The sequence below is a fragment of the Lissotriton vulgaris genome, chromosome 3_2 (assembly GCF_964263255.1).
Source record: "Lissotriton vulgaris chromosome 3_2, aLisVul1.2, whole genome shotgun sequence".
Taxonomy (NCBI): Eukaryota; Metazoa; Chordata; class Amphibia; order Caudata; family Salamandridae; genus Lissotriton; species Lissotriton vulgaris.
Genome location: NC_141690.1, coordinates 190,817,098 through 190,889,186, shown reverse-complemented (window position 1 = coordinate 190,889,186; position 72,089 = coordinate 190,817,098).

Sequence of the window (72,089 nt, the reverse complement as noted above, 5' to 3'; positions counted from 1 at the left end):
ATATATATATGAGCAAAATCTTCAAACCTCCACAGGCAGCGGCGAAAGAAGAGACAGACCCCACGTACTCCAGGCAAGATGTTATTTATTCCTTGTGCCTTCCAAAATGCAACGTTTCGACTACTAACGTAGTCTTGTTCACACACCACATTTCAAAAACGGAAACTTCTTTTATCTTTGCAGTGCAGACCCGCCCTATTGGGCCACACCTACCAAACGTGAGTCACATGGTTGTACCAAATGCTGGGTGCAAACAATTTAAAGATACAGTACATAATATCGCTATGTTAATGTAACTTTGTTGCATCAAAAAACAAAAACAGAAACAAATGCTGCATGCTTAATGATTGTAAATGACAATCCAGATTAATTTCTGTGAATATAAATACAAACAATATTCTGCGGGTGACAAAATAACTGCATGAATGAGGGTGACAAAATGACTGCATGAATACGCTGATGTTACTATATATCAGTAAATGAGAAAAATTATATGCATGAATGCATGATAAACCTCACAGTCAATCAGAAAAACAATTTCAAATCATTAACTTAACTGAAGCATGAAAAAATTATTATAAAGATGCAACTCATAGCTGTACAATATAAATTGCTTCGTAGCCAGGTATAACCTTTTGTGAAAACCAATAATGTGTAACACCGAACAACAGCACCTTAGTGTAAAAAACACAGAATCCAGTTTCAGTCCTATGTATTTGTATTAAAACATTTTTTTGTATTATTAAACTTTAAATATCATGAACATATAAGGACTATTTACAGAACAATTGTGTTTATAAAAAAAGTGCTTGAATAATTTACAGTGTAAAAAAACCACCAAAAGAAAACATTTCCCAAAGTGTTTGTTAAAAAACTGCACTGCTCAGAAAACCAAGCAGCTAACTCAGATTTAAGAGATAGGACTACAGGATACCTGAAACAGGTGCTTGGGTTCAAGATTTCATATATATACAAATTATACATAATGCTTTGTGTTTTCTTGGATAATCTCACGTTAGAGTTCAGTTTGTATACTGCATATAGAGTATATACAATGGATAGATGCTCCTACAGAAAGTTGTGCATGTCCTCTGTCGCATTTAACCCGTTGGGTTGTTTGCTGTCGAGTTTGATGATATACTGCGTTTCTAATCGGCGTAATAGTTTGTCACGGTCACCACCTCGCCTTAGAGGAGCAACAGCATTAATGACGTAATAAGTAAGACATGACAGATCCCTGTTATGCCTGCTATTGAAGTGGCGTGCCACCAGGTATGCCCCGTCATGATTTACTATAGCACCAAGGTGCTGCAGTATTCTGACATGCACGTGTGCGCCGGTACTGCCTACATACCGTAGACCGCAGGTGCAAGTTAGGACGTAAACCGCAAACTCCGTACGGCAGTTGTAATTGCCGTGAATCGGAAATTCAGTTTCAGAAAACGGAGTGCGATAATGGGTAGTATTCTGTCCAAACTTGCAAGCCCGACATGAGGAACATTTGTGAAATCCTTTACCACCAAACCATTGGGTAATCATAGGCAATTCAGGGCTGGATTGTACTAGCTTGCTGCGCATGCTATATGCACGCCTGAATGTGATTACTGGTCTGTCAGGGGTCATATCACGTAAAACTCCATCCGTTTTTAAGACTGCCCAGTGTTTGTTAATGATGGATTTTATCTTGCGGTGCTGTCTACTGTAAGTAGTTATTAATCTGCTGGAATTGGATGTTGCGTCAGTGTTAGGGGGTTTGGATGCCAATAAAGAATCCCTAGATCTTTCTTTGCTCTTTTGCAATGCTGTTGCAAGACAGGATTTGCTATATCCCCTTGCCTCCAATCTTTCAAGCATAGCAGTTGCCCCCTCATCAAACTTCTCTTGGGTGTTGCATATTCGCTTAAGGCGCAACAGTTCGCCAAGCGGAATGCTCATAATGGCGTGTTTGGGATGGCCACTATTGGCATGTAAAATACTATTACCAGCAGTGGCTTTCCTGTGTAGGGAAGTAATGATCTTATTGTCTACGATGTTAATGGAGACATCAAGAAACTCAGCCGTAGTGTTGCTGATGTTAAAAGTGAAGAACAAATTAAACTGGTTCTTGTTGAGCGCGTTCACAAAATTTTGAGCACTCATGATGTCCCCCTCCCATACACAGAAAATATCGTCAATAAAACGCATCCAATACTTAACGCGTTCAAATCCAGGAATGCCAGGTAAATCCTGCTCCTCCCACAGCCCGACGTGCAAGCACGCGTAGCTGGGGGAGAAGCAGGACCCCACGTATTTGTTTCCATATATCTTTTCCAAACAAAAAATAGTTGTTGTCTAAACACCATTGTACCAAATTGCAAATCATCTTATTGTGGCTATAATACATGCAAGACTTACGCCCCAAGAAATGTCTTATACCTTCTATACCTTTTTTGTGTTCGATACAGGTATATAAGGACTCAATGTCCAAAGTGATAATACACCAGTCCTTCTGCCATGGTATGGCTTCCAATTTGGATAAAAAGTCACCTGTATCCTTGATGTAGCTCGGTAAAGATTGGACATGCTCTTGTAAATAAAAGTCAATGTATCGTGAGATATTTTCACCCATACTCTTGATCGCGGATATAATGGGCCTCCCTGGTGTTGGATTTTGCATCTTGTGCACCTTTGGGATCAGATACATATGCGGAATAACAGGATGTTCAGTCAATAAGAATGCACATTCGGTGGCTGTAATTAAGTTTTCTCTTTTGTAGGATAACAGCAGTTTCTTAATACTCTCCTTTGCATGCTTGTATTGAATACCGTTACTCCGTGTGTAACAATTAGCATTGTCCAATTGACGTTTAGCTTCCGCAATGTAATGTTCTTTTTGCCACAAAACAATGTTGCCTCCTTTGTCAGAGGGACTCACGATGATTTCTTGATAATTTGGTCATTAAGTTATTGTACTCCTTAATTTGGAAACTGGACATGTCTTTGTTGGAGTGGATTTGTTTGTTCAGTCTTTTTAAATCCTCAATAATGCATTCGTGATAGATGTCCACCGCATCCTTGGGCATATATATATATTTATTTTTTTCAGTCTGAAATTAAACCTTCTGGGTGCGAGTTATATCTTTAACACTTATGCCCACATTTGATTAAATTTAATACTGTGGTATTTTATAACCGAGTGAGCAGTATAGTCTAGTGATGTTATGGTCTATTACCATTTATTTCCTCAGATAGCTAATTAGAGAAATTATTGGATTATACTTCCAAAACATTTAACTAGTCCCTAGTACTGCTTTTGAAACCCATAAATTGCAGTGGTACATAGTCTATGACTGCAACTAACATGCAATTATCTCACAATAGTACTTTTTGCGCTCTTCATGCTCAATTGATGAAGGGTGCAGTACAAGTGTTTTTTCTATTTAAAAAAGGGATTTTAAGAGTCATCATGAGGAATACCAATATCATTATCCATATTTTAACCATATGCAGTATTAGATCAACGATAACCGGTATGTGTGCTTTCTTCTTTCTTCTTCTTCATTTTGTATTGTCTGCAGCTTTCTGTACAAGTAGGCTGGCAGGCCAAGATATAGACTATTAGTGTAGTCCAGTTGTACAATTGTTTTCCTACAGTCAGCCGGAAGCAGATGAAGGAATTTACGCAAAGCTTTTAGTTTCCAAAAGCATGTGGATGAAACTTGAACTATCTGGGCTTTGCATGACAGAGTCTCATCAATTTTAAAACCCAGATTTCTTGCTGGTGGAACAGGACAGGGAGCTGGATTGAGTGCCGGGGGTCACCAAAGATTAGAACTAGGGGGTGATGGTTGATTAAAAAAAAGGACTTCAGTTTTTTCAGCGTTCCGCCGCAGACAGTTTCTAGTCATCCAGGTGGATGTATCAGCCAGACATTCCCGAAATTTGGTAAGGGCTGCTTCCGAATGATCCTTCAAAGAAAAAATCAGTTGAGTGTCATCAGCGTATGACAAGACACTAACATTGTGCTGTTCAATGAGTGGGCCTAGTGGCGCGAGATACATTTTGAAAAGAATAGGACTAAGGGCCGATCCTTGAGGGACTCCACAAATTAGGGGGCGAGATGATGAGACCAATGGCTGTAATCGTAACTTCTGGACACGACCTTCAAGGAAGGATTGGAACCAGGCCAGCACAGTCCCGGAAACCCCTAAATGCCTGAGCCTGTCAAGTAGAATTTTGTGCGACACCGTGTCAAATGCTGCTGACCAGTCAAGCAGCACCAGCATTGTACAGCAGCCTTTGTCAAGAGATTCTCGGATAGATTTGGTGACTTTCAGTAGAGCTATTTCGGTGCTGTAGCCAGCACGAAATCCAGATTGTGTGGCATTCAAGATACCGGAGGCCTGTTCCAGGATTGGACAATTATACCATAGACTGAGCTGGTGGAGGGGGTGGGTCCTCATCCGGGGAGCTTCCTACTACAGCTCTCACCAACCTCTTGGTGGGGATGCATATCTACAGAGCTTCCTGTGCTCTGTAGATACATACCTGCATGTCATAGGTGATGGGGCCATCTGATTAGATGGTTCGCAGCCTCACTACATCATCATGCTGCAACCTCTCTGAAAACCCTTAAAGCTACATTGGGAAGGGAAACTGGGACGCATCTTCTCCGAGTCCGAATGATAGCTGTCCTAGAGGGCCCCTCTAGCATCTCCCGTAACCAATGTTTCCGTTAGATACAGTTTTTCATTCTACACCGATCATACCTCACCCCAGCCAAAATTAGTAAATATTTTCACCGTATGGACTCCGCTTGCCCCAGATGCCACTTAGCTGATGTAGATATTTTACACATGCTGTGGTATTGCCCCGAACTAGTCACGTGCTGGAGCTACCACCTTATCCCGCTGCACAGGGCGGACGTGTCTTTTCGATAGGCGGTCTATATCCTTCATCTGTTCAACCGCTAAATCCCCTGGTATGGATGGCCTAGCGGCGGGATTCTACAAAGAATATGGGCGGGCGGAGGTCTTCGTCCCCAAGATCCCAGAAATTACTACAGAACCCGGCGAGAACAGCATATTGCCAGACTCAATGCGTGAAGTGCTGATTTTGATGATCCCCAAACCGGGGGAAGATCCCCTGCTCCCCAGTTCATATAGGCCAATCTCTATGCTGAACGTAGATCTTAAATTTTTTAGCCAAGTGCTGGCAAGTAGATTGCTTCCGTAACTCACTCAGTTGGTTCATGAAGACCACTCAGGCTTTATGCCAGGTAGGAATGCATTAAGAAACATCGGCCGTCTCACACACATCATGCAATCACTGAGGGGGGGGGGGGAATGCCCAACAGGATACCGTGGCATTCCTGGATATCGAACAAGTGTTAGACTCGAACCGGTGGGATTACTTATGTACTTATGGCAAGTGCTTCTAAAAATGGGGATAGGGAGGCGTGGCCAAGATGGCGGGCTAGGGGGACGCACTCTGCGTGGGCTCCTATGTTCCCGTAGCCCTGTACTACTTCTAAGCCGCTGATCTCCCCCAGATCGAGCGGAAAAGACGCCTACCGGAGACGAAGACCCGGCGGTGCATTCTGGACCCGTCAGCGGCCCTGTAGCCCCTGCTGTGCGGTGATCGGGCCCATGGAGTGAAGGCCGGCCGGGAGGCAGACTGAGGCCCGAGAGACCTGCGACTGGAGTCTGCCGGAGGGGTCCGTGCTTGGCGCCGGAGGAGCAGCGGGAGACCTGGAAAGGGAGTCGCGCCAGAATAGGAGACACTGCCCGGCGCTGAAGGAGCCGGCGCGAGCTGAAGCGACCGGCGGCCCAGCCGGAGTGACGCAGAGAGGGACAGGCGGAGGTAGACTACGGCAGCCCGGGGATTCGGAGGCCCAGCTAGGCCGGAGCGCTGCGCAGACCCCCGGGCCCGCCCTTCTCGCGCCCCGTGGGGGAAGCGGGGGCGGAGGCGAGTCGGGTGGTGCATCAGAGGGCCCCCACAACGTAGACTCGAGTTTTGGGCCCCACCCTGGTTCGGCGTCTGGCGGACCTGTCGTGGGAGGCAATTGCATGGACTCGAGGCCCGGACTGGGCTTGGGCCTCTGCTTCACTCCATAACGGAACGGGGGCCGGCGATTGCAGCGAGAGTGTCCCGGCAGACCAGGGGCGAGCGCTGGGGACTTTCTGATCTCAACGCACAGGGGCAGTGGCTGCGCTGCGGACGAGGACGGATAGGGGTGCGACCTGGGGCACCTCTCGCTGCCCCACTGTATAGCGCGGCCCGCAGGCCGACGGAAGTGGCACGAGCCGGGTGCAGGTCTGGAACGGTGGTCTACACCCCTGGAACGGTGGTCTACACCCCGAGGAAACGGTGAAACGCTAGTGGAGAGAAGGAAGACGTATTGGCAGCCGTCACCGCAAGGCCTATCCTCCTGTTCGGCTGGGCTACTAGAGAGACCTCCCGTGACCTGCAACGCCCTTCCCTGCACAGATCTTTTGACTGCCCTGGGGCCCTGTTGACGGAAATCTAAGGAGAAACGACGCCTGCTAGGGGGTCTTGGCGCTAAGAGCACCTGGGGCATCCGAACTTTTGCATTGTCCTATCGTCCAGACTCCGAGGGTGCCTTTCAGGCTACTGCATGCCCACTCACTCAAGATGTCGGGCTCCAGAGGGGGAAAGAAAGGTGACCGCACCTTGCCCGAGATGTTGAGCAGAGGGGCCCCACGCCAAGACAGATGTCAGACGGCCCTAGCCCCCCGACTGGCTCCCGGGGAGCGGAGGGGGGGAGCCCCCGGTGACAAGATCCTTTCTGGAGTCACTATTCGGCACCCTCAGGGAGGACTTCCAAGCGCTAAAACAGGAGGTGGCAGGGGAAGTCCGCGAGGTAAGAAGAGAAGTCGACTCGCTTGGAGAAAGAGTGTCCTCCGTGGAGGAAGCGGGCCACTCCCGGGACGAGGAGATCGCACACCTGCAGCAAGAGGTCCTGAGGCTCAGGGATCAGCACATCGACGTCCAGGCCCACAATGAGGACCTTGAGAACAGGTCCAGGCGCAATAACATTCGGGTACGTGATGTCCCGTCTAAAGAAGAAGGGGAGGACGTGACCGCCTATTTGAGAGACCTATTCCGAGACATATTGGGGGAACCCGAAGACTTCCCTGTGAGGATTGATAGAGCGCATAGAGTGGGCCCGCCTCGAAGGGCTTCGGCACCGCCGCCAGACATTCTGGCCTTCCTCCCGGACTTCCCCTTGAAGGAGCGGATTCTTCGCGAAGCGCGACGACAGCAGCCCCTGACTTTCCGAGGACAACAGGTGGCCCTCTTTCAAGACTTGTCAGCAGTCACATTGCAAAAACTATCATTTAAAATAGCCACAGACTTCTTGCGAGATCATGGCACGCAGTACTCTTGGGGCCACCCCTTCAGAATCATTTTTCGATGGAACGGAACTCTACACCAGCTGCGGTCTCTGCAGGACGTTTGCGAGGTGCTGGGCCTCACGGCGGCAGAAGAAGAAACTCCCACGCCCCACCGCCGACGCAGCACCAGAGACGGTTGGCAGTCGATCCGGAGGCGGCGCTCTGCTTCCCAACCTTTGCGACCCGACTCGCCCACGATCCGGGCTGAGATGGATAGTGCGCTTCAAGAAGTGTCCAGAGAAACGTCGACCGAGGAAGTGGCCTTGACGGCCTGAATAGACTCCGGGGGGAGATCAACATAGCCTTATCATTCATGCAGGTGCGAGGGTTCCGGGGATGGGGGGGGGGCTAAGGGGAGTGGGTTGTGGCTGGACGTCCACTTTACTAACTTTCCACGGCCTTGTCCAGTATGGACCGGACTGGGACAATGAAGTTGATTGAAGGGTTGTGTGAGAAGGGGGAGAGGGAAGAGAAGGGAGGGAGGGTGAGCCATTGGCTCATGGACTCCTCGGACAAAGGGGGGAAGAATTGGAGTTTGAAAGGTTGGGTGTGAGGGGGGCGAGTGCGGGAGTTGATTTTGGGGGTTTGGGGTTCAGGGGGTTGCGCAACAGAGGGGGGGTGGAGAAGGGTTGTGTTTGGAACGGGGGGGTGGGTGGGGAAGGGAGACCGTACGGTGCTGTAGGATCACTTGTTTTCACCGCGCGCCACTTTCATGTATTGTTGACCATGAGGCTTTCCCTACAAGGCCGAACCAGCCTCGCTAAGCATTACCTCTATCCTCCTCATTGATGGCCCTTAAGATTCTAACCTTGAATGTGAAGGGACTGAATAATCCAGTTAAGCGTAAGGCCGTATTGTCCCTACTCGATGATGCCCAGGCAGACATTTGTCTCTTACAAGAGACCCACCTCCTAACCAGAGACTGCCACAGACTGCGTACACCGAAATTCCCCACACAGTTCTTCTCCTCCGGCACCTCCAAAACGGCGGGGGTTGCAATCCTGGTGTCTGGGAAGTTCAGGGGGGAGATTCTCCATAAAGGTGGCTGAACAGAAGGGGAGGCTCTTGGCTTACAGGGTGAAAATAGGAGGACTGGTGCTCACTATAGGCTCAATATATAGCACCAATGATCGTCAGGAACAGTTTCTGCTCAAGGCCCTGGAGGAGGTGGCGACTACTCCGGATAGGCATATTATCCTGGGGGGAGGCCTGAATATGGTCTTCGATGCACCTTTGGACAGGTCGACACAGAGACGCTCGCAGACAGGAGAATTCTCACAATTGGTCAGGTCCCGTATGGAGGATCTTGATCTACATGATCTGTGGCGGCGCCTCCACCCTACGACCCGGGCCTATTCATACTATTCGCACGCCCATAAATCCTACGCGAGGCTGGACCATCTCCTGGTGACGGGCCCAGTCTACGAGCTAGCTACGACCTCTGACGTAGGGGTGCTTTCCTTATCGGATCATGCCCCGGTGGTAGGCACATTTCAACTGCCCCCTGTTTCCCCTTCACGAGGGGTCTGGCGTCTCAGAGACACCCTACTCCACAGGCAATCAGTAGTAAAACGTATACGCGATTCCATAGCAGAATACCAGCAACACAACACTAATGATGACACCACTCGCGCGACACAATGGGCCGCCTTGAAGGCGGTACTTCGCGGCGAGTTCATCGCGGTCTCCTCAGCGGAGAATAAGGAACGTCAACTTAAACGGGACGAACTTACGTGCAAGGTGAGGGAATTGGAACAGGTACACCAGAGAACAGGGGCACCCAGAGTCTGCAGGCAACTTAAAGCCGCCCGGAAACTCTTGTCCGCGCTAGACATGGATAGAGCAGAATACGCAGTGCTACGCCTGAAACATAAGTACTATACCGGCGGGGACAGATGTGGCCGACTCCTTGCGAACAAACTTCGCATGCAACACCAGAGGCACCGGGTGAAGGAGCTGCTGGTTCCTGGCGGTGGAACAGCCACTGAGGATGACCAGATTGCGGACGGCTTTCGTCAATACTACGCCGATCACTACGCAGGGGTGCCCCCCTTGACGCAAACTGAAGAGGACTATCTGGAATCAGTCGATCTCCCCTCCCTTACCTCGGACCAAGCCCAGCACTTGGAGCGAGAGATCAGGATCGAGGAGGTAGTCACAGCTATTTCCCGTCTCAAACTGGGGAAGGCCCCGGGACCTGACGGATACACCCCCCTCTTCTATAAGACATTCTGCCAAGACTTGGCGCCGCTGTTGACACGCCTCTTCAACTCGTTCTCGGAGCCCGGGGCTATCCCTCCGGACTTACTCCAGGCGACAGTGTTGGTGATCCCCAAGCCTGGTAAAAACCGGACCGAATGCGGATCCTACTGGCCGATCTCGCTCCTAAACGTGGACCTTAAACTATACACGGGAGTCCTCGCGGCGCGTCTGGCATTACACATGCCGGGGCTAACTGACCCGGACCAAGCCGGGTTTATTCCAGGTAGACAGACGATCGATAATACCAAACGAGTGGTCCATTTACTGGAGAACCGTGTTGTGTCAAATAACCAACAATTATGATTTATACAATTTCATAGAATAAATGATTACAAAAGGGAGAGATTCAATCTGGGTACTGTGATTTATTAACAATACCTCGGTAGTAACATAATCAAATGATTTTGTAAAAGCCCCAAAGAAGAAAGGGGGAAAGGGAGGGGGAGTGCTTTAGGGAGTGTAAAGGAGGAATGAACACAGTTAGGAAGAAAAGTGACAGGTACAACAATTTCCAGCAAAGTCAAATTAATACAAATACATACGCCCGAAAATCAGGGCACACAATGATGACTAACTGAACAGATAAACTTTCAACGGACACACAGTCAATTTAAAGCTGTGAAGGGCTTGTGCCGGAAGTTTCAGGAGAAAGCCGTCAACGTTTCGACCCCTATATGTAGGCTACGTTCAGTCCTTGAGTGGGGTCTTCATCAGGACAAAAACAGGGAAGAGTGAGGGGCAATCCATGGAGTCGTGGCCCAACTGGGCTCAGGACGTGGAAATATGATGGACTGTGCGTAGGTCACATGTCGATCAAGGCGTGATTTATTCGCAAAGCTGTATTAAAATGAAAGGCAACTCCTAGGGAGTTGCGGAGTTACTGTCCACGGACGCTGTGGATGTGATCTGACTCACCCTCTATCGTGTCTGACTTCATGGCAGCACAACCCACGCTGTCTGTAAGCTATCGGCTGCGGATTTAAGATAAAGATTGACCTTCACTGGGTTTGAAACTGTGGCAGCACGACTCACGCTGTCTGCAAGCTATTGGCTGCCGACAGACTTTTTGGCTTTGCCCGTCGAGTTTGATCAGATAAACGTTTGGAAACTTGTATTACTGCCTTTCATTTTAATACAGCTTTGCGAATAAATCACGCCTTGATCGACATGTGACCTACGCACAGTCCATCATATTTCCACGTCCTGAGCCCAGTTGGGCCACGACTCCATGGATTGCCCCTCACTCTTCCCTGTTTTTGTCCTGATGAAGACCCCACTCAAGGACTGAACGTAGCCTACATATAGGGGTCGAAACATTGACGGCTTTCTCCTGAAACTTCCAGCACAAGCCCTTCACAGCTTTAAATTGACTGTGTGTCCGTTGAAAGTTTATCTGTTCAGTTAGTCATCATTGTGTGCCCTGATTTTCGGGCGTATGTATTTGTATTAATTTGACTTTGCTGGAAATTGTTGTACCTGTCACTTGTCTTCCTAACTGTGTTCATTCCTCCTTTACACTCCCTAAAGCACTCCCCCTCCCTTTCCCCTTTTCTCCTTTGGGGCTTTTACAAAATCGTTTGATTATGTTACTACTGAGGTATTGTTAATAAATCACAGTACCCAGATTGAATCTCGCCCTTTTGTAATCATTTATTCTATGAAATTGTATAAATCATAATTGTTGGTTATTTGACACAACACTGTTCTCTTGCGGGGATCGCTTTCACATGTACTAGATATCGCCCAGGTCGCCGCGACTGCATGGGTTAAACCCCCCCTTTTTGTAATGCATTTACTGGAGAAGGCCTCCCGAATCCCCGGAGAACGTATGCTGCTCTCCATTGACGCGGAGAAAGCGTTCGACCGAGTGCACTGGCCGTACCTGGAGAAGGTGCTGCGTAAGCTAGGTGTGGGAGAGAAGTTTCGTCACCTGGTATTTAATTGCTACAGATTCCCGTCTGCAGTGGTGAGAGTGAACGGTTGCAGCTCTCGGAAGTTCATGATAGAGAGGGGCACCAGGCAGGGGTGCCCGCTGTCGCCGCTCCTCTTCGCCCTTTATATGGAGCCGTTTGCTCAGAGGATTCGTCAGAACCCTGACGTGACGGGCATCCGAATGGGGGAGTTCACTCACACCCTTAGTCTCTATGCAGACGATGTGATTTTAACACTAGAGGATCCCAGAGAGTCCCTTGCATCACCGAGCTGGAATACTTCACCAGGGTGGCGGGCTTCAAAATGAACTAGGGGAAGTCGGCGGCCCTTGATATCCTGCTATCTCCCGCCACGAGAACCGAACTACAGAGGCTCTTCCCCATGAACTGGTCGAGCGATCTAGTGCCTTACCTGGGCATCCTCTTGGCACCCTCTATTCCTGCTATGGTGACGGCCAATTACTCGGCCTTAGGCAAAAAAATTAAGGAAGAACTAGCCCGCTGGGACAAAGGAACGCTGTCACTGTTGGGCAGAATAGCTGCGGTTAAAATGACCCTTCTACCGCAAGTCCTGTATCTCTTTCGGGCCCTACCCCTTCAGCCCCCTGAGGGGTGGATTAGACAATCCCAGGCGGATATCGCACGCTTTGTATGGCAAGGCCGCAAACCCAGACTTAAAAGAACCTTGTCCACGCTGTCACCTGAATCCGGTGGCCTTGGCATAACGGACCTGACCAAATATTTTCAGGCGACGCAACTAAGATACTTAGTGGAGTGGAGCAGATGGGAATCTGGCAAACATTGGTTGTTTCAGGATCAGGCAGTGGCGGGCCGGACGTTACAAGAAGTGCCCTTCTTGCGTAGACCCCACCGCCCCCCCAACCTTTATGCATCATTTGTCACGCGGGTTCCACTGCAAGTGTGGGACGCTGTGAACAGCAAACACGAACTCACCACCTTCCCGTCTCCGTTCACACCGACAATAGAGAACCCAGATTTCGGCCCCGGCATGGAACCTGGAGCCTTCGCGCGCTGGCGTATGGTTCGATGCTCTGCATTGTTCCACGTATATGGCCCGGAAGGCACCGTGCCCTTCCAGGACCTCCAACGAGAATTCGACCTGCCTGAAACAGAACGCATGAGATATATGCAGGTGCGTCATTGGGCACTCCAACCGCAGGTGCGAGACCTGGCGGATCGGAAACTCACGCCTTATGAACGATGGCTGGTGACGTGTTCCTCAGATGCCAAACTCATCTCAGATCTATATAGGCTCCTGCAGCCCCCGTCGTCCCACATCTACAACCCCGGACGGGAGCCCTGGGAACGGGAACTAGGAAGACCGCTGAGCCACACCGACTGGGATCACATCTCCTACCGGGCACGACACTCCGCTTATCACACTGGACTCACTGAAAGGTTCACAAAACTCTCCACCTACTGGTACTACACTCCCGCACGATTGCACGAAATGAATCGTAGCATTCCACAGACTTGTTGGCGAGACTGTGGACAGATTGTAACACTTACTCATGTCTTATGGGAATGCCCTTTACTGGGTCCCTATTGGGAGGAGGTGTTGGAGGAGATAGACCGATGCTTTGAAATTGAACTACCACGCTTCCCTGCCTATGTTCTGCTGGGTCTGCCCAATGGCCTGATGTATCCCCTGAAATCTAAGAAAGGCAGACAAATAGCGATCGCACTGGGCTCGGCAATCCAGAACATACTCATTTATTGGCGTACTACCACGCTTCCCACGGCTGTTGGTTGGTTGCACAGGTTGTGGCATGTCTTGGGAATGGAGAAGATGTCCCTTATGGCGGCAGGAGAGGTGGACACATTTAAGGAGTTGTGGTTGCCCTTCCATACCTTATTACAGTCAGAATTCAGGGAGATTACCTTTCCCAGGTATCTTAGGCTGCTGCGACTGAAATCCCTGGTAGCCCCATCCACATGAAATACTCGTGTGAACGGTAGGGACGGAGGGAATGACCATACTACAAAGTTGGAGAAGTAAGGCACCCTTAGCACAGTACGGAGGGTGGGGGGTGGGGTTCAGTATTGGGAAGGGAGGGGGGGAGCTGGGTAAGGGGGAGTTGGTTGTTTTTGGAATTGTCTCCCACGCATGTGCGCCTGGCATACAGACTTGAGAACTGCTGGTCCTATATCACTGTGGTTGCAGGCCGCACCCCTATAACGAACTATTTGCACTACTCCAATTGAGACAATTGTAGTTGTTGATCTGTATTGTTTCTCCTTTTTTCAATAATGCAATAAAATACTTTAAACCTAAAAATGGGGATAGGTAGGGGTTTGTGTACTGGGTGAAACTGCTCTATGCTCAACCTGTGGCGAGGGTTCGCACAGGTCGGTACATCTCGGATGCAATGGCAATAGAAAGAAGGACGTGGCAGGGGTGTCCGCTCTCCCCCTTGTTGTTTGCCTTGGCAATGGAGCCATTGGTGTGTTATCTTCATAAGGTGCTCCAGGGGCAGGGTATTATAGTGGGTCATATAGAACATATTGTATCACTTTATGCCGATGATGCATTGGTGTATTTACGCCAACCGACCCAATCAATTCTGGTACTGCTCCCAGCTTTGGATCAGATTGCCAAGGCCTCTGGACTCCGCATTAATAAACTAGAATCACAATTATATGCGATTAGGTCAGAGGCTGATAGAGGCGGAGTCCAGCTCCCTGAGCCGGGGCTCCCGTGGTTACCGGACTCACTACGCGATCTTGGGATATGGATAGCTAGAGATAACAATACCTTTTACAAGCACAATATGGGGAGGATACTCAAGGGTCTTCAGGGCAGCATAACCTTCTGGAACACACTGAAACTCTCATTGATGGGGAGGGGATCGCCTTAATAAAAATGGTGGTCGTGCCTAGATGTCTCTTCACCATGTAGGGCTCCTCTTTCGAACTTCTGCATCAGATATTTAAAGAATTAGATGTACTGCTAACAGAATTATTATGGAATGGGAAACGCTGTTGTGTCAGCCTAGAGGTCATGAAACGGAAGTGGGGCAAGGGAGGATTGGAAATCACAGACTTTGAGCTATATTATTTTATGTCACAATTGCAGCATGCTATAGCCTGGTTGGACAAAGACTCCTCCTGGGAACGGTAACTACTTGCAGACACATATGCAGAACGCCAGTTAGGAGTGCTCCTTTGGACTATGGGGAGGCAGTGGGAACAATGCCCTCCTTTGGTTGGATTACTATCTGCAATATGGTACAGAGTGGTCAAGAGGCTTGTTCGGGATCAGACGTATGCCCCACAGGTAGATCTCTGGGCTATGCCCCACTTTGCTCAAATAGAATGGGTTATGTCAACTGACAAATGGAAGATAAGAGGCTGCCTAATGCCGTCTGACCTCTTCTCGGAAAATAGGTTCATAATGTATCAGGAGGCGGTGGATATCTTAGAGTTAGGAATGGGGCAATTTTTTGTAATATGCCAAAATAGCGGCAACGGCTCGGCAATTATGGTCAACGTTTCCGGAGGCCCCGGGACACACCCATATCTTGGTCACTATGATTGCCATGGCCGGAGGGTGAAAACTTGTCACCCATCTATATAGGGCGCTACGGGATGATAAAAAATGTGGACTCTTAAAAGTAGAGGAGAAATGGCTGCTGGTGTGTCCACATGAGATTACACCACGAGATTGCGGGAAAATATACGAAAGCGTACGCAAGGTGTCGGTATGTGATAGATTTAAACAGGTACAGTATAATATAGTTCATATGACCTACCTTTCACCCAGGCGGCTGTACGCCATTGATGGATCTAGAGATCCAAAGTGCTCTAGATGTCAATAAGCTCAGTCAGATTTTCCACATATGGTGTGGACTCATCTAATAATTTAGACATACTGGACGGCGGACCTGGAGGAATTGAATAGAATAACGGGATGGACGATTGCCTTAGATGTGCGTACTGGTTTCCTTGGTTTAATTCCGCGTGACCCTAAGCGCAAGACGAGCATGCGGTTCCTGGTTTTGGGGCTCGTAACAGCTAAGAGGTGCATAGTGATCCACTGGTTAACTCAACGGAGGCTGCTAGAAAACTGGAAAACAGATTTGAAGGAAGGGGCACTGGCCGAGGAGGGGCATATGCGAAACACTAGAAAAGATAAGATCTCCGAAGTGCTGCTGGCATGGGGGATGATTGTACAAGAAATAGTGGAACATGCCTCAAATTCCACACGAACATCACAATAGGGTCGTGACCCACAGTCAGGAGGGACGACAGGAGGGAACCCACGACTGATTTTAGGATAGACGGACATTAAGTTGGTTGGACCTGGTGAAGGGGGGGGGGGGGGGTTTGGGGAATGCCTAGTTAAAGGTTTTTAAAAAATGTCAGAAGAATTTTCAAGGGAAAGTATATACAAAATTATCTTTGAGTTTGTTATTGGAATGCTCATTGTATACACTGTTGTAGTGGTATGTGAACATTAACTGTACTCTTGAAACAGCGCAATAAAGAAATATATTTTTTAAAAACCTTCATCTGTTCAAAAGGAGGAGAAAACATAGGGCCACTTCCAGCTTTCTAGACCTGGCCTAGCCACCGCTAAACGCCTAATCACAAAACGTTGGAGAGTGCAGAGCGTTCCACACGCAGCAGCATGGCGCTGCTCCTTCCTCAACTGGGCCAGGGCAGAGGGAGTTGCCTCACTCAAGGAGGACCTGTTAGGCCTCCGCAAATTCCCTCTACCCGTGGAGTGGGAGGCAGTCTTATCAGAGTTGTTGGGGAGAGATGAGTCAGCGGGGGGGGTTCCTCAGCGGGGAGCAAACAACCACAGCGTTGACGTAGCTGGGTTGGCTAATCTGACACCACACCCTTAGAAACTCAGCTAGGATAGACTCTTACATGGGTCACTTAATGGTCTGATAAATATAGAAGAGCTCTTCTGCACACATCACAACATATGGGCTGACCCACGTCAGAAAGGGGGCAGCTGCGTTTCGTTCACAGTTACACCCCCCCCCCCCACCGACCCCCCCACCTTCGTCTTGCATTTTCCTCATTTGGTTGAACCCACTCCCACAGTTGCAGATAACATGTAATCTCAGGCGACATTCCACCTTGCCTGCAATACAAGAAACCCAGACAAATGACATTGTAACAAACTCCTTGATACGCAGAAGGATTAGTTACTTACCTGTAATCCTAGTTCTCATTCAGGGGTATACTCATCAAAGTCATAATCTATGAATAATCCCCGCCCCTGTGCGGGATTATCTATCTATCTATCTATCTATCTATCTATCTATCTATCTATCTATCTATCTATCTCTATATATATATATATATATATATATATATATATATATATATATATATATATATATATATATATATATATATCCAAGGGAACCTCCAGCACGCAGAAGGAAGAGGCCACAGGCAGGGAATTCGAATGAGGTTTCTTTATTGAATCAGCAGTTGTGGCATGATGCATTTCGGCTTGGTACGCCTTCTTCGGATGCCGCTGTCGAACTGCAGGTAAGTTTTGCCCAGTTTATGTAGATCTGCACTGCTGTCGAGTGAGAAGCAGACGCCTCCCCCAACCATGTGATCGTCCACCAAGATGTAGCGTCGTTGGAGACTACAACTCCCAGAATCCTTCATACCTGGGCAGGTGGGACGTGGGGAAACAAAAGTTAAATCTTTCTGAATTTTGCAGGCTTTGCAGTACTGGACACCGCTAAAACAGTTTTGTACAATCAGGAAACCTCTCGAGTCCCCGCACGCCGTTCCAACCTGGTGAGAGCAATTCCGCCGGGTCGTGGGCTGAATGCAGTGGGTCAGTATCCTCTGTGAAGTCACAGACCGCCGTTTGGCAGCGTGCCTGGCTTTTCTCACCCTCAGCAGGTAGGCTGCCTCGTGTCAATACCTTGACATAAAGAAAAGCTGCTTGCGCAGGAACCAGTAACGATGGCAGCCAATTTGCAGAACGGGACCTCTTTGTGTGTCTCTGGTTGACACAAATTTTATCCAAGGGAACCTCCAGCACGCAGAAGGAAGAGGCCACAGGCAGGGAATTCGAATGAGGTTTCTTTATTGAATCAGCAGTTGTGGCATGATGCATTTCGGCTTGGTACGCCTTCTTCGGATGCCGCTGTCGAACTGCAGGTAAGTTTTGCCCAGTTTATGTAGATCTGCACTGCTGTCGAGTGAGAAGCAGACGCCTCCCCCAACCATGTGATCGTCCACCAAGATGTAGCGTCGTTGGAGACTACAACTCCCAAAATCCTTCATACCTGGGCAGGTGGGACGTGGGGAAACAAAAGTTAAATCTTTCTGAATTTTGCAGGCTTTGCAGTACTGGACACCGCTAAAACAGTTTTGTACAATCAGGAAACCTCTCGAGTCCCCGCACGCCGTTCCAACCTGGTGAGAGCAATTCCGCCGGGTCGTGGGCTGAATGCAGTGGGTCAGTATCCTCTGTGAAGTCACAGACCGCCGTTTGGCAGCGTGCCTGGCTTTTCTCACCCTCAGCAGGTAGGCTGCCTCGTGTCAATACCTTGACATAAAGAAAAGCTGCTTGCGCAGGAACCAGTAACGATGGCAGCCAATTTGCAGAACGGGACCTCTTTGTGTGTCTCTGGTTGACACAAATTTTATCCAAGGGAACCTCCAGCACGCAGAAGGAAGAGGCCACAGGCAGGGAATTCGAATGAGGTTTCTTTATTGAATCAGCAGTTGTGGCATGATGCATTTCGGCTTGGTACGCCTTCTTCGGATGCCGCTGTCGAACTGCAGGTAAGTTTTGCCCAGTTTATGTAGATCTGCACTGCTGTCGAGTGAGAAGCAGACGCCTCCCCCAACCATGTGATCGTCCACCAAGATGTAGCGTCGTTGGAGACTACAACTCCCAGAATCCTTCATACCTGGGCAGGTGGGACGTGGGGAAACAAAAGTTAAATCTTTCTGAATTTTGCAGGCTTTGCAGTACTGGACACCGCTAAAACAGTTTTGTACAATCAGGAAACCTCTCGAGTCCCCGCACGCCGTTCCAACCTGGTGAGAGCAATTCCGCCGGGTCGTGGGCTGAATGCAGTGGGTCAGTATCCTCTGTGAAGTCACAGACCGCCGTTTGGCAGCGTGCCTGGCTTTTCTCACCCTCAGCAGGTAGGCTGCCTCGTGTCAATACCTTGACATAAACAAAAGCTGCTTGCGCAGGAACCAGTAACGATGGCAGCCAATTTGCAGAACGGGACCTCTTTGTGTGTCTCTGGTTGACACAAATTTTATCCAAGGGAACCTCCAGCACGCAGAAGGAAGAGGCCACAGGCAGGGAATTCGAATGAGGTTTCTTTATTGAATCAGCAGTTGTGGCATGATGCATTTCGGCTTGGTACGCCTTCTTCGGATGCCGCTGTCGAACTGCAGGTAAGTTTTGCCCAGTTTATGTAGATCTGCACTGCTGTCGAGTGAGAAGCAGACGCCTCCCCCAACCATGTGATCGTCCACCAAGATGTAGCGTCATTGGAGACTACAACTCCCAGAATCCTTCATACCTGGGCAGGTGGGACGTGGGGAAACAAAAGTTAAATCTTTCTGAATTTTGCAGGCTTTGCAGTACTGGACACCGCTAAAACAGTTTTGTACAATCAGGAAACCTCTCGAGTCCCCGCACGCCGTTCCAACCTGGTGAGAGCAATTCCGCCGGGTCGTGGGCTGAATGCAGTGGGTCAGTATCCTCTGTGAAGTCACAGACCGCCGTTTGGCAGCGTGCCTGGCTTTTCTCACCCTCAGCAGGTAGGCTGCCTCGTGTCAATACCTTGACATAAAGAAAAGCTGCTTGCGCAGGAACCAGTAACGATGGCAGCCAATTTGCAGAACGGGACCTCTTTGTGTGTCTCTGGTTGACACAAATTTTATCCAAGGGAACCTCCAGCACGCAGAAGGAAGAGGCCACAGGCAGGGAATTCGAATGAGGTTTCTTTATTGAATCAGCAGTTGTGGCATGATGCATTTCGGCTTGGTACGCCTTCTTCGGATGCCGCTGTCGAACTGCAGGTAAGTTTTGCCCAGTTTATGTAGATCTGCACTGCTGTCGAGTGAGAAGCAGACGCCTCCCCCAACCATGTGATCGTCCACCAAGATGTAGCGTCGTTGGAGACTACAACTCCCAGAATCCTTCATACCTGGGCAGGTGGGAAGTGGGGAAACAAAAGTTAAATCTTTCTGAATTTTGCAGGCTTTGCAGTACTGGACACCGCTAAAACAGTTTTGTACAATCAGGAAACCTCTCGAGTCCCCGCACGCCGTTCCAACCTGGTGAGAGCAATTCCGCCGGGTCGTGGGCTGAATGCAGTGGGTCAGTATCCTCTGTGAAGTCACAGACCGCCGTTTGGCAGCGTGCCTGGCTTTTCTCACCCTCAGCAGGTAGGCTGCCTCGTGTCAATACCTTGACATAAAGAAAAGCTGCTTGCGCAGGAACCAGTAACGATGGCAGCCAATTTGCAGAACGGGACCTCTTTGTGTGTCTCTGGTTGACACAAATTTTATCCAAGGGAACCTCCAGCACGCAGAAGGAAGAGGCCACAGGCAGGGAATTCGAATGAGGTTTCTTTATTGAATCAGCAGTTGTGGCATGATGCATTTCGGCTTGGTACGCCTTCTTCGGATGCCGCTGTCGAACTGCAGGTAAGTTTTGCCCAGTTTATGTAGATCTGCACTGCTGTCGAGTGAGAAGCAGACGCCTCCCCCAACCATGTGATCGTCCACCAAGATGTAGCGTCGTTGGAGACTACAACTCCCAGAATCCTTCATACCTGGGCAGGTGGGACGTGGGGAAACAAAAGTTAAATCTTTCTGAATTTTGCAGGCTTTGCAGTACTGGACACCGCTAAAACAGTTTTGTACAATCAGGAAACCTCTCGAGTCCCCGCACGCCGTTCCAACCTGGTGAGAGCAATTCCGCCGGGTCGTGGGCTGAATGCAGTGGGTCAGTATCCTCTGTGAAGTCACAGACCGCCGTTTGGCAGCGTGCCTGGCTTTTCTCACCCTCAGCAGGTAGGCTGCCTCGTGTCAATACCTTGACATAAAGAAAAGCTGCTTGCGCAGGAACCAGTAACGATGGCAGCCAATTTGCAGAACGGGACCTCTTTGTGTGTCTCTGGTTGACACAAATTTTATCCAAGGGAACCTCCAGCACGCAGAAGGAAGAGGCCACAGGCAGGGAATTCGAATGAGGTTTCTTTATTGAATCAGCAGTTGTGGCATGATGCATATATATATAGAGAGAGACATGTGAAAACATATACATGCAGCCCAGATTGTTTCCAACATGCCAAAAATGCAGAAATTACGGAAAAGAGGAATCACTGAGAAACTGTCATACAACAATGCTTTATTGCCTTAAGGAAAACTTGTAATTGCAGGCAGTTGCCTAAAGGCTGCAGAGCAATGAAACAAAGAAAAAACTGACACCTTGCCTTTAAGGTTTTCAAGGGTTAGGGTACCGTGCCTTTAAGACCTGCAGGAGACCGTCTGCTACCACAGGTGACAGTTAGGTCAGTTCTTTTTGAAGGTGTATTATGTACAGACACCAGAGTAGACATGCAATTAACATAAAAACAACTCCAATAATGCTCGTCCAGGGAGGAGGGAGGGTCGCTTATGACTTTGAGGAGTATACCCCTGGATGAGAACTAGGATTACAGTTAAGTAACTAATCCTTCTCATCCAGAGGATACTCATCAATAGTCATAATTTATGAATAGAGTAGCAAGTCCATACCCAAAGTCTCGCTGACAAGCAATAGAGTATACAGAACATGAAAAAACATCATATTCAAATTGCAATCACGCAAACAAATTCCTTAAAGAAGCCTGCCAAACCTGGGCATTGGCTTGAGCATCAGAATCTAGACTGTAATGGCGTGTGAAGGTATGCACTGATCGCCATTTGGCTGCCTTGCAGATTTCAGACATAGGAACGTTGCGAAGCAGAGCTGTGGTAGAAGCTATCCCTCTGGTGGAGTGTGCTTTAGGTCTGCCTTGTAAGGTCTTGTTAGCTAACTGGTAGGATAAAGCTATACAAGAGACGATCCATCGAGAAATAGATCTTTTAGATGCAGCTAGACAGGTGTTCGTGGAACCGTAGTTGATAAAGAGCCGGTCAGATTTCCTAAGTGTGTGAGTTTTGGCCAGATAAAACTTCAATGCTCTCCGGAGATCTAAAGAGTGTAATGATCTCTCAGGGGGAGTTGATGGTTTAGGAAAGAAGGTGGGCAGAGTAATAACTTGATTGAATTGAAAATCCGAAACCACCTTAGGAAGGAAGCTCGGATGTGTATGTAGCACCACCCTATGGGCATGAAACTCAGTGTAAGGTTCCTTGCAGCACAGCACCTGAATCTCACTCACCCTGCAGGAGGAAGTGATGGCTACTAAAAAAGAAGCCTTCCAGGTCAAATTCAGCAAAGACGCCTAATGAATAGGCTTGAAAGGACCACCCATCAGTTTAGTAAGAACAATGTTAAGTTCCCAAGGTGGAGAAGGGGATCTCACTGGTGGATAAACCTTCCTGAGTCCCTCTAGAAAGACCTTGACCACTGGCATTTGAAAGAATGAATTCGGGGTAGGAGACTTTCTGTAAGCTGTAATAGCAGCCAGGTGGACCCTGATGGAGGGATATTGCAGGCCTAACTTCGCCAAGTAGAACAGGTAGGGAAGGATCACTTGCTCCTGACCCTTGGACGGATCAAAAGCGGTGTCCTTACACCACAGGTAGAATCTCTTCCACTTGAAAGCATAAGACGTTCTGGTGGAGGGACTCTTTGCTTCCTTGAAAATGTTCGTACAGTCGGCAGAAAGGTCTAGGTGTCCGTACTGGATGGCTTCAGGAGCCATGCAGTCAATCACAGGGACAAGAGGTTGGGTTCTTGGTCAGCAAGTCCGGGCGGCAGGGCAGCCTCCGGTGTGGAGCTTCGGACAGCTGCGGGAGATCCGGATACCACCACTGGCGCGGCTACTCTGGTGCTATCAGGATCATTATGGTGTTGGTCCTGTAAAACTTCTATATGACCACCGGGATCTTAAGGAGTGGCGGAAAAGCGTACAGCAATGTCTGCAGCCAGCTGATCAAAAGTGCATTTCCCTATGATCCTTGCTGAGGGAATCTGGACGCGAAGACGGGGCATTTTGTATTTGCTGGTCGATGTCTGGCACTCCCCATTGCCGAAAGACGTCCTGAGCGACTTCGTCGTTTAGCACCCAGTCGTGTGCTTCTACGAAGTCTCTGCTGAGAACATCTGCCTGCACGTTCAAGGTTCCTTGAAGGTGAACGGCTACAGTTGTGAGACTCCTCACCGGAAGCCACTTCCATATGGTCTGGGCCTCCAGAGACAGGACCCGTGACCTGGTGCCTCCCTGCTTGTTCAGATAGTACATTGTTGTTGTGTTGTCTGTCTGAATCTGAATGGAGCTGGACTGTAGGCACGGGTACAGAGACTCTAGAGCCAGATGGACTGCCCTAAGCTCCAAGAAGTTGATGTGATAACTTCTCTCTCTGTCGAACCACAGACCTTGTACCTGTGAGCTTCCAAACCCTGCAGTGAGGCATCTGTAACCGCTGTCTGGGTAGGGTAGGAGGGACTTGATGAAAAGGGACCCCTTGCAGAAGGGTGAACGTTTCATCCATTTGATGGAGTCCCTGGCAGCCTGAGGAAGAGAGACACGATCTTCCCAACGGCCTGACCTCTGTGTCCATTGATCTTCGAGGGACTGTTGTAGAGGCCGCATGTGAAGTCTGCATTGGGCACAATGAATATGCACGAGGCCATCGATCCCAGCAGTAATGACACCTGCCTTGCTGTGGGATGTGTAGAGCTGAGAAAAGCGCAGCACTTGATCAGCATTGATGAAAACCTCTCCTCCGAAGGACACATGCTTGCCCTAGCAGAGTCCAGGGACGCGCCCAGATAATGCATCTGCTGCGTGGGGTTGAGGACTGACTTATTGTAGTTGACTTGCAACACCAGGGAGTGCAGCAGATTGAGACAGTAAGAGAGATGGCTCTGGAGTAGTGAAGGTGTGAAACTTTTTAGGAGCCGGTCGTCTAGGTAGGGATAGACGAAGATCTTCCATTTGCGGAAGAAGGCAGCCACCACCGCCACACACTTGGAGAACGTCCTGGGGCGGATTTGAGCCCGAACGGAAGTACTCTGTATTGATAGTGCTGACGAGATACCTGGAACTTGAGGAATTTGCAATGTTTCACTGAAACAGGAATGTGAAAGTAGGCCTCCTCCAGGTCGATGGCACACATCCAGTCTCCCTGGTGAAGATAAGGGAAAATCTGGTGCAGGGCTAGCATTCAAAATTTCTCTTTCCTTATAAACCTGTTCAGAAGACGCAGGTCGAGGATAGGTCTGTACTCTTTGGCTACTCCTCGTTTTTGGACCAGGAACTACCATGAGTATACCCCCTGGTTTCGCTAATGAGGTGGGACCTCTTCTATGGCCTTTTTGGAGAGGAGGGTAGACACTTCGCTTCGTAACAGAAGATTGCGTTGTTGAGAAAGGCACTTTAATTGTGGGGCAACTTGTGGGTGGTGACTTGAACCTCAGCAAGTAACCATGCTGCACAATATTCAGCACCCATCTGTCTCTTGTTATAGTTTCCGAATCTTCCAGGTGAAAAAAGATACTCCCTCCTACCGGAGTGGCGAACGGGTGTGGAAGAAGCAATGCCTCACTGTTTTGGAGGCTGCTTGGAGGACTGCTGTTTGTAGTTCCCCCTTCCTCTGCCAGGGCGCTTCTGCTAGAATTGGGACCTCTGCTGGTTCTGGGAAGACCATTGAGGAGTTTGAACCCTCTGTTGGAAGGGGCGTTTGTCGCTCTGATGGAAGAGTTTGCGAAATTCCTTCCGTTTTTCCAGTCAAACTGCTTTGATCATATCTAGCTCGGTCTTCATCTTTGTCATCTCCTCATCAGCATGAGAACCGAATAAGGAGGAACCATTGAAAGGAAGGTTAAGGATCTTCATCTGAGCGTCCGGCTTAAGACCTGTGAGGCGCAACCACGCTGAGCGCCGCAAACAGATGACCTGTGAGTAGCCATGCGCAGCGAGATCTGAGGCGTCTGCCGCCTGCGAACATGGTCACCTTCCTGGACTCAGGGGAGGTGGAATGACGCCGTTTTCGGTGTTGCTTACTTGAAGAAGGCGCTCTGAAGTCTCCATGGTCACCTCCAGGATGGCTTCTGTCCTTCTCCAGCTGGACATGAAGCTTGATGTGTTCTCGGTCACCCAGAGTCCTTTTGGAAAACTTCTGGCAATGATAACACTGGTGAGGATTGTGTGAAGTTGGAAAGCACACAATAAACACTGAGTGTGGGTCTGACAATGCAATTTTCTTGCCACAGGAAGGACATTTCCAAAATAAAGCAGGCATTCTCACTGGAAAACATTTGGAAAAAAACAAAAACCAGTAGAATAAGCTTCTATGTATCAGAAACTGTCAAATTTTCTGAGAAAATATCAAATATATCATTTTCAGTGAAAAAACTGAAGTGCTCAAACTCCAGGATCCTCAAAGGAGCCGGAAAAAGAACTAACCTGTCACCTGTGGTGCATCATGGGAGCAGAGGGTCTCCTGCAGGTCTTAAAAGCACGGTACCCTAACCCTTGAAAGCCTTAAACGCAAGGTGTCAGTTTTTTCTTTGTTTCATTGCACTGCTATGCAGCCTACAGGCAACTGCCTCCAATTACAAGCTTTCCTTAAGGCAATAAAGCATTGTTGTAAGACAATTTCTCAGCGATTCCTCTTTTCCTTATGGGTTTGGAGGGTATTGTTCTGTATATATATATATATATATATATATATATATATATATATATATATATCCTTCTTACTTCGCTCGATACCGCTCTCACAGTATCAACAGTCACATCCAGACCGCCAGAAAACGAAAAAGGCAGACCCAAGGGATTCCAGTGCAGTGATTTAATTCATCTTAAAATTCAAAAATTACAACCCAGCAAGCCCGCATGACGCGTTTCGCCTCCAGCCGGAGGCTTGATCACATGATTTTTTGGCATCTTACCTGGCGTTGAACTGTATATTCTGAATATATATATATATATATATATATATATCCCAACAGAGAGTTGAGCCTTCGATAGGAAGCAGCCACAAGATCGGAAAATTTGCATCCATTTCTTTTAAGGAACAGCTGCAGCAGGAGACGCAGAAGAAACAGTCATCCTCTTTCCTAAGCCAGACCGGTTTCGGGAATGTGGTCCCTTTCTCAATGGCTTCTGCTACAGTGGCAGATTCATCTTGCACTTCAATTTAAAGGTCCTGCCCTTATGGGCGTGTCCGCAACCTGCGGCATGCTGGATCCTGTAGTGCGTGAGCATTTGTCTCATGTTAGTTCTTCACTGTAGCAGTCAATTAAAACTGAATAAAACCCATGTGGGCTGGTGCGCTGTAATGCTGGGTGTCCTGTTGTGTTTATTCACCTGCTCCTGGACTCCGGTCTCCCGTGTCAGGATAGCGTCGTTAGGCGCCATCACGGGTCCGCACTGAAGCGGCAGGCTTGCTCCCCGCGGCTAGGCTCGTGCCGCAACATATCCCAACAGAGAGTTGAGCCTTCGATAGGAAGCAGCCACAAGATCGGAAAATTTGCATCCATTTCTTTTAAGGAACAGCTGCAGCAGGAGACGCAGAAGAAACAGTCATCCTCTTTCCTAAGCCAGACCGGTTTCGGGAATGTGGTCCCTTTCTCAATGGCTTCTGCTACAGTGGCAGATTCATCTTGCACTTCAATTTAAAGGTCCTGCCCTTATGGGCGTGTCCGCAACCTGCGGCATGCTGGATCCTGTAGTGCGTGAGCATTTGTCTCATGTTAGTTCTTCACTGTAGCAGTCAATTAAAACTGAATAAAACCCATGTGGGCTGGTGCGCTGTAATGCTGGGTGTCCTGTTGTGTTTATTCACCTGCTCCTGGACTCCGGTCTCCCGTGTCAGGATAGCGTCGTTAGGCGCCATCACGGGTCCGCACTGAAGCGGCAGGCTTGCTCCCCGCGGCTAGGCTCGTGCCGCAACATATCCCAACAGAGAGTTGAGCCTTCGATAGGAAGCAGCCACAAGATCGGAAAATTTGCATCCATTTCTTTTAAGGAACAGCTGCAGCAGGAGACGCAGAAGAAACAGTCATCCTCTTTCCTAAGCCAGACCGGTTTCGGGAATGTGGTCCCTTTCTCAATGGCTTCTGCTACAGTGGCAGATTCATCTTGCACTTCAATTTAAAGGTCCTGCCCTTATGGGCGTGTCCGCAACCTGCGGCATGCTGGATCCTGTAGTGCGTGAGCATTTGTCTCATGTTAGTTCTTCACTGTAGCAGTCAATTAAAACTGAATAAAACCCATGTGGGCTGGTGCGCTGTAATGCTGGGTGTCCTGTTGTGTTTATTCACCTGCTCCTGGACTCCGGTCTCCCGTGTCAGGATAGCGTCGTTAGGCGCCATCACGGGTCCGCACTGAAGCGGCAGGCTTGCTCCCCGCGGCTAGGCTCGTGCCGCAACATATCCCAACAGAGAGTTGAGCCTTCGATAGGAAGCAGCCACAAGATCGGAAAATTTGCATCCATTTCTTTTAAGGAACAGCTGCAGCAGGAGACGCAGAAGAAACAGTCATCCTCTTTCCTAAGCCAGACCGGTTTCGGGAATGTGGTCCCTTTCTCAATGGCTTCTGCTACAGTGGCAGATTCATCTTGCACTTCAATTTAAAGGTCCTGCCCTTATGGGCGTGTCCGCAACCTGCGGCATGCTGGATCCTGTAGTGCGTGAGCATTTGTCTCATGTTAGTTCTTCACTGTAGCAGTCAATTAAAACTGAATAAAACCCATGTGGGCTGGTGCGCTGTAATGCTGGGTGTCCTGTTGTGTTTATTCACCTGCTCCTGGACTCCGGTCTCCCGTGTCAGGATAGCGTCGTTAGGCGCCATCACGGGTCCGCACTGAAGCGGCAGGCTTGCTCCCCGCGGCTAGGCTCGTGCCGCAACATATCCCAACAGAGAGTTGAGCCTTCGATAGGAAGCAGCCACAAGATCGGAAAATTTGCATCCATTTCTTTTAAGGAACAGCTGCAGCAGGAGACGCAGAAGAAACAGTCATCCTCTTTCCTAAGCCAGACCGGTTTCGGGAATGTGGTCCCTTTCTCAATGGCTTCTGCTACAGTGGCAGATTCATCTTGCACTTCAATTTAAAGGTCCTGCCCTTATGGGCGTGTCCGCAACCTGCGGCATGCTGGATCCTGTAGTGCGTGAGCATTTGTCTCATGTTAGTTCTTCACTGTAGCAGTCAATTAAAACTGAATAAAACCCATGTGGGCTGGTGCGCTGTAATGCTGGGTGTCCTGTTGTGTTTATTCACCTGCTCCTGGACTCCGGTCTCCCGTGTCAGGATAGCGTCGTTAGGCGCCATCACGGGTCCGCACTGAAGCGGCAGGCTTGCTCCCCGCGGCTAGGCTCGTGCCGCAACATATCCCAACAGAGAGTTGAGCCTTCGATAGGAAGCAGCCACAAGATCGGAAAATTTGCATCCATTTCTTTTAAGGAACAGCTGCAGCAGGAGACGCAGAAGAAACAGTCATCCTCTTTCCTAAGCCAGACCGGTTTCGGGAATGTGGTCCCTTTCTCAATGGCTTCTGCTACAGTGGCAGATTCATCTTGCACTTCAATTTAAAGGTCCTGCCCTTATGGGCGTGTCCGCAACCTGCGGCATGCTGGATCCTGTAGTGCGTGAGCATTTGTCTCATGTTAGTTCTTCACTGTAGCAGTCAATTAAAACTGAATAAAACCCATGTGGGCTGGTGCGCTGTAATGCTGGGTGTCCTGTTGTGTTTATTCACCTGCTCCTGGACTCCGGTCTCCCGTGTCAGGATAGCGTCGTTAGGCGCCATCACGGGTCCGCACTGAAGCGGCAGGCTTGCTCCCCGCGGCTAGGCTCGTGCCGCAACATATCCCAACAGAGAGTTGAGCCTTCGATAGGAAGCAGCCACAAGATCGGAAAATTTGCATCCATTTCTTTTAAGGAACAGCTGCAGCAGGAGACGCAGAAGAAACAGTCATCCTCTTTCCTAAGCCAGACCGGTTTCGGGAATGTGGTCCCTTTCTCAATGGCTTCTGCTACAGTGGCAGATTCATCTTGCACTTCAATTTAAAGGTCCTGCCCTTATGGGCGTGTCCGCAACCTGCGGCATGCTGGATCCTGTAGTGCGTGAGCATTTGTCTCATGTTAGTTCTTCACTGTAGCAGTCAATTAAAACTGAATAAAACCCATGTGGGCTGGTGCGCTGTAATGCTGGGTGTCCTGTTGTGTTTATTCACCTGCTCCTGGACTCCGGTCTCCCGTGTCAGGATAGCGTCGTTAGGCGCCATCACGGGTCCGCACTGAAGCGGCAGGCTTGCTCCCCGCGGCTAGGCTCGTGCCGCAACATATCCCAACAGAGAGTTGAGCCTTCGATAGGAAGCAGCCACAAGATCGGAAAATTTGCATCCATTTCTTTTAAGGAACAGCTGCAGCAGGAGACGCAGAAGAAACAGTCATCCTGGGCGTGTCCGCAACCTGCGGCATGCTGGATCCTGTAGTGCGTGAGCATTTGTCTCCTGCCACTGTATGCAGAAGCCATTGAGAAAGGGACCACATTCCCGAAACCGGTCTGGCTTAGGAAAGAGGATGACTGTTTCTTCTGCGTCTCCTGCTGCAGCTGTTCCTTAAAAGAAATGGATGCAAATTTTCCGATCTTGTGGCTGCTTCCTATCGAAGGCTCAACTCTCTGTTGGGATATTTTGCGGCACGAGCCTAGCCGCGGGGAGCAAGCCTGCCGCTTCAGTGCGGACCCGTGATGGCGCCTAACGACGCTATCCTGACACGGGAGACCGGAGTCCAGGAGCAGGTGAATAAACACAACAGGACACCCAGCATTACAGCGCACCAGCCCACATGGGTTTTATTCAGTTTTAATTGACTGCTACAGTGAAGAACTAACATGAGACAAATGCTCACGCACTACAGGATCCAGCATGCCGCAGGTTGCGGACACGCCCACAAGGGCAGGACCTTTAAATTGAAGTGCATGATGAATCTGCCACTGTATGCAGAAGCCATTGAGAAAGGGACCACATTCCCGAAACCGGTCTGGCTTAGGAAAGAGGATGACTGTTTCTTCTGCGTCTCCTGCTGCAGCTGTTCCTTAAAAGAAATGGATGCAAATTTTCCGATCTTGTGGCTGCTTCCTATCGAAGGCTCAACTCTCTGTTGGGATATTTTGCGGCACGAGCCTAGCCGCGGGGAGCAAGCCTGCCGCTTCAGTGCGGACCCGTGATGGCGCCTAACGACGCTATCCTGACACGGGAGACCGGAGTCCAGGAGCAGGTGAATAAACACAACAGGACACCCAGCATTACAGCGCACCAGCCCACATGGGTTTTATTCAGTTTTAATTGACTGCTACAGTGAAGAACTAACATGAGACAAATGCTCACGCACTACAGGATCCAGCATGCCGCAGGTTGCGGACACGCCCACAAGGGCAGGACCTTTAAATTGAAGTGCATGATGAATCTGCCACTGTATGCAGAAGCCATTGAGAAAGGGACCACATTCCCGAAACCGGTCTGGCTTAGGAAAGAGGATGACTGTTTCTTCTGCGTCTCCTGCTGCAGCTGTTCCTTAAAAGAAATGGATGCAAATTTTCCGATCTTGTGGCTGCTTCCTATCGAAGGCTCAACTCTCTGTTGGGATATTTTGCGGCACGAGCCTAGCCGCGGGGAGCAAGCCTGCCGCTTCAGTGCGGACCCGTGATGGCGCCTAACGACGCTATCCTGACACGGGAGACCGGAGTCCAGGAGCAGGTGAATAAACACAACAGGACACCCAGCATTACAGCGCACCAGCCCACATGGGTTTTATTCAGTTTTAATTGACTGCTACAGTGAAGAACTAACATGAGACAAATGCTCACGCACTACAGGATCCAGCATGCCGCAGGTTGCGGACACGCCCACAAGGGCAGGACCTTTAAATTGAAGTGCATGATGAATCTGCCACTGTATGCAGAAGCCATTGAGAAAGGGACCACATTCCCGAAACCGGTCTGGCTTAGGAAAGAGGATGACTGTTTCTTCTGCGTCTCCTGCTGCAGCTGTTCCTTAAAAGAAATGGATGCAAATTTTCCGATCTTGTGGCTGCTTCCTATCGAAGGCTCAACTCTCTGTTGGGATATATATATATATATATATATATATATATATATATATATATATATTCTATATGCTCCGGGATCCCGCACATGGGCAGGGATTATTCATAGATTATGACTATTGATGAGTATCCCCTGAATGAGAACTGCACATCTCACGGGCTCCACTAAGCCGGACTTTTAGTATGCCTCAAAATTGAATGTATAACTGTAAAGCATGCATTTATAATGTCCAATATTGTTGCGTAATTGTACAAACAAGCAAACTGACAAAGAGATTTAACAAAGAAACAAGACAGTCAAGTCCATTAAGGCTGATAAGCAGAAGGCTACAGGAACAATTTCAATGATGCGCACATCTCACTTTTAAGGGCTAAGCTCCACAGTTTAAACAAAAGCCCTTCTTTACTCTCCTTTATGGCTATCAGCTTTAGAAGTCAGAGGGGCCAACAGGTTTTCCGGTCACATCTTCCTATGAGCAAGGTCTCGCAATCCTTTGGTTCACCCAGGAGCTGATGTGTATAGTAGGGAGACGACAGATTGTCTCCCTTCGCCAGAGTAGGAGACATTTCTTACAAGGCTTTAATGCTGGAAGCAATTGTTTGAGACAGACCGGTGATAAAAATTATGGCGTTTGGTAGACTGCTGGAACTCATGAAGAATCTGCCTCATGGCCCCTGCAGGGCTATGAGAAGCAGATTCATCAGATGGCGAGACAGGTGTTCAATTGGAAAACATGAATGGATCCAGTGCTGGCGCACAAAAGGAGCCAGATGTTACCTAGTACAAAAGAGAAGGACCTCAGAAAGCAGTCCTTTAAAATGGTATCCCTGGTAGCAGTAGTCTACTTGGTACATGAAGACTGGATGTCATCTTTGGTATATTAAAAATGCAGACATCCTCATCCCAAGTGAAGCATTAAAGGTTTCTCCAGTTTAAAGTGTGCCAAGGGCACTGGCAGTTCCAGGCCCGACCTTCGGTTTGCAGTCTCTCAGGCTGCTCATGAAGTTCACGGACACACATGTTTACAGGGAATGAGGAAATCTTTCCCTACAACAATGATTGGAAAGAGAAGTGACAAAAGGTCTCCTGGACTTCCCACCAGCTATTTAAAGATATAAGTATAACTGTCAATGCCTAACAATCCCTCCAGAGACAATTGAAAGCTATCATCTCTTTCAGCATGCACAGGGAATCCAGTTGCTCAAGTACAAAACCTCTGGATTGAAATGTGCAGGCACTGCTAAAAATGTGTGTTGCAAGCAATGAGGAAATAGATAAAGGAGATAGGAATTCATGCCCCTGAAATTTGCAATGGATGCAGGTGGCAGTAAAGCTTTTGGGGACTGACATAATGAAAGCAGTTCTAAGTTGGTGGACAGTGCTGCCATCTGATAGCCAACATGCCTTTCTGCCCAGCACCTCAAAAATTCTCAATGGGCATGGATGAGTCTACAAAAGGTTGGAGGACTCTCGACAGACTTGTATTCTGAACCTGAAAACACAATACCCTGACAAAGATGGTCTTGTTCTTGGTTAAAGGATTGTCTTCTGAACCTGAAGAGACACTACACATAAATGTGTTGGAACTGCAGGTGATAAAATATGCCTAAAGGAAGTGCTTTGCTGCAAAAAGAACATTGACGATCATGACAGGCAACACTAATGATGTTCTGCATCATGAAGCAAAATATCAACTGCTGGTGGCCATTGTCCTGAGAATTAGAGGACACTTCGATGTGGACTGGCAAACTGACTACATATCCGATAGGAAATATGCCAAAAATAAAGAACAGGACAGAGGGCCACACCAAGTTGAAATGAGGCTCACATGAATGATTAGTGCTGGATCAGCTGGAGGTGGTTGACCTGTTTGAACTGAGGACTGCCTGTTTTACAACAAAAATAAACAGCAAGTGCAATGCCACTGTCTCTGTAGTACTAGCATGCATCATGTTGAAGTTTCTTTTAAAGAGGTGAATAACTGCTTTTTCTTGGAAGCCGGACTTCCTGGCGTCTCACTTCAGCCAGGAGAGTAGTAGAAATTCAAGCCTTCCACTACATCAAATTTCATGCAGACAACAGTGTCCTATTTTATCTCAACAAGAGGATGCCCAAGCCCTATTTTTTAAGCCACCCATATCAAAGCTGAAGAGTGCTGCTGTTAGACCTGGCACCATTGGCGCGAGTCTCCCTTCCATTTTTGCTGTTGCCTCATGTGGTTTTGCTGGTGTTAGATGCTTTGGCCACTGTGCCACTGCTGTCCAGTGCCACAGTGGAAGTGCTCCCTACTGTAATTTGATGTATTGATTAGTGAATCACTGATTGGCTTGTTTGGTTTACTTGCCAGACCCTAGTATAGTGCACTGAGTGTGTCCAGGGCTTGTAAATCCAAATGCTGCTGGTGGGCTTGCAGCACTGATTGTGCCACCCACAAAAGCAGTCTTGTAAAATGTATCTAAGGCCTGCCATTGCAGAGCTTGTGTGCAGTCTGTTACTGTCATGCTGACTGGGCAAGTGCACCCACTTGCGTGTCCCTAAACCGTCCCTTTTCTTCATATCAGACACCCCTATGGTAGGCCCAAGGGCAGGGTGCATTGTAAGTATAAGGTAGGATACGCCCTGGTGTGTGTGGCATGTCATAATAGTGAATTGCAGCCATTTCCGTTTTTCGCTATTACAAGGTTACCTGTTCTCCATAGGCCAGAATGAGCAGTTAGATTATTACATTCTTATAATCCTAACTGACTCCGGGCGGGAGAACTACGAGGGTTACCAGGCTCACCTGCACGCCGCACCAGTCATCCCTGGGTGCCTGACGCTGTTGGGCTCCCTGCCACAGCCAGTAACTTTCCGCGGCCGCAGAGGGGGAGACCACAGCTCCCAGGCTGCATACCGACTGCCCCGCCCACTGCCACGCATTTCGCGCGCCCTGAGGCGCATAAACAGGGAGGCTCTTCCCGCGTCGCGGGATGCGCGCAGGGCAAGCCGGGCAAAGGGCGGGCCGGTGGAGGTCGGGCCGGGCCACCCCCTTTGGTCTTCCGGTAAAAAGGAGGTAAAGAGAATTAACTTACACCTAGAGACTACCTACATATACACTTTGGCTCTCCCTAAGGGACTTTACATTGGCTTTTAAGCTACACGCTCCAGGTGTTTGTTGTGGTTATATATGCTGTGCTAAATATATAAAAGCTAGCCACACCATGTCCAGTAAAGGGATTCCCAAAAACACCATCTCTCAGGCGGGCTCGCTTAAGGAAACATTGGACCACTACCTAACCAGGGCAACAACGGCAATCGATCATGAAATAGAGAGAGCAGAACGACGGCTCTCTATAGAATTTACATCTAGCAAACGATCTCCTTTGGTGCCAGCTGATGTAGTACAACATTTTTCATTACTGGGGGAATTAAATGAGATATGCAACACCAGGTACGCTCCTGTGGAACAGGGAAACGAGCGAACTAGTGTTCCTACCTGCCCTACGGGAAATATAAGTCCCCAGCCTAGCATACCACCTCACTTAAACGAAAGTCTCCTGGGTATTCCCCTTTCACCACCAGTTAAAGATAATACACAATCGATAGTGCACCCTCATGCCCCTTCTGTTAAAAGAAAGCAAAAGGGTGCAAAACAGATGGGGAGACTAGCGAAACAACAAAAACTGCATTCAAGCCCCCCACTGGAAAATACCACCACCCCTAAAGTATCTAAGGTATGTCCAATATTGGAAATTCCTGTATCTTCTCCACAGGCTACTCTATTGGCGCAGATCGAACTAAGCAAGCGCTTAGAGACCGGTTGGTGATTTGCACTATATAAATTCCTGTACATTTACATTTACATTTATAAATTCCTGTATGTTATAGTTACTCGATACGAGGGCTCTACTACCCACCGAGTAGTTATTTTCTGCATTTGTTCTTGCAGGTGGGAGATATGATGTTCTAGGATAGAAGTCACCTAGTTCCCAAGTTACTATAGGGCTGTCTCCTATTTGTGGCTGCCAACTTTGAAGACTGCAAAGCATCCAGGCGGCAGCAGCGAAGCTGGCACTCTCCCGAGAGCGAAGATCCTCTACCACCCTCGCTCTGGCCGACCTTCACTGGTTACCTGTACATCAAAGGATCTGTTTTAAATCCCTCTGCATTGTCTTTAGGGCAGTACATGGAATGGGCCCCCGACCACTTCAAAAGAAATTCAAATGGTATACACCCACACGGTCCCTCCGATCCTCATCCTCCAATCTCATAAGCATACCCAGAATTAGGAAAGCCACTTATGGTGGTAGAGCCTTCAGCATAGCCGCAGCTCATCTGTGGAATAAAATGCCTATCGACATCAGGAAAACAGACGAACTGATGGCTTTCCGGAAAAAAGTGAAAACATGGCTCTTCCCCAAAGCGTAATCTCACCTGAACCTTAATACTTCTCCTCCCCTCCTCTGTTGCACAGCATTTCTCAGCAAATTGTACATAGCGCCAGGATGCCCGTAGGGTTGCAGATGCGCTCTACAAATGATATAAATAAATAAATAAATAAATAAAGAACCCGTCCTGGTATTCCCCTGTGAGATAACCCGGCAGGGTGTCCGCAAGGTGAAAGCCAGGCATCCCACCGCGAGGGGCCGTTGTGGAGATTAAGCAAGCTATTGCCCAGAGTCGCAGAGTGTGAACCCGTGAATCGAGTAGGCACCGGAGCGAGAATTGTCGAGTCCATGGACATTTTAGGACTCAAGACCCCGCCGAGCCGGGAATTGAACCCTGGTCCCGGGCTGACCTCTGCTTCCAGGTCTGCCTCCTCTAACCAGTGAGCCACACTTCTCCACAACATACCCACTTACAATCGATTTGACTTATTTTCTAGGTTACATTTGGTGGATTGATTGGATGCGGACACTACTCCGTAGGAAATTTGTATTCTTTTTATTCCGTCCCTAACAGGTAATGAATTATAACTGAATTAATCCAGTGTTTCCTAGAACCATAGAGATTGAATACAATTTTATCTGTAGTAATAGTTCCATCATTTTTTAAATATGTTTTTATATTGCGAAAATCGATCAGTTTGGATGATTTGTAATTATCTGATCATAAGGAAAATATGTTTTATATAATAATTTTTGTCTAAATCTTTAATGTAAATGAAATTTTATGTCGTATGCTTTTATGGTTATACATTTCTAACCGAATAAAGTACTTTTGATGGTGATGATGATGACTCAGGGCACATGGTGGAAATTCGAGTTTAGTAGTATGCCTGAATGATAAAATACATCTTTTAGTGAAGTTGGGTTTAACATTCTGTGTTTGAAAATACCACTTTTAGAAAGTAGGCATTTTCTTGCCTCACTATCCAAAGCCTGCCTCTGCTAGGTTGTGTATTTCTTGTCTGGAGCTTGAGTGACAGGGCTGGGGGATTCCAAGAGACAGAATGAGTCAGCCCAGTGGTGAATAGAGAGATCTGCATCTAAATGGGTGGGAGGAGTTGCACCTGAACCTTGAATAGGGCTGTGCCTGCCTTCCACAATGCTAGCTCCACCTCCTGGGGTGCGGCTGATTTCTCTGCCCTGCACAGTGAAAGAAGAGAAGGAATGCTGTCAACAAAGTGCTCCAGGGCTGTGCTTTCCCTCCACAATGCTGGCTCCACCTCCTGTGGGGCGTCTAATGTTTCTGCCCTCCACTATGAAAGGTAAGGAGATGTTATGCAAACAGAGGGCTCCAGAAATGGTTTGGACTGGGCAAAGGCCACTCTGGCCTCGGAGGACAAAGGATTTTGGGGTATAAATATTGGGACCCTGATCCCAAGAAATTAGATCACTTTTGGACTACAAGAGGAAACCTCTGCTGAGGATAGGAACCTGAAGAAACTGAGGAGAGACTATTCCTAAGCTGAAGTGCTGCTTAGGGGATTGGCCTGCAGTGGTTGCCTGACTGCCAAAGAGAGGAGAAAGGACTTTGTGTGCTTTACTTTCAACTTGTGAAGGATCTCCAAAGGCTTGGAAAAGAGCTTGCCTCCTGCTGAAGTCTCAGGTACAACAGACTTCACCCCCCAGAGTTCTTTGGAAGTGCCTGCTGCGATTTTGGGCCTTTTGAGGGACTGCGGGTCGCAAGGAGCTGGAAGCGCGACTCAACAAGGAAGAAGCGTGTCGCCGTCGCTGCTGCCGTCGCATCTTGAATGTCGGCGCTGTAGCTGTCGTATTGCACCGCATCGAGAGAAGCATCTCGCAACGAAGAGAAAGCGTGTCGACGTCGCAACTCCAAGGGAGGGTGTGGCCTCTGTAGCTGTCGTATTGCACCGCATCAAGAGAAGTCTCGCAACGAAGGAGAAGCGTGTCGCTGTTGCTACCGTCGCATCATGGATGTCGGCGCAGTAGCGGTCGTATTGCACTGCATCGAGAAAAGCGCCTCGCATCCCCATAGAAGCGCGCCGCCGTCGGAGCTGCTGCCGTCGCATCTTGAATGTCGGCGCTGTAGTGGTCGCATTGTGCGGAAGCTTCTCGCAACTTCGGAAGAGGGTGCCGCAGCGAAGGCTGTTGCATCGCTGAACAAGGGTGTCGCCGCTGCAGATGACACATCAAACCGAGACTCCTCGCATCCTCGGAGAAGCATGCCGCATCTGGAAGATCTTCACGTCTTTATTTCTTTGCACCGGAACTTTACCGCATTTCCATCGCTGCAACATTACTTGTTGTGGAAGTGCAACCCATCGTAAGGTACATTGACGCAAAGTGTCGCATCTTAAGAACTCAACTAAGCTAAAACTACCATTTTTAAATATAGTATTGTGGATTTTTGTAGTTTAATGGTCTTGTGTTGAGTCTATATAAAGAATACTTATTTTTTATATAAAACCTATGTGGTGTCCATCTGTAGTGTTGTCACTTGATTACTGTATGTGGTCACAAATGTTTTACACACTGCCTCTGAGATAAGCCTGTCTGCTCGTGCTAAGCTACCAAGGGGCTGAGCAGGGGTTATTTTAGGAGTATACCCCCGTAACCTGACTAGAGGCAAGGGTCCCTATTTGTCACAAGTACCTACCTGTGCCAACTAGAGACCCCCAAATCTAACAGCTGCATATATACTGGATTTTAAAAACCTGTCAGCTATTTTGACCAGAGCATTGAGGCGTACAACTCAACTGTTTGTGGATTTTACACAGCCCTGGCAGAAGTGGGCAGCAACCACACACACTTTAGGCTTACTATTCAAAAATTGTATGAAGTCTGCCTGGTGTAAGTCAGTCAAGCTTCTACCTGGGTTGGGTTTGTCCATTCCACAAGAGGGAGGACCATCACAGTGGAATTTATGACAAACACACTGCTGACAGACATCTGAAAGGTAAAAATCTGGTAATGGACACAGAACGTCTACTGAAATTACTGCTGGAATACCACTATAAAGGTCAATGCTGAAGTGGGACGAAAGTTACTTAAGAAGAACCTATTTGAATAATAGTGAAATTCTTCACCCACTTACCAGGTACCTATTGCTTGGTATTCTATTCAAACAGTATGTGGAAATACAAAAAGAACAAGCATTTGCAATGCAATAGGTCTCGCATTAGGAAAGTTTACCTATTGGTATTGTAAATGACAAGTTTTTTATTTAGGTGTTGGTTTTAAAAAATAGTGAAATTAATAGCTTTGTCAGTTACAATGCCAATAGTTTTAACTTTTGCAAATGTGACACCTGACATTAGTTGTGTAAGAAACGCTTGCAAGCAGGATTGGAGTCTTGTTGTTTTATACTGTGTTAATGTCATTGTCTGTTTACATGGATCCTGCAGTTAGTTTGAAGTGCATGCATGTTCACCCAGTGAGCATACCTTATATTGTTTGATGCTCTGTATTCAGCGTCTCTGGTGCTCTTCAGGCGATGCTCTGCATTTTATCTGTATTTTGGCTTCACCTACTAGGAGCAGCGCCGCATCCCGCGCAGTGCAGCAGGCTCCGCTTCCGTGGATGAGCCGGCATCCCACACCCCTCCTCCCGGCATTGATTGGCCTAGAGCCCGCATCAGCGAGAGTCCTGATGGATGGGAGGGAGGTGGAAGGGACGGCTGGGATCGAAGCAGCGCCGGGAGCTGAGTGAGGGCGGGGGAGACAACTAGACACTGCCGCAGCACGGCATGGATTCCACCAGGTCAATCCTGCACGAGATCATCTGCCTGAAAAGTAGGGGCTTTGAGGGAGGGGCTGGGGCGAGGTCACGGACCTGAACTTATACTGCGAATGGCATTCCCTGCACTCAGCCTGGGGCGTTTAACAACCGGGTGTCCTGCCCCAGTTGTGTCTCCCCGCCCCCTTGTTTGGGGTCTTGGTGGTGGGAGGGGGTCCATGAGTGGTGGGGGCTGGGCGGTCCTTTCTTTCATGTAGCATCTCAACTTTCCATGCCATATGTTTGGGACCCCGAGCATGCTGCCACAGAGGCTGGGCAGATAATGGATGTTCGAGGGCGGGGACATGAAATGTGCACAGCAGAATGGGGGTGGAGAGAACGTACTTCAGGGAAACGCTGGTTGCTCGAGGTCAGGGGTGAGTGGGTCACCCGCCCCTGTGACAGTGGGAATTCTCCTTTTTATGACCATCTAGGATATGCCCAGTGTACAGCGAACAGCCATCCATCTTATTTTTTACAGATGCATGACAAGCTCTAACATGAACAGTACAAGTTTTACATCAGGCACCCTCCATTACATTCAGAATTAAGACTTGGACAGTTCTACTCTGCCTCACACCATTACCTTTTCGTAGCTCCCAAGCATCGATGTCCGGTTTGTTGAAGTACGTAACCCACCGAGCATCAAACTCTTCATCCGATTCATGCTTTGCATGGGAATAACAGCGAGCAGCTGCTGCAGCTGTGAAGGAACAAGCGCTTGGGAGCGCTCCATGTGCCTTGGCCGGTGCCCACCCGGCAATTGTCACCCCGTGACGTGGCCGAGCGGCGCGGGTGCCACCCCGCTCATTGCCGTCCTCTGTTGCCGCTGTTTGCCCCGTTACGAATTCACTCGAGAGAGCCTACCCCTCGGTGAGTTCAACCCCCGCCTACAATGCCCAGCCGGCCAGCCGACAATTGCATCGCGGCCCGGCCGGAAGTCCCGCCTCCTCGAGCACCCGAGAAAGGAGAGGAAAAGTCCGCCCGCGGCCCGGGGCTCCCGTGAGCTGTGGAGAGCCCCGGAGCCGCCTGCGCAGAGGAGTAGCCTTTTGTCCCGCGGCCCCGGAGAAGAGCTGCAGAGCCGAGGAGTCACACCGGGAGCAAAGAGAAGTGCTGCGGAAAGAGCCCCGAGGAGCGGGAGCTCTCGTGTAGCCCCCGCCAGCAGAGCCCGGTGAGTGTTGTCAGGTGGGGGGGGAGAGCTCCGGACCTTTCCACAGTGCCACCGAGCGGCCCCACCTGGTCAGCAGGGCCGCACCAACGAGACCCCCAAGAAAACCCTGTATTGCCCTTGCAGGCCGGTCCTGGCCTGCAAGGCATTATGGGCTGCTCCGCATATTAAATGAGCGGCTCTCCCGCTGCTCCGGGGAGAGCCGCGCTGGCGCTTCGCCGCTTCCTGGGCCCTAGGTGGGGTGATTGACTGAATATAGAGACACGCCGCACGTTCAAGACGCGTTGACGACAGCCCCTATGAAGAAGAAAAAAAAACGAAACTGACGATGTAGCGCACGCACCGCCAAGCAGCCAAGGTGCCAAAGCTCGTCCACGAGGTCAAATCTCCGGCAGGAGAAGCGCGTGACAGTCTGCTGCCCACATTCCCACAAAAGTGATAACATAAGTAGTCTCGCCCTAGACAGCAAAAGCTTCGCTTTTGCTTTCGTCTAGGCGAGACCTAAAAATGTGTAGTTGTGCAAAAAGAAGGAAACATCTCAATAAAATCCTTCTTTGTAACTAGAATATTAAGATTATAATATATGTTAACATATCTTGTTTATTTAAGTTTGGGCAAACTTAAAAATGTTACCAGATTTTTCTTTTCTTTTAGATTCAATCTTGTTGAAAAAAACATTGGCAGATTACCTGGTCGGTTGTCCCGCTTCTCACAGGTACTGTGACCCTTCTCTAAATCACAAAGTTTAACAATGCCGTATGGTCCCACCATAGTGCTCTTACTTTTGGGACCAGCTGATCCTGCAAGCACAACCCACTGATGCACCTCCCACTGAAAACTCCCTTGATTCGCCTAAAACCTGCAGTCTCTTTGCACACTTTGCAAGTCCTGTTAGGACTAACCATGGGCGAAGTACTACGCTCGCGTAGTTTGCGAAGTTTGCGCAACTTCGCACTACATGAGCTGCACGTAGCACAGTGCGAACACGCGTAGTGCAGCGGTCATTTTTTGCTTGTTCGCGGTCCTCAATGTCATGTTCGCGACCGTGAGCAAGCAAAATGACATCCCGACGAGATTCTCAACGCGGGGAGGTCAGGTTTCTCATTGGGAGTGGTTGCGCATGCTCGCGACTACTTGCGATGAGAAACCACCAGTTCGCGTTGAGAAAGCTGCCGCTCGAGTAAAAATCTACTCGAGCAGCAGAAAACTACAGCTCGCACTGTGCAAGATGCCGTTTTCAATGATTGCACAGTGCCGGACGCACTGTGCAATCATTGAAAACGCATCTTGCACAGTGCGAACATGCTACTACGCAGCTCGCGTAGTGCTACGTGAAGTTCGCGTAGTGCTACGTGAAGTTCGCGTAGTGCTACGTGAAGTTCGCGTAGTGCTACGTGAAGTTTGCGTAGTGCTACATGAAGTTCGCGTAGCGCTACTTCGCGAACTACGCCCACCCTTATTTAGGACCTCTTTGGATCACTGTCAGAGGTAAGGTCCAGGTTCCACCTCTATTGGGCATGAGGTTCTTCTTGTTCACGAGTTCCCATCCACATCATGGTGAATGGTATCATCATTGTATGTACCTAGTGGTTTCCTCTCTTCCAATCTGACATTTTCCTAGATTTTTCTGGTTCTAGGCCAGGATCAATATTTGAAAACAAAATAAGCTATGTACCAGTAAAGGTGGCATGCTGGGATTGCGGTCTTTTATAGATTCATGCGACATATCCCACCTCCCAAGTGAGTTGGTTCAACTGATTTATTCATGTGTTCAGAACAAGTTACTTACCTTCGGTAACATATTATCTAGTAGGGACTCAGTTGATGGATTTTGAAATTCCTCCTGAAGTATGTAACGTTATCTTGGCGGCCAGACAGCCCTCCACTAAGACGGTATATGCCAGGCGTTGAAAGCAAGTTACGGAGGGTTGTTGGGCCCACCAGATCGGGCACTGTGCACTTAGCGCTCCGCGCTTTAATTATACTTCGCACACTTTTAATAATTTTAGTTGCTTGTTTTATTCTGATTCTGTTTTAAGCTTATTTATATCACTCATGTATTATTGTCATTTTTCATAATACAAGCGTATTTCAACATTTTATCAGTTTTACACACATAACAAATACTTCAGTGCTCTGATTTCAATCCAATTTCCACATTATACAGTATATACATATTTTACACGTGAGCCCAATGCATTTCGGCGCCGCGATGGTGCCTTCATCAGGGGCGTGTCTGGAAATCAAACATATAAAATGATGTCAGAATCTTAATAGGGGTTCATGGGGTGTGTGTGACTGAATTCTATTATTAGGTCATACCTGATAGTTCAAACAATTTATATGCGTCTCAATCCTTGTGTTCAGTGTTGATCACTGTAAATGATAATAAATAATCAAAGTTGATTGTCAAATGATGACAACATCAAGGTTTAGTGAACTCTTTCCCAAGGAAACTAAGGGGAACATACCTGTCTGTGTCTTTATGTGCTTGCTGAAAAGAGAAATATATATGTGTCAGGATAAAACTGATCCTGTTTAACATGTCGATCTCTCTAGTACTCCAGGTCATAAGACCCTTACCTTATCTGCACCAAGATCAGTTCGATATCTGGTGAGAGAAAATTCAATTACTAATCTGCTTAGAAGCAGTACGGCGATATTTTCTAAATACTCGGGATGAACATATTGCAGCGTACCTTGTTCGCCGAAGGTTTCCACCATGTATAGGGTTCCGTGTAACGAGCGTTATCCTACGCGGAGTGCCGGTAGGACGCCATATGTAACTCCGTTAACTTCGCCGTGAAGTGGAGTTGATGACATAGAGAAAGGACTACACCAAAAAGGACGTGAATGTCCTGTTGATGATTATGGGCGCCATATTTGAACCTGTCTTTTACCAGGGAACTCAATGTTCACTGCTATGTTGGCGATCTGATACTGTAAGATCACGTTAATTTATTCGATTGCGTTAATGTATTCGATCGCCCACGAATGGACAATCTGTAGAGTCTGATGTTGGAATGTTCACTGACCCATTAGAAGAAATATCAATCACAGCGGGTTCCCGATGTGTGTTGTGATGGGTCTACTTGAAAAATGTAATCAATGAGCTGTTGACAACTCTCTACGAGCGATCACTATTCGTAACAGAGATATATACTGACCGTGTTCGTATGGTTACATATGCTGAATGATTCATGTGGTTATGTATGCTGAATAGTTATGGGAAACCGATAAACAGCTCTCGGTAGATGATCGCTGTTGAGGGATGCTTACATTATAACCAGGCTGATTATAAAGACTGGCCCTGTAGTTCCAGTTATGTATTACTGCGGTGCTGGGGGTGACCACCAATAATAATATGATGGTCGTGGATTACTGGTTAACACTTATGGGTGGTTTAAAAAGTGTACTAACCTAAGTCTTCGAACATGTTTCAAACTATATGGGACATAAAATCACATAAACCCATAAACGGTCTATATGCACTCACATGTGCATTCAGTGGTCATGTCTATTTACAAAAATTAATTTCAAACTGTATGATGCCTAAAGTCATGTGAATACATATAAGGTCTATATACACCAATGTAAACATTTGATTGTCATGTCCTTTCACAATCTATAACATCATATAACATGTTAATATGTGTACGAATGAGTAGATCATATGGTGATCACCATATGATCTACTCATTCGTACACATATAGACCGTTTATGGGTTTATGTGATTTTATGTCCCATATAGTTTGAAACCTGTTCGAAGACTTAGGTTAGTACACTTTTTAAACCACCCATAAGTGTTAACCAGTAATCCACGACCATCATATTATTATTGGTGGTCACCCCCAGCACCGCAGTAATACATAACTGGAACTACAGGGCCAGTCTTTATAATCAGCCTGGTTATAATGTAAGCATCCCTCAACAGCGATCATCTACCGAGAGCTGTTTATCGGTTTCCCATAACTATTCAGCATACATAACCACATGAATCATTCAGCATATGTAACCATACGAACACGGTCAGTATATATCTCTGTTACGAATAGTGATCGCTCGTAGAGAGTTGTCAACAGCTCATTGATTACATTTTTCAAGTAGACCCATCACAACACACATCGGGAACCCGCTGTGATTGAAATTTCTTCTAATGGGTCAGTGAACATTCCAACATCAGACTCTACAGATTGTCCATTCGTGGGCGATCGAATACATGAACGCGATCGAATAAATTAACGTGATCTTACAGTATCAGATCGCCAACATAGCAGTGAACATTGAGTTCCCTGGTAAAAGACAGGTTCAAATATGGCGCCCATAATCATCAACAGGACATTCACGTCCTTTTTGGTGTAGTCCTTTCTCTATGTCATCAACTCCACTTCACGGCGAAGTTAACGGAGTTACATATGGCGTCCTACCGGCACTCCGCGTAGGATAACGCTCGTTACACGGAACCCTATACATGGTGGAAACCTTCGGCGAACAAGGTACGCTGCAATATGTTCATCCCGAGTATTTAGAAAATATCGCCGTACTGCTTCTAAGCAGATTAGTAATTGAATTTTCTCTCACCAGATATCGAACTGATCTTGGTGCAGATAAGGTAAGGGTCTTATGACCTGGAGTACTAGAGAGATCGACATGTTAAACAGGATCAGTTTTATCCTGACACATATATATTTCTCTTTTCAGCAAGCACATAAAGACACAGACAGGTATGTTCCCCTTAGTTTCCTTGGGAAAGAGTTCACTAAACCTTGATGTTGTCATCATTTGACAATCAACTTTGATTATTTATTATCATTTACAGTGATCAACACTGAACACAAGGATTGAGACGCATATAAATTGTTTGAACTATCAGGTATGACCTAATAATAGAATTCAGTCACACACACCCCATGAACCCCTATTAAGATTCTGACATCATTTTATATGTTTGATTTCCAGACACGCCGCTGATGAAGGCACCATCGCGGCGCCGAAATGCATTGGGCTCACGTGTAAAATATGTATATACTGTATAATGTGGAAATTGGATTGAAATCAGAGCACTGAAGTATTTGTTATGTGTGTAAAACTGATAAAATGTTGAAATACGCTTGTATTATGAAAAATGACAATAATACATGAGTGATATAAATAAGCTTAAAACAGAATCAGAATAAAACAAGCAACTAAAATTATTAAAAGTGTGCGAAGTATAATTAAAGCGCGGAGCGCTAAGTGCACAGTGCCCGATCTGGTGGGCCCAACAACCCTCCGTAACTTGCTTTCAAACCCCAGGACTGACAACCCTGATAGATCGGAGCACCATTGGAATAGCAAGAAATATTTTGAATAAAAGGGAGTGCTCCTTGCGCACATCATTTACTTGTTCATATGCCGGGCGTTGGCAGAAATGTGTATTATACTGTACAGAAAGGTCTATTGACCTTCTTTCGGCTTCTCTTTCCACTGTTCTTCTATTCATTCTAACTCTTGCCCAACAGGGCTCTGCTTTGGGAACTCTCAAGGGTTATGTTTCTGCTCTATCTGCTTTTTTGAGACTGCCACCCCAGCCCTCGCTCTTTAGGTCTCCAATTGTACATATGTTTCTAAAAGGGCAGGCTCACTTGATTCCACCTATGCCCTTTGTTATGCCGCAGTGGGAACTTAATTAGGTCCTCACCGATCTTATTTGTGCTCCCTTCGAGCCTTTGCACAACTGTCCCCTCCGGTTGCTTACTGTCAAGACAGCCTTTTAAGCGGCATTTACATCTGCCCGGAGGGGTTTTGACTTGCAGGCGTTACCTTAAAGGCCTCCCTACATGATGTCTTTTCCAGACAATGTGGTGCTTCTCACCAGTGCTTCATTCTTGCTAAAGGTTTTAACTGAATTCTATCTGGGTCAATCCATCACGCTGCCTACCTTCTTTGTTCCCCCGCATCCCTCTAAGGAAGAAGAGAGTCTCCACTGTCTGGACCCGAAAAGAGCATTGACTTTCTACCTTGACCACACAAAAGAGCTCCGGGTGGATGACCAATGCTTTGTGTGGTATGTGGGAACTAAGAAGAGAAGGGCAGTGCAGAAAAATACCATCTGTTGCTGGGTCGTTCTCTACATTAAGATCTTCTATGCCCTGGCTAAGAAGCAGCCCCCTGAGGGATTAACATCCCATTCCACCAGGGGAAAGGCTGCAACCTGGGTCTTGGCTCTGGGTTTCCCAGTGCTAGATATCGGTCAGGCAGCAACGTGGGCATCTTTGCACACATTTGCCAAGCACTGCTGCCTGGACTGTCAGGTCCGCAGGGACAGGCATTTTGCCCGTACGGTCCTACAGGACTTCCTAGTTTGAGGTTTTGGTCCACACGCACAGCCGGGATGGTATGGCTTGGGTATCTAATTCAAAGATAAAGAATCTGCAGCTAGAAGTCTATCAGACCCTTGACCCTGCAACACGCTTGACCCCCATCTTCTCCGCAAGCACCCGCTTCACCTTCAGCCACACCCCCGAACTCCACTTGTCCGACCATCGCTGCATCCACTTCACCTTCTGGAAACCCACCACGCACATTCGCACCCAACAGATGCCCCGCCGCTGCTGGAGCAAAGTCACGAAAGACCAGCTAACCACCACCCTTGCCCAGAACCCTCCTGCCGAACCCACCGACCCCGACACCGCCGCCCGCAACCTCAGACAGTGGATCAACGACTGCGCCAACACCCTCGCCCCACTCAAGAAACCCTCCAAAAGCCACACCAGCAAGAAAGCCAGCTGGTTCATTTAGGACCTCCAGGCCTCCAAGCAGACCTACCGAAAGTTAGAGAAGAACTGCCTACGCGAACGAACACCGGACAGCTACGCAGCCCACAAGAACGCCACCCGCAGACACCATCACCTCATCAGATCTGCCAAAAGGGCCTCCTCCAAAGACTGCTTAGACAACGCACACAACAGAAAAGAGCTCTTCACCATCGTGAAGGAACTCTCCAACCCCAGCTCCAATACCGACATCCCACACTCGCAAGACCTGTGCGACTCGCTCGGTACCTTCTTCTACCGCAAGATCGCAGACATCCACGACAGCTTCAACGTCACAACCGCCTGACCATGGAGACACCCGCACCCACGACCACCACCCGCACCAACCGCCTATTCTCCTAGTCCAACATAAACGACAACAACACCATCACGGTCATGAGCACCTTCTACTCCGGATCTCCATCAGGCCCTTGCCCACACCACATCTCCGAAAAGCCATCAACATCTCCTTCGAGACGGCAACCTTCTACGAGAGCTGGAAGCACGCCAAGATAAACACCTTACTCAAGAAACCCAAGGCGGACCCCAAGAACTTCCCGCCCATCTCCCTGCTCCCGTTCACAGCAAAGGTCATCGAGAAAACCGTCAACAAACAACTGACCCGCTACCTCGAGGAGATCATCTTGGGCCGTCCCATTCTGGGTTCCACAGCAAGCGAGGCATCGAAACTGCCCTCATTGCTGCCACCAGAACCTGCTAGACAACGGAGAAACCAAGGCCCACATCCTCCTGGACCTGTTAGCCGCCTTAGACACAGTCTGCCACCGGACACTACGAACACGCCTTCACGGCGCCGAGATCCAAGAGAAGGCCCTGGGCTGGACCACCTCCTTAGTCTCCGGCAGAACACAGAACGTCCGCCTCCACCCCCCTTCCGCTCCGAAGCCACCGAGATCATATGGGGCGTACCCCAGGGCTCATCCATCAGCCCAACATCTACATGGCACCGCTCGCCCACATCGCCCGACTACACGACCTCAACATCATCTCCTATGCCGATGACATCCAACTGATCCTCTCCCTCACCAAGGACCCCCTCACCGCCAAAACCAACCTCCACAAAGGAATGAAGGCCATCGCCGAATCGATGAGGAACAGCCAACTGAAGCTGAACTAGGACAAAAGAGAGGTCCTCATCCTCGGATCCATCCCTTTGGCCTGGGACGACTCCTGGTGGCAGACCGCACTGGAAACAGCTCCCACACCCACCGACCACGCACGCAACCTAGGGATCATCCTCGACTCTACCCTCTCCATGACTAAGCAGGTCAAGGCGTTCTCCTCCTCCTGCTTAAACACCCTCTGCATGCTCCGCAAGATCTACAAGTGGATCCCCACCGAAACAAGAAGAACAATCACCCAGGCCCTCGTCAGTAGCAGGCTGGACTACGGAAATGCACTCTACGCAGGAGCCCCGGCAAAACTCCTGAAAAGGCTTCAACACATCCAGAACGCCTCTGTACGTCTGATCCTCTACATCCCTCACCGCAGCCACATCACACACCACACACCACCTGAGAGACCTGCACTGGCTCTCCGTCAGCAAGAGGATCACCTTCAAGCTCCTCACCCACACACACAAGTGGAGAAGTGTGGCTCAATGGTTAGAGCGGCATACCCTGATGCAGAGGTCTAGCCCGGGACCAGGGTTCAATTCCCGCCTCGGCGGCTCTTGGGCTAAATTTCCTCTGACCTGATCATTCTCGCCTCAGTGCCTATTCTAATTCATGGGTCCCACTCTGCAACTCTGGGCAATGACTTGCTTAATCTCCATAACGACCCCAACAACGCTAGCATGCCTCGCTTCACCTTGGGGGTGCCCAGGAGTGGGCACTTCACAGGGATAAGACAGGAAGGGTTCCACAGCGGTATGCGTACAAGCGCTGAGATGCCTCATGGGTGATTTATGCGCTATACAAGTACTACTACATTTACATTTACACAAGGCACTCCACATAACCGGATCAACGTACCTCATCAGTTGACTCCGCTTCTACACCCCCACCAACCAGCTCCGCTCCGCCGACCTCGACACAGTCCCCCGCATCCGGAAAGCAACCTCCGGTGGCAGATCGTTCTCCCACCTCACCGCAAAGACCTGGAACACCCTCCCCATCCACCTTCGGCAGACCCAAGACCTGCTGACCTTCAGAAAACTCAAAGACATGGCTTTTCAAGCAGTAGCAGCATTCACCTCAGCGCCTTGAGACCCTCACGGGCAAGTAGGGCGCTTTACAAACGTATTGATTGATTGATCAGATGAACAAGCTACTTACCGTCGGTAACGCATTATCTGGTAGAGACTATAGCTGAAGATTTCTCCATACAGCCCCACCCATGCCTCCCCGCTTAGCAGACTAATGTTGGGCTAGGGTTACTCCGCTTTTCAGGACCCTAGTTTTGCAGAAGACTATGTCAGTTACTTTGTGGCTCTGCGCTTCTGGTGTGGAAAAAAAGAAAAGTACTGAATTTAGTGCGTCAGGTTGGCGCCTACATAGGTACCGCAGCGTCATAACCAACGCTGCCGGCGTCACGCGGAGTCAATTAGAGCTATCCGATGGCACACACAAGAGGTATTACTCAGCAAAAGTTTCCAGATTCAGTCTGTCGCCTGGGAAATTCAATGGTAAGGAATCTGCATCTAGAAGTCTCTATCAGATAAGGAAGGTTTTACAGTGAGGGATCACAATAGAGAAGGATGCTACGTGAAGATATTTGCTCAACTGACTATAAATTTTGCCTTTCACTGATCTTTTCATAACAAGCATAACATTCCCATGTTTCTTTAACCAGAGAATTCCCATTTTGACACAATGGAATCTTAAAATGGCATGTGCATCTATTGTAACCCTATCAGAAGAGTCCTTTGCTGTTTTCCAGCAGGGGTCCTTTGCTATGTAATACAATTTTGCAAGGATTCTTTCAGGCATACGTTTGACCTGTAGATTAGCTGATGGGTAATCTCCAGCTAAAGCAAAACTCTAGTTTTGCCTGGGAAGACTGATCAAAGAATTAGTGTAACTGTTAGTGATGTTGGTTTGTAATCACAGTCATTCAGTAGAGGACTACTGCAAAGTGTTCATCACTTGCATTTGTCATCCAAAATGAATGCTCCTTAAGTTTTATTTATTTACTTACTTGCTTCTTAGGTCTAACTATACAGCACAGCTGTTGATAGACCTTATAATATTAACAGAAAAGTAACTTTAAGAAGCAATACTGAGAGAGGGTTTGGACTCCACCAACATGTTGATTGTCCGGAGTACATCATTTCATTGGGATTCACTAAAAAGGAATTTTTGTATGGCACTTAGTGGGAAAGCGCATGCTCAAAACAAATAGGACTGGTTTGGTTATGGTGATAAGCCAATGACGAAGGCTAAAGGCCTGCCCAGTGGGTTGTTTCTCGTAAATACGACCCTCTATAAAACACAATTACCAGATTAACTATTCTGTAAAGGATGGCACAATGAATCTGAGAGGAGTCACTCTTACCTTGGGCAACCAAAAATGCACAAACAAACTTCATTTTCATTAAGTCCTCTTTAGGTTTAGAAGTTTTAATGCTCCTTTTCTCTACCCTTGAACAAGAAATAAAAGAATCAATCAATAAGAGACGCAAAATCCCTGTTAACAAAAGGGGAAAAAGAAATAGCTGAATTTAAAGATTTTACAATAAACCAAAAAGGAGAAAAATTTGAAAAAGATGAAAAGAACTTCTCTTTCGAGACAACGTACTCAGATTTACAAACCAATTTCTATTCTCGCCCAGATTCTAGAAGATTTCTTTCAGATTACCAAGGAAGCTCCAGGAATAAATTAATTTATTTTTCGGAAACATCATCCTCTTCAGGTGGAGAATCAGACAACGTAGACGGACATCCAAACACCAATCGTAGTGGAAATAATCATCAACAATCGGTGCCTTTTTTAGGCAGAGGCCAGCAACAACCACGAGGAAAGAACGTGCATACAAACCAACCATGGGAGATGATAACCAGAAGGCAGTACTACAAGACATTGTTCCATCCCCCATTTAGAATTTATCCAAATCAACCTCTGTCCATAGCTGAAGAAAGCAAAAAGGTTTGTCATTCGTGTCACCCAAAGTTACAGACTTCGTCAAAATGAAAAAAGTTTTGCCGAAACATTCGGCTTAAGGCCTTCTTCCTAGAGAATAATGTTCCGACCACCTCTGAAACTTCAGGTTTAAGGAACAAATCTACGTTCTGTCCCCCACCTAACAAGATTCCAAAAGAGATTGTAACATTTGAACGCACAGTGTTATCCGCCATCATGGACATGGAAAACAAAAGAAATTTTGTTAAGCATAACATTTCGAAAATACAAAAAGATTCATAAACAAGTTAAAAAAAATACCCTTCCATTATTATAAAGTCAGCTGACAAGCGAGGCTCCATAGTTATATGGGATTCCTCCGACTACCAAACAGAGGTCTTAAAACAACTTAGTAACACTGAATGTTACAGAAAAATTCAAAGAGACCCTACTTCAGAAATTCAAGGAAAATTATCAGTGATCTTGAGGCAAGGTTTTGACCAAGGGTTCATCGGACCAAAATAATTTGATTTCCTGAGGAAAAATTACCCTAGAATTCCACTGTTGAATAGATCACCAAAAGTGAGACACAGCCACCAGGTCGTCTAATTGTGTCCGGATGCAAGTCCGTTCTGGAACCCATATCCAAATACGTTGATTTCCTAGACGAAGTACTGTCTTATCTTAGAGACACAACAGACTATCAATAAAATGAAAACAAAAGAGTTTACAGTTGGTGAACAATTATTGGTCACAATCCAGATACCCCAAGAAGATGGTTCATCAGCCATCAAAACCTTTCTAGACAACAGGCCAAAACCGGAAAGGGTCCCCACAAACTTTCTCATGCAGCTAGCAAGCTTTGCACTTTGAAAAAAGTTCAAATTTGGTGACAATTTTTATTTTCAAAACGAAAGGGACTGCCATGGGTTGTCCCTTTGTGCCAGAGCTAGCCATATTGAACATGGCCAAATTTGAAGAAAAATGTGTATATCAACCCCTTTGCTCAATACATCTCAAATTAGATCCGGTACATAGACAACATATTTCTGATATGGACTGGTCATGCAGACAATCAGCTTCAATTCCACTGTTGGTTGAATGAAAGAACAGCAGATATCAAATTCAATTTAAACCACAATCCTCAGAGAATTACACTTCTGGACATCGAAATCTATGTTTCAGAAGGTGCTCTAACGATGACACTCCACAAAAAACCATGGACAGAAACAAAGCACTGCATTACAGCAGTCACCACCCGCAAAGTCTTCACGATAACTTACCATTTGGACAATTCCTGAGGATTAAGCGGAATTCTTCATATAAAACTGAATATACATTCCATGCTAAGAATCCGATTGAAAAGCTAAAAGCACAAGGATACCCCAAAAAACTTTTGAAACATGCTATGAAAAGAGCATGTTGGACACCTCGAGAGGAACTTCTACACAAAAAAGAAAAATCCAAAATGGAACGTCTTGTATGTGTGACCACTTTCTGTCCTCGGACTAATCAATTGAAAAAAGTGATTAATCACAATTGGCACTTGATTCAGAACCTTGAGGATCTTTTACCAGACCACTTTTGCCCTCAAAACCGAAATCAGTACTGGCACTCAAGTGATATGTGCAGCACTGCCACAAACATTGACCAAAAATACACTACGTGAACAACTGTGTTTACTACCTATTGTTGGTCATCATAGGTGTGGAGCATGTGTTTGCTGTAACCTAACCATTGAAGGATCCTTATTCACATATAACACTACCAATTGTTAACAAAACTCGTTTTCCAATTGCAAAACAAAAAATGTAGTCTATGGAATACTGTGCCCGTGCCCAAAACTATATATTGGAAAAACAAACCAGGAAGTGAGACAGCCGATAACGCAACACAAATCCAGGATTCACAAAAATATCCTCATGGTTCCAGTAGTCACTCACTGGATTGGCCACAATCATACTGAGAATGAGATAAGTTGGACTGTCCTATCAAAAGTTGTAAAAGACCCCTGCGGTGGTTATTGGAACAGGAAACTAACGCAAAGGGAGGCTGTGCTAATAGTGAAATTCAACACAGCAGTTGATGGATTAATCTAAATGTCTGAAATATATAATCTGTAGACATTCTACTAGGCGTATTTTCAAAAAACATCCCACAATTTAAACATTGTGACTCCATAAGTCCTTTTCGAAGGAAGTCACGAAAATCCTTAGTAATTACTTCCGACACAAAAGTCTCAATTTCCCAGAAGTCTTCAGGAAAGGAGCTGTGAAAAGCGAACAAACACAGATTTTTTTTTTTAAACAATCTGTGCTTCTTTTACTTTGATAAACAGAGGCAGGACCTTGAAATACGATTTTTAATAAAACAGCTTCTCAACCAGCTTTTCCCAAAAACTTGGCGATTTCCCCCAACCAACAACTACACTCCCCAGAATTCCCAGGAGATTATGTTGCCCCAAGTGCCACGTGCCAAATCTAGAAATCAAATAAAGAACGCCAACAGTGGACTTGGGTTACCCACGGTGACAAAGAGCAACAGTCTCGGGAGCCTCATCCAATAGGGTAAAACAGGATCATGCACGTTCAGGATTGTGTATGATGCAGATCTCAGTTTGCAAAAGCAGGTTGGTTTTTCCAACTCAACTGTTTAAGCTCCACCGACTTTGTGACTTGGGGCACCCTCTCTCCCTTTTAGATAAACAATTGTTCTGTAACTTAATAATAGCACCCTGGGTCTGACAAAAACAAACAGGCATGCCAGGAAGGAATTCATTTTTGACTCACCTAATAACTCGCTTTTTGAATCATTTCACGTTTCTTTTCATCAGTTGCCCACAGTTCAAAACAAAGTGGCCTTTCAGCATCAACAAAAAAGACTACACAAGGTCGCACACTCGTTCTTCAAAAAAACAAAGGGATTGGCTTTATGTCTGTCGCAAATTCAATTACCTGGAGTCTTCCCGCTCGTGTTGACCACACTGCCTGAGTTCATACCCTTGCACGCTTTCGTAAGCACAGCGCATTTCGAATTGAATAGCCCCACATCTCTAAATCCGCAATCACACTCGAGACAGAATCTAAGACTTGGTTTTCTTCTTTTTTTCTCGTTTTTAGTATTGTTAGTATTGCAATATGAGTATCATGGCAGACCTAGGAGAAATTTAACAGAGGAGATTGGTAGATCTCATAAAAAGGTCATTTGTAATTTTTAATTTGTGGATGGTGTGGATTGAATGAAAGTGTTTGAACTGCAGTGGTAATATGAGTGTTGTTTCTCTTTTTTCAGCTCTCTATGAGTTTTAAGTCCTGAGGAGAACACTTAACTTGTCTTTGGGTTTGAAATGCGTCGACTATCATGTAACCACAGAAGCGTGCTAAAAAAAATACACTATGTGGCTCATTTTACAGCGCCGGGACGCCCCTTTGCTGGGGCAGCCGAGCGCTATATAAGCTCTTTTAACATAACATAACATTTGTAAAAAAAAAAAAAAAAACTTACAAATTATCAAAACCAAAAAACAATTTCTGGTTGTTGCCCTGAATGAGGTGGTTATTGTAATTTGGGTATTGTAATTTATACCAAAAACACAGTACCCAATTTCAACCTTCAGGCCTGCTCTGTTTTTCCTTTTGTTTTATTATTGTTTTTGAAACACAGAACTAGAGCTCACTTTATTTCGCAAAGCTGAATCTGTTGTTTATGTCATGTCTTTGTTATGGGGAAAGGTGTTGGCCTATAGGCTAGGGCAGATGACCTTGAATCTGAGGAACTGGGTATGAGTCTCAGCAATGACGCTGAATATCCTGTGATTCTGGGAAAATCACTTAATCTCCCTGTGCCGAACAATAATAAATGCGTGTCCTCATGTAACGTAACTGGTGCTATGTAAAGCGCTCTTCTACCCGATTTGGGTCAAGTTCGCGCTATATAAAACTCTGGGAAAAAAAAGTCCAACAATATATTTTGTGGGGTTGAGTAGGTTGTATTTTGTGTTAAACCAATTTTGTGGTATTTTGAAAAATTATTTTGCATGTTATGTTATGTTAATATTTATTTGTTAAGCGCTCGTACGCCCAGGGGCTTCATGGCGCTATCGGAGGGAACACCACACAAAATACAGCTCAACAGTAGGCCTGGATAAACAGCCAAGTTTTAAGAGAGTGTCTGAAACTGAGAAGATCTCCACTCATTTTTAAGTGCAGCGGAAGCGAATTCCAGAAGGTGGCTGCAAGATGGTCAAAGCAGCAGCCACCAAGACAATTCTTTTTAAAAAATGGAACAATCAGCAAAACTTTTTGAGCAGAGCGAAGATTTAGTGGTGGATTGTATCTGGAAACAAGGTTTTTTTTATAAACTATGGGGCTGTATCTTGTAAGGTTTTAAAGATGATACACCCAGTTTTGAACGCGATTCGCTGTGCTACAGGCAACCAGTGCAGTTGTTTCAGACCAGGTCTAATGGATTGCCACTTTGTTAGTCCAAGAATAAGCCTTGCGGCTTGATTCTGAACCAACTGGAGTCTTTTTTGGACGCCCGCTGGAAGTCCCAAGTATAGACTATTTGAGAAATCCAGTCGGGACAGGACAAGGGCAATGGTAACCTGGATAAGAGCGGCCCGCGTAAGGAACTGGGCTATTTTTCTTATTTTCTTAAGTTGAAAGAAGCTGGCAGACACTACAGTGCCAACTTGTCTTTTCAAAGAAAGATCCTCACTAAGTATAACTCCCAAAGCTTTTAACCGAGGACGATCTCATAGGTGGAGCCCCCATGCTAGATGGCCAGAAGCATGGACTCCAACTTAGTTCGCTTTTCCCAGGCAAGATCAATTCTGTCTTGCCTGGGTTAAGTTTCAGGTGATTAAGACTCATCCATCTCTGTATGTGTGTCATGGTGTTATGAAATTCCACCACAGAGTCCTTGGTGTTAAGAGGAAAGATGAGTTGGAGATCCTCCGCGTAATTATAGATGGTAACTTTAGCATTCCTTAGGGAGTATAATAGTGGGCGAAGATACAAATTAAATAATAAAGGTGACAGCGAAGAGCCCTGAGGCACTCCGCATGTGGTGGGGATAGTGGGGGCTGTGAAAGGGCCTAATCTTACTGATTGCTTGCGTCCTGTGATAAAGGAACTGATCCAGCTCAAAGCAGGGCCCCTGAGGCCGGCTTGTTCGACACGGTTGATAAGAATGGAATAATCAACCGTGTTGAACGCTGCCGAGAAATCGAGAAGTACAAGGGCCTGGTGGATACCTTTATCAGCATTCCGCCTTAAAGTATTTTGAACCGCCAAAATCACAGCTTCCGTTGAATGACAAGGACGGAAGCCTGCCTGATTGGGTTCAAGATATTCAGATTTTTCTATAAATTTGGACACATTTGTGGAAACATAGGCTTCCAATATTTTAGATGTATAGGGTAACAGAGCTATTGGTCTGTAATTTATCGGATCATGCGGATCTGCTCCTGCTTTCTTAATCAGAGGAATAAGCAGGGCTTTCTTAAGGCAGCTAGGCACTTTGCCCTGTGTAAGTGAACCATTTAACAGCGGAAGGACGCCCTGTGGGATTGCTAACCCCACCTCTCTAAGGATATGAGGAGGACAGATGTCATCAGGCGATCCAGATTTAACCCTTACAAAAAGATCAGACAAAATTTTTACATCAATGGGGGGAAAGATTTCTAAGGTAAAAGGATTATGGTAAACATCGTCCAGAGGAGGGGGAGGCAGGGAGTTTAAGATGCTCTGTTTTATAGTGCTGATTTTGTTTAAAAAGAAAGCATTCAGTGAATTTCAGAGATCCTGTGTAGGAGTGACAAGAGGAGTAGTTCTGTCACTATTACTAAGATCATTCACAATATTAAACAAATCTTTCGTCTTATTTTGTGAATTCAGAATTTTCGCAGAAAAAGAATCAGTTTTTTGTTTTAGAATAAGTTTTTGGTACACTTTTCGGGCCATACAATAATTTACTTTATCTTGTAATGAGTACCCGGTCCCCCACTTCATCTCTTTTTGACGTACTTCCAATTTGAAGATCTTCAATTGTGGGGTGAACCACTTATGTGCATCATTAGTGCGTGAGCGGGGGAACATCGTGCAAGGAGCGTAGACATTGTCTGCCTGACGTATCCAGCTTGAGAAAGCCTCTTCCCTGGCATCGATGTCTTTAGTCATTAAACGGAGGGACGAGGCCAAGGTGTCCAAAAAAACCTGATGTATCTATGCCTTTCCATTTCCTGATTTTTCCACCCATTTGAAGTGACTGTTTTTTGCCTCTGTCGATGGTAAGTGTAAAGTATATGAGGAAGTGATCAGACCAGATACAAGGAGTTATAAAGGAGATGGATAAGAGAATATTCTGAGACCATATTTGGTCCAGACTATGCCCTTTTCCATGGGTAGGAGAATGGATCTGTTGAGTTAGATTCAGATCTAAGAGTAAGTCCTTGAGTTCTGCTGCCTGGGCATCCAACTCAGTAGCATCAAACCAAAGATTAAAATCCCCCACCAAGACAATTTTAGAATAATTCGTTACAAAGGAAGCCATTTGTTCTGCTAATAAAGCCGCAAAAGTAGGCATGGATTGAGGGGGTCGATATATTAGGACCATTAATAGTGTTCCACTATCAGTGTCCATTTTAAAAACAATATTCTCCGAACTAGTGAGGACAAGGGGTGGGAGTAAAGAAAACCTATGAGTGTTATGAATAATGGCAGCTACTCCTCCTCTTTTATCTGAAGATCTATTAACATTTAAAATATAATAATCCGATGGGACAGCTGGCAAAATATCTGGTAATGAATTCAAGTTAAGCCAAGTCTCAGTGAGAAACATGATGTCGGGTTTCTCCGATCGCAGCACTAAAAAGATGTCCATTTGATGTTTGACAATAGACCGCGTATTCAAATAAATACAGTTAAACTTGGTCTGTGGTTCTGAAGAAAGTTGAGGGCAAGTGCGTGAGCCAGAATAGGTGACATTACCTGAAATGCTTTGATTGCTTTGAAACTAAAAAATAAATGGGTATTTTCTATAAGATCTTTTTTTTAAATACACTTTCACAAATTTAATGAAAAGAATAATAAAATTATGATTGACGGTCACATCAAGCGTGATCATTTGAAGTGAAGAATAACAGACATCAGTATTGGCATGTGAGTTGTGTGCTCAAGACACAGCACAAGAGCTAAAACAATTATACCTTGATAATGCAGTGTTAAAACAAACCTTGGTGTCACTGTCTACCACTATCCAAGTAGTTCCTTTTAATGTGTGTGTTTTTTCTGAGGATCCTAAGATTATTTTTCGGTTCTCTCATGGTGCATTTTGCTCATCGCCCTGAACGTCTGTTCCTTTTATTGAAAATCATTTGAACAGTAAAAAGGATATATGACACTTTTGGACAGTGGCACAAGTAGCATCGTTCAGGATTGGGCCAACAAGAATAAAATACCTAGACGAGTACAGAAGATTCCTAAAGTGATTCACACAGTTGAGAGCCCACCATTAACTTCAGAGCCAATGCAAGACCAAACTTCTCGCTCTGCAAATTCTTCTGGAGAGCATACCCATGAATTGTATTTTGAGATCACTGGCTCTCTCACCTTTGCAGTAATATTTTGTATGCCTGGGTTGAAGAGGAATAAACCTTATGACAATTGGAACCCTTATATTTCTGGAAGCTACTGGTCACTAAATGAAAAGAAAGTATTCACATCAAATTTAATAGGGTTAATGTTTACTCAGTACCAATGCCATTTCTCCGCTCTCTAAGCCTAAGGTTAGCTCATCCCCCCTCACAGGAGTAGGACTGCGGCAAACTAATTAAAGCTGGAACTATACTTTTGGACATATTCATTCCATGAACGACAGAGAAAAAAAAGATACCCTAAAGTCTCATTTATAGAGGAATTTGCAGAATGGCTGGTCAGTTTCATGTTCATCTAGAACTTTTGCACCTTTATTTTTTGTACTCAACAAACACCAAGCTATTTAACCATACGTTGACTAGAAAGGCATAAATGAAATTACGATCAAAATTAGATATGTTTTGCCTCTTTTTAAGAATTAATCAATGGGTCTGTTTCTCAAAGATGAATTTATCATGAAAAAACAAAAGACAAGAGGCATTTGGCAAAACAGGAACAGTTGGTTTGCATAAACACTTTCGGCCAGGATCAGTCACAGAAGCAGGTCTGAGGAGTGGCTCAAAGTACAATCAATCTGAACAGGGTTTTATAAATTTTAACATTTCTTGTGTATCATAAAGTACTTCCAGCAATCCTTTTTGATAAAACAAGCTGGAAATCCAGGAGGGCTCGACCTTGCGTGCACACAATGAGGTCCAGTAGGTAACTTGTCCAGATGTACGGCATGAGAGGTGCAGGAATCACTAAGTGTACTGTGTCCCGATTGGCTGTGTGTGACTAACTTTATGTGGCATCTTACTTTATGTTGTTTTCGAAATATGCGCAGCCCTCTGGCCATGTGTGCTTTATTGGGGCCAATCTCCCTGGACCATTGTGATGTTGCTGCGCTTATCTGGGGGGTGGGCCAGAGTTTCCAGTTTGCGTGTTTGTCTGCTGGCTATATGCTACTCCACCCATGACCTGTCCATCAGTAACCTCAGGATTAGGTCGCAGACCCTGCCTGACCAGGTATTTCTGGGGAGGGGTTGATGGAGAGTTCATGACAGGCACATTTGATAATAGTGATGAGATTTCGTTCTTATGTACAAATGTATCATTATAAATATTGGCATCGATTAACATTCCCCCTTTTGTTGAATGTTCAACTACATTATCTAACCCATACTTCATGAGTCACATTATTGGAGAATTGCTGATATTCAGTTTTAACCAGTACTAATTCCCTACTTACCCAATTTGAGGACTGCATTTTTTACAGCAGGAAACCACACAATAAAAACATGAAAACGAGCAACAATGACACGCCAGCCCGGTCAGCAACTGTGAGAGCCAGGAGAACCAGTTCATGTACCATTCCTGCTCGGGGGCACGTCCCTCCTCACACAAGTCTCTTTATAGGAGTCAGAGTTCCATTATCCAGGTCACTGCGGAGTCAAAGTTCTATTATCCATGTCACTGCCTAGTATGAACTGCAGCAGGACGCACCGATCTGGCATACACCCCTCTCTCCATTGCACTTATTAAGTCCAACACATATCGATGTTCCATCACCATGAGGCAGGTGGCTCTCAGGTCTTCCTTAATTGCATTAAAGTCGAGCTCAGTGCTGTTCATCATCTTGAGCATCTCCAACCTGCTATTTGTAACTAGCGAGCGTTCGCTTTCGTCTGCATGGTGAAGAAGGGTACAGATCCTCCCACATTTAATTGTGTGTCAGAAAACAGTCTGAATTCGTCCGGAATGTCCTTGTACTGAGCCCAGCCAAAGTAATCAGCAGTTCTGTTTTCGAGCCTGATGCAACTGTCATCATCTTCTTTAGCGTGTGTTGGTGCAACTCTACAGATCTTCTCTGGGAATGATCAGGGTGTGTATGGTGAAGAGGGAGCAGAGGCCACACCATCCGGGGACGATCTGAGTGCAGGCAAACTCCCCACATTGATAGTACGTATCCAGCAGCATGGAGGTGCCCCATTGCATGTCTGGAAAGTGCAGTATTGTGTCACATGTTGTCATTTGTTCCCAGACGAACGGTTCCTTTACATCTGAAACACAAGGAATACAGTGTATGTTTCTGTAAAATTAGGGGTTGCCCTTCCCTTTCTAACCACGTATATCTATTAACCTCCGTGTCCCAGATTTCTCAACATAGGTCATCTCTGCTGTTTCCAAAGTTTTTGATCTGCAGCCAGGGTCACCCAAAATGAATAAGTTCAACGTTAAACAGCATCTAAACAGAATGATACAAATGAACTCATTTATTGCAGATAAAGAGGCTCTATCTGAAAAGAAGTACAACTGGATGGTCACCAACTCGCATCAGAGTTTAGGAATTCAGCCTTTTTTAACTAATTTCTTTTTATCTCGTTTGAGAGATAAGTATTTAGAAGTTCAACTTGGCAGGTATCCTACTAAAGATGGCACAGCGGATATGGGTCCAGCAATGGTTAACTGATGATCGTGGACTGTGTGGGCTTGCACAAGAAACATTGCAGAATTGTTTATGCTTGCACAAACCCACTTAATGCACGCCTTATTCTCTTAAGACCCGCTTTTCTTTCTGTAGAGGTGAGATCTGCCCATCAAGATTTTATTCTCTGCTTATCTGGTCCTTCAAGCTCATTACCTTGCAGTTTATAAAGTTTTTAACTATTGCAGAAAGAATGCATTCATTAGTAGTTCAATTATTGCTATTTCTTCAGTTTTTCTGTAGCATATTGAGTGATTATTGTTTTACTGTCAGACTTAAAATCTTTTTCCACATACTGGTTTATGCACTTGGTATTGTTTGAGGCTATAGCCTGAACATATATGAACTAATTGTGAGAGTTTGATATTATATTATGGCATATGGCACTTTAGCATGACCAACGTATTCATATGCCGTAGTAGTAGTTTAAAGTTTAAATTGTATTTTTTCTTAACAGGTATTGTACAATGCGTTGTTGTCATTGACCCATGATTGAGTACCATTTGTCTCTAAGCACATGGCACTTCGAATCATGGTAAAACGTTATTGTGGTGTCTCACATTGACTAAATAAGCACGCAGCACTTTAAAGTTTGTATGGTCTTTTGCTGGTGGCTATAATGAAATGTACCAGATAGTCACTGAATAGGAATTGATGTATAGTCGTGCTCCTGGTTTTAAATATTTGGTAATTTTTATGGATCCTGTTCTGCAGATTGCAAGTTGTTTTTATATGAATATTGTTACGTATCATTTTGTGATGATTTTGCATTAATCAGGCAAACATTTACTATTATGCTCTTGTTCAACCCACCCCTAAGAGAGGCATTTCTCTTGGCATCATTGAGGAGGATGGCCCTACACTGGAACTCCATATCTGAGGTCCATTTGTTATTAAGACACTGAAGTACTCCTGAGGCGGAAGCCAGGAGAATCTGCTCGATTGTTTTTAAAATTGAAATTGCATTCTGTGTGTTTTAAACTCATCCTTCACATATCCAGAGCACTTTTCCCCTGGAAGCAGCTGGAGAATCAATCGCACAGCGGACCTTAGCGCTGTTGCAGGAGGGGAACCGCGCAGCAGCCATGCGCGTTCGAACATCGGAACACGCCCACTTTTGAGGCCACGCCCACTTCTCCCCAGCCCTATAAAGTCACGCTGACTCACTAGCGCGCCTAAAGACACTGAAGTACTACTGAGGCGGAAGCCGGGAGAATCTGCTCGATTGTTTTTAAAATTGAAATTGCATTCTGTGTGTTTTAAACTCACCCTTCACCTATCCAGAGCACTTTTTACCTGGAAGCAGCTGGAGAATCACTCGCACAGCGGACCTTAGCACTGTTGCAGTTGTGGAACCGCGCTGCCGCCATCGCACGTTCGAACATCGGGACACGCCCACTTTTGAGGCCACGCCGCCCACCTTTTCGATATCAATGAGCTTTCCACGGACGGACTGCGGGCGCGCCGTCATCGCGCCTAAGTCAAGCCCGTCTGCGCCCGTCCGCGATCGTACGCGGTCCAGGGCCATATCCTATGTTCCTCGGGTCGGACACATACGCTGGAGCAGGCAGGAGCTGATGGCTCTCCGCAGTACCATTGCCAACCCATGCCTGCATTATCTGCGAGGGGAGGATAATATGGCCTGTGAACACTGCCACTTCTCCTATGACCCAGGCAGAGAGGTGGGCTCGGGAGACCTTAACCTGGCCTGTGGCCTGCTCAACGTACGTTCCCTATGTAAGCACAAACTAGATCTTTATGATCTACTCACTGAGAAACAGTGGGACCTTTTGTTTCTCACTGAGACATGGCTGGATGAAGCCTCTACCCCGGATGCCTTAGAAGCGCTACCAGAGGGCTATACTATGCTTAGGCAGGATAGACCCACTGGCAGAAGAGGGGGCATCGTTATTGTAGCTAGGCAAAGCCTACGCTGTCAACTGGATTATTCCCCCATTTTAGATAGTGAGGCGGGGAACTTTACCATCAAAGTAAATGAAGGATGTACGCTGAAGGGCCTTTTGATCTATGGACCCCCAGGCCGTATGGCCCGGTTTGGGGAGAGTCTGGTAGAAGGCATTACGGAGGCTGCACTGCGCAGAGATAAATTCCTGGTACTGGGGGATCTTAATTTACATCTGATAAACCCCACTGACAACGCCACCAGGGACCTCTGCCAGGCGCTAGGAGCCCTCCAACTGAATCAGATAGTAGGTGGTCCCACTCACCAGCTGGGACACTTGCTAGATCCCATTTTCGTCAACTGGGGGGAAGTAGAAGCTATGACTCCCATTCCTATCCCCTGGACGGATCACTACCTGGTACCATTCTCTGTACGCATTCCTGGGGCAAGACTACTGTTGCCAGCACCATTGTACCATTCTAGGCGCAGATGGGCTACCTTCTCCCAGGCAAAATTCTGTGCAGCACTTACCAAAGGAGGGAGTCCTGGGGGGGATGATGTGGACACTGCTAATACCAACCTTTGCAAACGTATCACTGAGGCGCTTGACTGCACGGCCCCACTCTCCCGTGCTAAATTGGGCGGCCGCATTCAAAAAACAGCCCATGGTACAGTGATGAGCTACGGGCTGCGAAAGCAGCACTGAAACGAGCTGAAAGGCAGTGGCGAGAGGCCTTTTCTATGGTAACTAGGGAGACCTATCTAATCGAGAGGCGACTATCATGGACTAATTAGGAAGTCCAAAGCTGTACACTATGCCACCAGAATCAGTGAAGCTGGCAACTCCACGAAGGAGGTTTTCTTACTTATAAGACTCTCTCGGGTGGAAAACCAGCTATTGCCCCAGATGACTGTTCGGTGGAATCTTGTGATAGGATTGCGAACTTCTTTGCCGACAAGGTAGCAAAAATCTACTCGGCATTTCCTAGTCACCCCATGGCAGGGACTGAGTTCGTGGAAATCCCGAGAGAATGGGGGGATAGACACATATTGACAAACTTTGTCACCCCGCCCCCGGAGGACCTTCTAAAGATCTGTAGATCTATCAAGTCTGGTTCCCCTTGGGACCCCACCACGCCAAAACGGCTAGTCGATAGCCTGCCAGTATTGGAACCATACATCAGGCACCTACTGGAGTTGTCATTTAGGACTGGGACCATGCCTAGAGACTGGAAAGCAGGCAGTGGTTCTACCTCTTAAGAAGAAATCTAACATCAGCTTTGAAAGGTTGGAAAACCTCCGGCCTATCTCCCTTCTGCCCTATCTGGCCAAAGTGGCGGAAAAAACGATCAATGCACAACTGATGGATTTCGTTGAGGAGGCTGCCCTCCTGCACGACACCCAGTTTGGTTTCCGTCCCCACCACTCAACTGAATCTGCGCTTTTGTTGGCTGTGGAGACCTTACGCTAGGGGGTGGATGAAGGGCAGACTATGGCCCTTATCCTACTGGACCTAAGTGCAGCATTCGATACTGTAGCTCATACCACCCTGCTACAGTGTCTGAATAATGGAGGAATATCGGGTGCTGCACTTGAATGGTTCCAGTCCTTCCTGACAGGGAGAGGTTTTCAGGTCCGCCAGGGCGAATGTTATTCTAGGGAAATCTAGGGAAATCTGTTTGGGACAGGGCGTGCCCCAGGGCTCGTCCCTGAGCCCCACCCTATTTAATTTATATGTCTCCCCAGTGGCCTCTATTGTGGAAGGTCATGGACTACAAATAGTATCCTACGCCGACGATACACAGTTGGTTATCTCCCTTTCACGTGCGCCCGGTCTTGCGGTGGACAGATTCAGAACCCTCATGCAGGAGTTAGCAACCTGGATGTCCACCAATTGCCTCAAATTAAACGGCAGTAAGACCGAGGCGCACGTGGTAGGGGGGAACCCATCTGTGTGGTCGTCGGCGTGGTGGCCCTCTTGCCTAGGCGAGGCTCCAAGTCCCTGTCAGGAAGCTAGGAACCTCGGAGTCTGGCTTGATGCTGATCTGTCCTTTGGTCCTCAGATAGGCCGTGTGGTGGGTGTTTGCTTCAGCGTCCTAAAAAGTCTGCGGAAGGTTTTAGATCTCCTTCCCACATCTGCCCGTGGGACGCTGGTGCATGCCCTCATCACATCGCTCCTGGACTACGGCAACTTACTGTACCTGGGAGCAACCAGTAAGGTAATAAATCGCCTCCAGGTAGTGCAGAATGCGGCAGGTCACCTCATTCTGAAGTTTCCTAAAAGATCGGCCTCTAAAGCAGCCCTTCAGACTCTTCACTGGCTCCCAGTAAAAAGCAGGGTCGAGATTAAGGCCCTTTGTACCTGCCATCGAATCCTGAATGGGAAGGCACCAGCACCTATTAAAGGTCCCTAGGACAAGAAAGGCTCGCATGGGAGGTGGATCTTTTCTCTACTTGGTGGCGAAAAGCTGGAATGCCTTACCCCTGGACCTTCGCCTAGAACCGTCTGACGCCGGCTTCAGGAAAAAGCTAAAAACACACCTCTATACCCGGTAAACTGAGCTGACTCTGCGGCTTGCTTGCAAGAGTTTTTTTCTGTCTCAGCGCGGGGACACGCCATCTGAGCGTAACCAGGCGCTTTATAAAATTCCCTTATTATTATTATTATTATATTAAAGAAAACAGCCCCAGATATGCTAAGGCCACCCTGGGACAACAGATAGGAGTGTATGTGCTCTGGCATTGGTGTGGTGGTTTTGCTACCTCCAAAAAGTAGCTTTCTCTGAAAAATCTCGGAGTCAAACAGTATTCCCTCCCCGCTACACCCCCCACCCAATGGTGCACCTGCTATCTAGCTCAGATTGAATGTCACTAGGCTAGGTGAAAAAGTTTAATTCTGTGGGATTGATCTCATTCAGGTCTGATTCACTACTACTATAAGGGGTTCTACTCTGTTGGGTTATCTTTTGGCCCTTATCCTGCATAGGTGTAGGTGGAGAAGACATTTTTCTTTTTAGCGGGTTACCTCGTGGGACAAGTAAACCTGTCTGCGCCTACTGCGTGTGGCATAAGCAAGCAGACGTAACATGACCTGGCTGATATCTGAGAGCACACAGCTGTCATGTGCTGATACCATGGGTTGTGCAAGATGGCACTTTGTAGTCAGTGTGGAATGCTAGTGTTGGATTCGGTGCAATTATAAACGATATGGGAGAGGTCTTTACGCAAGCGTGGTGATAGCTTCTGGGTGGACTCCACATGACTAAGAAGTTCTTTGGTCATGAATGGATGCAATAGCACCCATAGTAAACAGAGGATACATAGGAATGCAATAATACATACAACTTATTGAACATTGCAGGTCTTGGGATGAAGCCTGGGGAGATGCATATAATCCTCTGGTATTTGGGAGGGTCTTTAGTCAACGTTCAGGGAAAAAAGTTCACAGTACAGTTCGTAGGTCTTAATTTGCACACTGTAGATCCTGTTGGGGTGAGGATGTGGCCACAGAAAAGGTGGTGCACCTGGACATTCGATTGCCGATCTGTTGAATAAGTTGCGTTCATTGGTTAGTTAAGAAAACAGTGCATTATTGCATATGCGGTCATTAATGCTGGGATCCTTTCTCTCCTCCAAAAAACCACTGATCTGGGGCGTACCGCAGGGCTCTGCCCTTAGCCCACTTCTTTTTAATGTATATCTCAAACCACTAGCACAAGTAGTTGAATCCTGTGGCGTCAAAGTAACCTTTTACGCTGACGACACCCAACTGGTGTTCTCCTTCAAAGACCACACAGATAAATCATTTAACAACTTCCGCCTCTGTATGCTAAACATCGCCTCCTGGATGTCTGCCAACAACCTAAAGCTTAATAGAGATAAGACTGAAGTCTTATTCTTTAATCAAAAATCACCCTTACCTTCCAACCTCTGGTGGCCGACGGAACTCAACCCCCCCCCCCCCCCCCCCCTGAACCAGTTCAAGCCGCCCGTAACCTTGGCTTTCAATTTGACACCGCCCTTTCCTGTAAGACTCAAATCAACAAAGTCACCTCAGCCTGTTTCGGAAAGCTACGAATGATAAAACAAATCATCCCCTACCTACCACTTGACTCTCGCAAAACAGTTATCCATGCCCTCATCACCTCTCATTTAGACTACGCCAACAGCTTGTACGTAGGTGCCCCCACTTACCTCATCAACCAACTACAAAAAGTCCAGATTGCGGCCGCCAGAATAATCTGCAATATCCCCTACCGCCATTCCATTTCACCTCACCTGATCAAACTTGACTGGCTCCCAATAAAACTGCGCATTCAATTTAAAACCTTAACCCTGGCCTTTAGAGCTCTCAATGACCGAGGCCCCACATACCTACGCCGCAGAATGAGGTTCTCACAAGCACCTCGAAACCTCAGGTCCAACCACCTCCGCCTCATGTACTGCCCCTGTTTTCGTCTCACGCGCACGGGAGGAAGGTCCCTTGCAGTAGTCACCTCCAAACTATGGAATCAGCTTCCCTCCGAGATAAGGTTTCTGACATCTGAACCCCTGTTCCGGAAAAAGCTAAAAACCTGGTTGTTCTCCCAGATCTTATTCTAGTCCTTCCTCTCACACTCCCCTGACCCTCCTGAGATATTGCCTTCAGCGCCGGGACACCTCCGTCGGAGGTAGCTGTGCGCTCTACAAAATACTAAATAAATAAATAAATAATAATTTTCTTTGGAGTTCTTGTGCTTTTCTTTAAGCGTGTGCTCTCCACACTCCAGTCATGCACATTTTCAGGAGGCCCAAGTCAGGGTTTTGATGTGTTACGTTAAAGAGTGGGACGCATTCATTTTTATTGGTTGTTGGACTTCTACATGACTGATAAGGAGTAGTTTCTGTCCTGTAACTCCAGTTCTGTAGTAGGGCTATCTCTGTTATAGTCATAATCTAGTGAATAGTCCCGCCCATGTGCGTGGACCACGGCAATCAAAAATAATCTCTTAAATTGTCAAAATAATGCAGAAACTGCAGAGACACTTAAGAGAGAATTTAAAGACAAATAATGCAGCCTATATCCACAGGCTACACTGTCCAGTACTTCAACTAGAAATTCCACCAAAAAAACACCACACATAATACAGCCTGCCCAGTTTCTACCATAGAGAAACTTGCCTCCACCAGTAAAAGACTCTGGAATGATAGAGAGGAAGGTAGGGACAGACAAGCCCCATAGGCTGCCATTATGTGGCTTAAATAGGATACTGTGCCTTTAAGAGAACTTTCCAGAAGTTCTCCCAGTATCCCAGAATGCATAGCAGGTCCCTCTACTTTCAGTTCTTTTTGAAGGCGAAGCACGCCAGACCTGTCACATTCCTTACATTATGAAATATCTCCACCGGGGAGGAGGGCGGGCGCCTATGACTATAACAGAGATACCCCTACTACAGAACTGGAGTTACAGGACAGAAACTATTCCTTCTGTAGAGGGGATCTCTGTGTATAGTCATAATCTAGTGAATAGAATGGCAAGCCCATCCCCACACCAAAGCGGCGGTGGAGAAAAAACACATAACGCCACTACTGTGCGAACAAATTCCGCAGCAAAGCCTGCCCAACCTGAGCGTCTGCCCTGGCGTCAGTGTCCAGGCAGTAATGCTTAGCAAAGGTATGAACCGACTTCCAAGTGGCTGCCTTGCAGATTTCAGCAATCGGCACGTTACGGAGCAGAGCCGTCGTGGCAGCTTTGCCCCTGGTGGAATGAGCCTTAGGCTTACCTCCTAAGGTCTTATTAACCTTTTGGTAACATAATTGTATGCAGGACACAATCCACCTAGAGATGGACTGCTTAGAGGTCGCAAGACCCGTCCTGACCGATCCATAATTGATGAACAACTGGTCAGACCTACGAATATCTTTGGTTTTATCCAGATAAAATTTCAACACCCTCCTAACATCCAGGGAAGGGAGAGACCTCTCCGCTGGGGATGAAGGGTTCTGAAAAAACGTAGGCAAAGTTATGGTCTGGTTGACATGAAAATCAGAAATAACCTTGGGAAGAAATTTAAGGTGAGTACGCATAACAACCTTAGCAGCATGAAACACAGTATAAGGTTCAGTACAACACAACGCCTGAATTTCACTCACCCTGCGGGCCGGTGTAATGGCCACGAGGAACGCCGCCTTCCAGGACAGGTGCTGCAACGAAGCCTTATGAATAGGTTCAAAAGGCTCTTTCATCAATCTGGACAGCACCACATTCAATTCCCATGAAGGCGAAGGAAGCCTGACAGGAGGGAATACTTTCTTCAATCCTTCCAGAAAATCTTTGATCACAGGGATCTGGAAAAAGGAAGTCTGTGAAGGGCATTTCCTGTAGGCAGTAAATGCAGCAAGATGAACCTTAATGGAATGAACATTAAGGCCAGACTGTGCCAAATGTAAAAGGTAAGGAAGGATGACATCTTCCTTACAGGTCGTAGGGTCATGGTTCTTAGACTGGCACCAGATACAAAACCTCTTCCACTTGTAAGCATATGAAGTCCGAGTGGAAGGTCTCTTAGACTCCTTCAGTATGTCCATGCAATCATCGGGCAGATTCAGATGGCCATATTGCACTCTCTCAGGAGCCATGCCGCCAAACTCAAAGACGAGAGGTTGGGGTGTAACAACCGTCCCCCGAACTTCGTGAGAAGGTCCGGCCTGCACGGCAACCGAATGTGAGGAAGGAGAGACCGGTGAAGTAGGTCCGTGAACCACCACTGCCTGGGCCACTCCGGGGCAATGAGTATCATCCGAGCCCTGGACCGGGCCAGCTTGATGAGCACCACCGGAATCAGGGGAATGGGAGGAAAGGCGTACAGAAAGTTGTTCGTCCAGTCTATCCATAACGCATTCCCCAGCGTCCCTTGCTGGAAGTACCTGGAGGCGAAGTCTCTGCACTTGCTGTTTTCGGCGGTGGCGAACAAATCTACGTCTGGAGTTCCCCACCTTGCGAAGACTTCTCCTAGTACTTCGTCGTTTATGACCCACTCGTGGTTTTCCTGAACCAGCCTGCTCAGTGCGTCTGCCTGAACATTCTGCACACCTGGCAGATGGGTAGCCGTTATCGTCAGTCCTCTGGCTAGGAGCCAGTGCCAGATCGCCTGCGCCTCCTGTGACAGAGTGCGCGATCTCGAGCCCCCCTGCTTGTTGAGGTAATACATCGTGGTGGTATTGTCCGTCTGTGCAAGCAGAGAGTTGGTCTCGAAGGACGGAAGAAAGGCCTTCAGTGCCAAGTGAACAGCTCTGAGTTCCAGGAAATTGATGTGATACGTGGCCTCCATTGGTGACCACGTTCCTTGAATCTGTAGTGTCCCGGAGTGCGCTCCCCATCCCAGGAGAGAAGCATCCGTCACGACAGTCTGCGTGGGAATGTCCTTGTGAAAGGGAACCCCTCTGAGGAGATTCTCCGCCGAACACCACCACTTCAGAGACTGAAGAGCATGCAGCGACAGTCGAATCTTGTCGTCCCAAGATCCTTTCCTCTGATCCCACTGGTCCTCCAAGCACTCCTGCAGCGGTCTCATGTGCAGCCGTGCGTGTGGCGTCAGGAAGATACAAGAGGCCATCGATCCCAGTAGAGAAGACACCGTCCTCACTGTTGTAGATGGAGTTGTCATAAGAGCCTGAGCCTTCCGAAGGAAAGATAATCGTCGCTCTTCCGAAGGAGACACGCTTGCTGACAGCGTATTGATGGAGGCTCCCAAGTACTGTATGCATTGGACCGGAGTCGGGACAGACTTGGCCATGTTGATGTGCAGCCCCAGCTTGTTCAAGAGAACGCACGTCTTCTGGAAGTGTGCTCGCGGTTCCGAGAAGGAGGATGCCTTGATCAACCAATAGTCCAGGTACGGGTAGACGAACACCTTGTTCTTCCTCAGGTATGCTGCTACCACCACCATGCACTTCGAGAATGTTCTCGGCGCAGACTTCAGTCCGAATGGGAGTACTGTGTATTGATAATGATTGGTGCCGACTTGGAACCGCAGGAACTTCCTGTGTTTGTGTGCAATGGGCACATGGAAGTAAGCATCCTGGAGGTCTATAGCACATAGCCAGTCCCCCTGTTGCAACTGAGGATAAATCTGATGCAACGACAGCATACAAAACTTTTCCCTGCGAATCCATTTGTTTGCCTGTCGCAAGTCCAGAATGGGCCTGAACTCGTTCTTGTCCTTCTTGCGAACCAGAAAGAACCGGGAGTACAGACCTCTTCCTCTCTGAGACAGAGGTACGTCCTCTATCGCCCTTTTCCTTAACAGGATATCCGCTTCCGCCTGAAGCTCGCGCAGCTGAAACTGCAAGCTGACCGGTGGAATTGCTGGAGGAGGGCTGGTGAACCGAAGACTGTATCCATTGCAAACAATATTCAGCACCCACTTGTCCTGAGTAATTTTTCTCCACTCTGCCAGAAAAAAATTGAATGCTTCCCCCTACCGGAGTGGGTAACAGATCCGGGGGAAGTAGGTTCCTAGGGCCTAGACCCAGCCTGGCCCTTGGGCGCCGGAGCCGACTGCTGGCCTCCTCTGCCCTTCTGGCGCTTCTGGAATGGCTTACGGAACTGTTGTTGTTGTTGCGACTGTCCCGAAGCCTGGCCACGTCCTCTGCCTTGCCCACTGAACCGCAGTTGGAACGGGCGGTACGACTTCTTCGTGTCTTTAGGCTTCTCCAGGCCCACAGCCGTGAGCGTTTCGGCCTCCGCCTTCATGCGGGCCATTTCATCGTCCGCATGCTTCCCAAAGAGGGCCTCGCCGGAGAATGGTAGGTTGGCCACCCTCTGCTGTGCGTCCGGTTTCAGGGACGTAAGACGGAGCCAGGCGTGACGTTGTTGGTTAACCCCATGGCAAAACCCATGAGCTGCCAACAAGGAAGAGTCCGCTGCCGCGCTGATAATCTGGTTAGCCACCAGCATCCCTTCATTCAGCACTTCCTGGAAGTCCTCGCGCTTCTCGCGGAGTAACATCTCCGCAAACTGCTGGAGGGAGTCCCAGAGG